The sequence below is a fragment of the Odontesthes bonariensis genome, chromosome 11, assembly GCF_027942865.1.
Source record: "Odontesthes bonariensis isolate fOdoBon6 chromosome 11, fOdoBon6.hap1, whole genome shotgun sequence".
Classification (NCBI taxonomy): Eukaryota; Metazoa; Chordata; class Actinopteri; order Atheriniformes; family Atherinopsidae; genus Odontesthes; species Odontesthes bonariensis.
Window position 1 is genome coordinate 37,777,291 of NC_134516.1, and position 61,906 is coordinate 37,839,196.

Consider the following 61,906-nt stretch of genomic DNA (forward strand, 5'->3'; position numbering starts at 1 on the left):
CCTATGTCCCACCCTAACCCTACCGTCCCACCCTAACCCTCCCACCCTAACCCCACTGCCCCACCTTAACCCTACCGTCCCACCTTAACCCTCCCACCCTAACCCCACTGCCCCACCATAACCCTACTGCCCCACCCTAACCCTACCGTCCCACCTTAACCCTACTGTCCCACCTTAACCCTCCCACCCTAACCCCACTGCCCCACCTTAACCCTACTGCCCCACCCTAACCCTACCGTCCCACCTTAACCCTACTGTCCCACCTTAACCCTCCCACCCTAACCCCACTGCCCCACCTTAACCCTACTGCCCCACCCTAACCCTACCGTCCCACCTTAACCCTACCGTCTCACCCTAACCCTACCGTCCCACCCTAACCCTACTGTCCCACCCTGACCCTATCGTCCCACCTTAACCCTACTGTCCCACCCTAACCCTACCGTCCCACCTTAACCCTCCCACCCTAACCCTACCGTCCCACCTTAACACAACTGTCCCACCTTAACCCTAACGTCCCACCTTAACCCTCCCACCCTAACCCTACCGTCCCACCTTAACACAACTGTCCCACCTTAACCCTAAAGTCCCACCTTAACCCTACCGTCCCACCCTAACCCTACCGTCCCACCTTAACCCTCCCACCCTAACCCCACTGCCCCACCCTAACCCTACCGTCCCACCTTAACCCTAACGTCCCACCTTAACCCTACCGTCCCACCTTAACCCTCCCACCGTAACCCTACCGTCTTACCTTAACCCTAAAGTCCCACCTTAACCCTACTGCCCCACCTTAATCCTACCGTCCCACCTTAACCCTCCCACCCTAACCCCACCTTAACCCTACTGTCCCACCCTAATCCTATGTCCAACCCTAACCCTACTGTCCCACCTTAACCCTACCGTCCCACCTTAACCCTCCCACCCTTACCCCATTGCCCCACCTTAACCCTACTGTCCCACCTTAACCCTACCGTCCCACCTTAACTCTCCCACCCTAACCCCACTGCCCCACCTTAACCCTACTGTCCCACCCTAACCCTACCGTCCCACCTTAACCCCACTGTCCAACCTTAACCCTACCGTCTCACCCTAACCCTACCGTCCCACCCTAACCCTACTGTCCCACCCTAACCCTATCGTCCCACCTTAACCCCACTGCCCCACCTTAACCCCACTGCCCCACCTTAACCCTCCCACCCTTACCCTACCATCCCACCTTAACCCTAACGTCCAACCTTAACCATACCGTCCCACCTTTAACCTTACTGTCCCACCCTAAACCTCCCAACCTAACCCTACCGTCCCACCTTAACCCTACCCTTCCACCCTAACCCTAACGTCCCACCTTAACCCTCCCACCCTAAGCCTAACGTCCCACCTTAACCCCACCATCCCACCTTAACCCTACCCTCCCACTCTAACCCTAACGTCCCACCTTAACCCTCCCACCCTAACCCTACCGTCCCACCTTAACCCTACCGTCCCACCTTAACCCTACCATCCCACCTTAACCCTACCATCCCACCTTAACCCTCCCACCCTAACCCCACTGCCCCACCTTCACCCTACTGTCCCACCCTAACCCTACCGTCCCACCTTAACCCTACCGTCCCACCCTAACCGTACTGTCCCACCCTAACCCTATCGTCCCACCCTAACCCTACTGCCCCACCTTAATCCTACCGTCCCACCTTAACCCTCCCACCCTAACCCCACCTTAACCCTACTGTCCCACCCTAATCCTATGTCCAACCCTAACCCTACTGTCCCACCTTAACCCTACCGTCCCACCTTAACCCTCCCACCCTTACCCCATTGCCCCACCTTAACCCTACCGTCCCACCCTAAACCTCCCACCCTAACCCTACTGTCCCACCTTAACCCTACCGTCCCACCTTAACCCTACCGTCCCACCCTAACCCTACTGACCCACCTTAACCCTACCGTCCCACCTTAACCCTCCCACCCTACCCCCACCTTAACCTTACTGTCTCACCCTAATCCTATGTCCCACCCTAACCCTACCGTCCCACCCTAACCCTACTGTACCACCTTAACCCTACCGTCCCACCCTAACCCCACTTCCCCACCTTAACCCTACTGTCCCACCTTAACCCTCCCACCCTAACCCCACTGCCCCACCTTAACCCTACTGTCCCACCCTAACCATACCGTCCCACCTTAACCCTACTGTCCACCCTAACCCTACCGTCTCACCCTAACCCTATCGTCCCACCTTAACCCCACTGCCCCACCTTAACCCTACCGTCCCACCTTAACTCTCCCACCCTACCCCCAGCTTAACCCTACTGTCCCACCCTAATCCTATGTCCCACCCTAACCCTACCGTCCCACCCTAACCCTCCCACCCTAACCCCACTGCCCCACCTTAACCCTAACGTCCCACCTTAACCCTCCCACCCTAACCCCACTGTCCCACCTTAACCCTCCCACCCTAACCCCACTGCCCCACCTTCACCCCACTGTCCCACCCTAACCCTACCGTCCCACCTTAACCCTACCGTCCCACCCTAACCCTACTGACCCACCTTAACCCTACCGTCCCATCTTAACCCTCCCACCCTACCCCCACCTTAACCTTACTGTCTCACCCTAATCCTATGTCCCACCCTAACCCTACCGTCCCACCCTAACCCTACTGTACCACCTTAACCCTACCGTCCCACCCTAACCCCACTTCCCCACCTTAACCCTACTGTCCCACCTTAACCCTACTCTCCCACCTTAACCCTCCCACCCTAACCCCACTGCCCCACCTTAACCCCACTGTCCCACCCTAACCATACCGTCCCACCTTAACCCTACTGTCCACCCTAACCCTACCGTCTCACCCTAACCCTACCGTCCCACCCTAACCCTATCGTCCCACCTTAACCCCACTGCCCCACCTTAACCCTACCGTCCCACCTTAACTCTCCCACCCTACCCCCAGCTTAACCCTACTGTCCCACCCTAATCCTATGTCCCACCCTAACCCTACCGTCCCACCCTAACCCTCCCACCCTAACCCCACTGCCCCACCTTAACCCTACCGTCCCACCTTAACCCTCCCACCCTAACCCCACTGCCCCACCATAACCCTACTGCCCCACCCTAACCCTACCGTCCCACCTTAACCCTACTGTCCCACCTTAACCCTCCCACCCTAACCCCACTGCCCCACCTTAACCCTACTGCCCCACCCTAACCCTACCGTCCCACCTTAACCCTACTGTCCCACCTTAACCCTCCCACCCTAACCCCACTGCCCCACCTTAACCCTACTGCCCCACCCTAACCCTACCGTCCCACCTTAACCCTCCCACCCTAACCCCACCTTAACCCTACTGTCCCACCCTAATCCTATGTCCCACCTTAACCCTACTGTCCCACCTTAACCCTACCGTCCCACCTTAACCCTCCCACCCTAACCCCACTGCCCCACCTTAACCATACTGTCCCACCCTAACCCTACCGTCCCACCTTAACCCTACCGTCTCACCCTAACCCTACCGTCCCACCCTAACCCTACTGTCCCACCCTGACCCTATCGTCCCACCTTAACCCTACTGTCCCACCCTAACCCTACCGTCCCACCTTAACCCTCCCACCCTAACCCTACCGTCCCACCTTAACACAACTGTCCCACCTTAACCCTAACGTCCCACCTTAACCCTCCCACCCTAACCCTACCGTCCCACCTTAACACAACTGTCCCACCTTAACCCTAAAGTCCCACCTTAACCCTACCGTCCCACCCTAACCCTACCGTCCCACCTTAACCCTCCCACCCTAACCCCACTGCCCCACCCTAACCCTACCGTCCCACCTTAACCCTAACGTCCCACCTTAACCCTACCGTCCCACCTTAACCCTCCCACCGTAACCCTACCGTCTTACCTTAACCCTAAAGTCCCACCTTAACCCTACTGCCCCACCTTAATCCTACCGTCCCACCTTAACCCTCCCACCCTAACCCCACCTTAACCCTACTGTCCCACCCTAATCCTATGTCCAACCCTAACCCTACTGTCCCACCTTAACCCTACCGTCCCACCTTAACCCTCCCACCCTTACCCCATTGCCCCACCTTAACCCTACTGTCCCACCTTAACCCTACCGTCCCACCTTAACTCTCCCACCCTAACCCCACTGCCCCACCTTAACCCTACTGTCCCACCCTAACCCTACCGTCCCACCTTAACCCCACTGTCCAACCTTAACCCTACCGTCTCACCCTAACCCTACCGTCCCACCCTAACCCTACTGTCCCACCCTAACCCTATCGTCCCACCTTAACCCCACTGCCCCACCTTAACCCCACTGCCCCACCTTAACCCTCCCACCCTTACCCTACCATCCCACCTTAACCCTAACGTCCAACCTTAACCATACCGTCCCACCTTTAACCTTACTGTCCCACCCTAAACCTCCCAACCTAACCCTACCGTCCCACCTTAACCCTACCCTTCCACCCTAACCCTAACGTCCCACCTTAACCCTCCCACCCTAAGCCTAACGTCCCACCTTAACCCCACCATCCCACCTTAACCCTACCCTCCCACTCTAACCCTAACGTCCCACCTTAACCCTCCCACCCTAACCCTACCGTCCCACCTTAACCCTACCGTCCCACCTTAACCCTAACGTCCCACCTTAACCCTACCATCCCACCTTAACCCTCCCACCCTAACCCCACTGCCCCACCTTCACCCTACTGTCCCACCCTAACCCTACCGTCCCACCTTAACCCTACCGTCCCACCCTAACCGTACTGTCCCACCCTAACCCTATCGTCCCACCCTAACCCTACTGCCCCACCTTAATCCTACCGTCCCACCTTAACCCTCCCACCCTAACCCCACCTTAACCCTACTGTCCCACCCTAATCCTATGTCCAACCCTAACCCTACTGTCCCACCTTAACCCTACCGTCCCACCTTAACCCTCCCACCCTTACCCCATTGCCCCACCTTAACCCTACCGTCCCACCCTAAACCTCCCACCCTAACCCTACTGTCCCACCTTAACCCTACCGTCCCACCTTAACCCTACCGTCCCACCCTAACCCTACTGACCCACCTTAACCCTACCGTCCCACCTTAACCCTCCCACCCTACCCCCACCTTAACCTTACTGTCTCACCCTAATCCTATGTCCCACCCTAACCCTACCGTCCCACCCTAACCCTACTGTACCACCTTAACCCTACCGTCCCACCCTAACCCCACTTCCCCACCTTAACCCTACTGTCCCACCTTAACCCTCCCACCCTAACCCCACTGCCCCACCTTAACCCTACTGTCCCACCCTAACCATACCGTCCCACCTTAACCCTACTGTCCACCCTAACCCTACCGTCTCACCCTAACCCTATCGTCCCACCTTAACCCCACTGCCCCACCTTAACCCTACCGTCCCACCTTAACTCTCCCACCCTACCCCCAGCTTAACCCTACTGTCCCACCCTAATCCTATGTCCCACCCTAACCCTACCGTCCCACCCTAACCCTCCCACCCTAACCCCACTGCCCCACCTTAACCCTAACGTCCCACCTTAACCCTCCCACCCTAACCCCACTGTCCCACCTTAACCCTCCCACCCTAACCCCACTGCCCCACCTTCACCCCACTGTCCCACCCTAACCCTACCGTCCCACCTTAACCCTACCGTCCCACCCTAACCCTACTGACCCACCTTAACCCTACCGTCCCATCTTAACCCTCCCACCCTACCCCCACCTTAACCTTACTGTCTCACCCTAATCCTATGTCCCACCCTAACCCTACCGTCCCACCCTAACCCTACTGTACCACCTTAACCCTACCGTCCCACCCTAACCCCACTTCCCCACCTTAACCCTACTGTCCCACCTTAACCCTACTCTCCCACCTTAACCCTCCCACCCTAACCCCACTGCCCCACCTTAACCCCACTGTCCCACCCTAACCATACCGTCCCACCTTAACCCTACTGTCCACCCTAACCCTACCGTCTCACCCTAACCCTACCGTCCCACCCTAACCCTATCGTCCCACCTTAACCCCACTGCCCCACCTTAACCCTACCGTCCCACCTTAACTCTCCCACCCTACCCCCAGCTTAACCCTACTGTCCCACCCTAATCCTATGTCCCACCCTAACCCTACCGTCCCACCCTAACCCTCCCACCCTAACCCCACTGCCCCACCTTAACCCTACCGTCCCACCTTAACCCTCCCACCCTAACCCCACTGCCCCACCATAACCCTACTGCCCCACCCTAACCCTACCGTCCCACCTTAACCCTACTGTCCCACCTTAACCCTCCCACCCTAACCCCACTGCCCCACCTTAACCCTACTGCCCCACCCTAACCCTACCGTCCCACCTTAACCCCACTGCCCCACCCTAACCCTATCGTCCCACCTTAACCCCACTGCCCCACCTTAACCCTACCGTCCCACCTTAACTCTCCCACCCTACCCCCAGCTTAACCCTACTGTCCCACCCTAATCCTATGTCCCACCCTAACCCTACCGTCCCACCCTAACCCTCCCACCCTAACCCCACTGCCCCACCTTAACCCTACCGTCCCACCTTAACCCTCCCACCCTAACCCCACTGCCCCACCATAACCCTACTGCCCCACCCTAACCCTACCGTCCCACCTTAACCCTACTGTCCCACCTTAACCCTCCCACCCTAACCCCACTGCCCCACCTTAACCCTACTGCCCCACCCTAACCCTACCGTCCCACCTTAACCCTACTGTCCCACCTTAACCCTCCCACCCTAACCCCACTGCCCCACCTTAACCCTACTGCCCCACCCTAACCCTACCGTCCCACCTTAACCCTCCCACCCTAACCCCACCTTAACCCTACTGTCCCACCCTAATCCTATGTCCCACCTTAACCCTACTGTCCCACCTTAACCCTACCGTCCCACCTTAACCCTCCCACCCTAACCCCACTGCCCCACCTTAACCATACTGTCCCACCCTAACCCTACCGTCCCACCTTAACCCTACCGTCTCACCCTAACCCTACCGTCCCACCCTAACCCTACTGTCCCACCCTGACCCTATCGTCCCACCTTAACCCTACTGTCCCACCCTAACCCTACCGTCCCACCTTAACCCTCCCACCCTAACCCTACCGTCCCACCTTAACACAACTGTCCCACCTTAACCCTAACGTCCCACCTTAACCCTCCCACCCTAACCCTACCGTCCCACCTTAACACAACTGTCCCACCTTAACCCTAAAGTCCCACCTTAACCCTACCGTCCCACCCTAACCCTACCGTCCCACCTTAACCCTCCCACCCTAACCCCACTGCCCCACCCTAACCCTACCGTCCCACCTTAACCCTAACGTCCCACCTTAACCCTACCGTCCCACCTTAACCCTCCCACCGTAACCCTACCGTCTTACCTTAACCCTAAAGTCCCACCTTAACCCTACTGCCCCACCTTAATCCTACCGTCCCACCTTAACCCTCCCACCCTAACCCCACCTTAACCCTACTGTCCCACCCTAATCCTATGTCCAACCCTAACCCTACTGTCCCACCTTAACCCTACCGTCCCACCTTAACCCTCCCACCCTTACCCCATTGCCCCACCTTAACCCTACTGTCCCACCTTAACCCTACCGTCCCACCTTAACTCTCCCACCCTAACCCCACTGCCCCACCTTAACCCTACTGTCCCACCCTAACCCTACCGTCCCACCTTAACCCCACTGTCCAACCTTAACCCTACCGTCTCACCCTAACCCTACCGTCCCACCCTAACCCTACTGTCCCACCCTAACCCTATCGTCCCACCTTAACCCCACTGCCCCACCTTAACCCCACTGCCCCACCTTAACCCTCCCACCCTTACCCTACCATCCCACCTTAACCCTAACGTCCAACCTTAACCATACCGTCCCACCTTTAACCTTACTGTCCCACCCTAAACCTCCCAACCTAACCCTACCGTCCCACCTTAACCCTACCCTTCCACCCTAACCCTAACGTCCCACCTTAACCCTCCCACCCTAAGCCTAACGTCCCACCTTAACCCCACCATCCCACCTTAACCCTACCCTCCCACTCTAACCCTAACGTCCCACCTTAACCCTCCCACCCTAACCCTACCGTCCCACCTTAACCCTACCGTCCCACCTTAACCCTAACGTCCCACCTTAACCCTACCATCCCACCTTAACCCTCCCACCCTAACCCCACTGCCCCACCTTCACCCTACTGTCCCACCCTAACCCTACCGTCCCACCTTAACCCTACCGTCCCACCCTAACCGTACTGTCCCACCCTAACCCTATCGTCCCACCCTAACCCTACTGCCCCACCTTAATCCTACCGTCCCACCTTAACCCTCCCACCCTAACCCCACCTTAACCCTACTGTCCCACCCTAATCCTATGTCCAACCCTAACCCTACTGTCCCACCTTAACCCTACCGTCCCACCTTAACCCTCCCACCCTTACCCCATTGCCCCACCTTAACCCTACCGTCCCACCCTAAACCTCCCACCCTAACCCTACTGTCCCACCTTAACCCTACCGTCCCACCTTAACCCTACCGTCCCACCCTAACCCTACTGACCCACCTTAACCCTACCGTCCCACCTTAACCCTCCCACCCTACCCCCACCTTAACCTTACTGTCTCACCCTAATCCTATGTCCCACCCTAACCCTACCGTCCCACCCTAACCCTACTGTACCACCTTAACCCTACCGTCCCACCCTAACCCCACTTCCCCACCTTAACCCTACTGTCCCACCTTAACCCTCCCACCCTAACCCCACTGCCCCACCTTAACCCTACTGTCCCACCCTAACCATACCGTCCCACCTTAACCCTACTGTCCACCCTAACCCTACCGTCTCACCCTAACCCTATCGTCCCACCTTAACCCCACTGCCCCACCTTAACCCTACCGTCCCACCTTAACTCTCCCACCCTACCCCCAGCTTAACCCTACTGTCCCACCCTAATCCTATGTCCCACCCTAACCCTACCGTCCCACCCTAACCCTCCCACCCTAACCCCACTGCCCCACCTTAACCCTAACGTCCCACCTTAACCCTCCCACCCTAACCCCACTGTCCCACCTTAACCCTCCCACCCTAACCCCACTGCCCCACCTTCACCCCACTGTCCCACCCTAACCCTACCGTCCCACCTTAACCCTACCGTCCCACCCTAACCCTACTGACCCACCTTAACCCTACCGTCCCATCTTAACCCTCCCACCCTACCCCCACCTTAACCTTACTGTCTCACCCTAATCCTATGTCCCACCCTAACCCTACCGTCCCACCCTAACCCTACTGTACCACCTTAACCCTACCGTCCCACCCTAACCCCACTTCCCCACCTTAACCCTACTGTCCCACCTTAACCCTACTCTCCCACCTTAACCCTCCCACCCTAACCCCACTGCCCCACCTTAACCCCACTGTCCCACCCTAACCATACCGTCCCACCTTAACCCTACTGTCCACCCTAACCCTACCGTCTCACCCTAACCCTACCGTCCCACCCTAACCCTATCGTCCCACCTTAACCCCACTGCCCCACCTTAACCCTACCGTCCCACCTTAACTCTCCCACCCTACCCCCAGCTTAACCCTACTGTCCCACCCTAATCCTATGTCCCACCCTAACCCTACCGTCCCACCCTAACCCTCCCACCCTAACCCCACTGCCCCACCTTAACCCTACCGTCCCACCTTAACCCTCCCACCCTAACCCCACTGCCCCACCATAACCCTACTGCCCCACCCTAACCCTACCGTCCCACCTTAACCCTACTGTCCCACCTTAACCCTCCCACCCTAACCCCACTGCCCCACCTTAACCCTACTGCCCCACCCTAACCCTACCGTCCCACCTTAACCCTACTGTCCCACCTTAACCCTCCCACCCTAACCCCACTGCCCCACCTTAACCCTACTGCCCCACCCTAACCCTACCGTCCCACCTTAACCCTCCCACCCTAACCCCACCTTAACCCTACTGTCCCACCCTAATCCTATGTCCCACCTTAACCCTACTGTCCCACCTTAACCCTACCGTCCCACCTTAACCCTCCCACCCTATCCTAACCCTACTGCCCCACCTTAACCATACTGTCCCACCCTAACCCTACCGTCCCACCTTAACCCTACCGTCTCACCCTAACCCTACCGTCCCACCCTAACCCTACTGTCCCACCCTGACCCTATCGTCCCACCTTAACCCTACTGTCCCACCCTAACCCTACCGTCCCACCTTACCCTCCCACCCTAACCCTACGTCCCACCTTAACACAACTGTCCCACCTTAACCCTAACGTCCCACCTTAACCCTCCCACCCTAACCCTACCGTCCCACCTTAACACAACTGTCCCACCTTAACCCTAAAGTCCCACCTTAACCCTACCGTCCCACCCTAACCCTACCGTCCCACCTTAACCCTCCACCCTAACCCCACTGCCCCACCCTAACCCTACCGTCCCACCTTAACCCTAACGTCCCACCTTAACCCTACCGTCCCACCTTAACCCTCCCACCGTAACCCTACCGTCTTACCTTAACCTAAAGTCCCACCTTAACCCTAACGTCCTACTTAACCCTACAGTCCTACCTTAACCCTACTCTCCCACCTTAACCCTATCGTCCCAACCTAACCCTATCGTCCCACATTAACCCTACCGTCCCACCCTAACCCTACCGTCCCACCTTAACCCTCCCCACCTTAACCCTACCGTCCCACCTTAACCCTCCACCGTAACCCTACCGTCCCACCTTAACCCTCCCACCGTAACCCTACCGTCTTACCTTAACCCTACCGTCCAACCTTAACACTACTGTACCACCTTAACCCTAACGTCCCACCTTAACCCTCCCACACTAACCCTAACGTCCCACCTTAACCCTACCACCCTAAACTTCCCACCCTAACCCTACCGTGCCACCTTAACACTACCGTCCCACCTTAACCCTATCGTCCCACCTTAACCCCACTGCCCCACCTTAACCCTACCGTCCCACCTTAACTCTCTCCCACCCTACCCCCAGCTTAACCCTACTGTCCCACCCTAATCCTATGTCCCACCCTAACCCTACCGTCCACCCTAACCCTCCCACCCTAACCCCACTGCCCCACCTTAACCCTACCGTCCCACCTTAACCCTCCCACCCTAACCCCACTGCCCCACCATAACCCTACTGCCCCACCCTAACCCTACCGTCCCACCTTAACCCTACTGTCCCACCTTAACCCTCCCACCCTAACCCCACTGCCCCACCTTAACCCTACTGCCCCACCCTAACCCTACCCGTCCCACCTTAACCCTACTGTCCCACCTTAACCCTACTCTCCCACCTTAACCCTCCCACCCTAACCCCACTGCCCCACCTTAACCATACTGTCCCACCCTAACCCTACCGTCCCACCTTAACCCTACCGTCTCACCCTAACCCTACCGTCCCACCCTAACCCTACTGTCCCACCCTGACCCTATCGTCCCACCTTAACCCTACTGTCCCACCCTAACCCTACCGTCCCACCTTAACCCTCCCACCTAACCCTACCGTCCCACCTTAACACAACTGTCCCACCTTAACCCTAACGTCCCACCTTAACCCTCCCACCCTAACCCTACCGTCCCACCTTAACACAACTGTCCCACCTTAACCCTAAAGTCCCACCTTAACCCTACCGTCCCACCCTAACCCTACCGTCCCACCTTAACCCTCCCACCCTAACCCCACTGCCCCACCCTAACCCTACCGTCCCACCTTAACCCTAACGTCCCACCTTAACCCTACCGTCCCACCTTAACCCTCCCACCGTAACCCTACCGTCTTACCTTAACCCTAAAGTCCCACCTTAACCCTACTGCCCCACCTTAATCCTACCGTCCCACCTTAACCCTCCCACCCTAACCCCACCTTAACCCTACTGTCCCACCCTAATCCTATGTCCAACCCTAACCCTACTGTCCCACCTTAACCCTACCGTCCCACCTTAACCCTCCCACCCTTACCCCATTGCCCCACCTTAACCCTACTGTCCCACCTTAACCCTACCGTCCCACCTTAACTCTCCCACCCTAACCCCACTGCCCCACCTTAACCCTACTGTCCCACCCTAACCCTACCGTCCCACCTTAACCCCACTGTCCAACCTTAACCCTACCGTCTCACCCTAACCCTACCGTCCCACCCTAACCCTACTGTCCCACCCTAACCCTATCGTCCCACCTTAACCCCACTGCCCCACCTTAACCCCACTGCCCCACCTTAACCCTCCCACCCTTACCCTACCATCCCACCTTAACCCTAACGTCCAACCTTAACCATACCGTCCCACCTTTAACCTTACTGTCCCACCCTAAACCTCCCAACCTAACCCTACCGTCCCACCTTAACCCTACCCTTCCACCCTAACCCTAACGTCCCACCTTAACCCTCCCACCCTAAGCCTAACGTCCCACCTTAACCCCACCATCCCACCTTAACCCTACCCTCCCACTCTAACCCTAACGTCCCACCTTAACCCTCCCACACTAACCCTACCGTCCCACCTTAACCCTACCGTCCCACCTTAACCCTAACGTCCCACCTTAATCCTACCCTCCCACCCTAACCCTACCGTCCAACCTTAACCCTCCCACCCTAACCCTACCATCCCACCTTAACCCTACCATCCCACCTTAACCCTCCCACCCTAACCCCACTGCCCCACCTTCACCCTACTGTCCCACCCTAACCCTACCGTCCCACCTTAACCCTACCGTCCCACCCTAACCGTACTGTCCCACCCTAACCCTATCGTCCCACCCTAACCCTACTGCCCCACCTTAATCCTACCGTCCCACCTTAACCCTCCCACCCTAACCCCACCTTAACCCTACTGTCCCACCCTAATCCTATGTCCAACCCTAACCCTACTGTCCCACCTTAACCCTACCGTCCCACCTTAACCCTCCCACCCTTACCCCATTGCCCCACCTTAACCCTACCGTCCCACCCTAAACCTCCCACCCTAACCCTACTGTCCCACCTTAACCCTACCGTCCCACCTTAACCCTACCGTCCCACCCTAACCCTACTGACCCACCTTAACCCTACCGTCCCACCTTAACCCTCCCACCCTACCCCCACCTTAACCTTACTGTCTCACCCTAATCCTATGTCCCACCCTAACCCTACCGTCCCACCCTAACCCTACTGTACCACCTTAACCCTACCGTCCCACCCTAACCCCACTTCCCCACCTTAACCCTACTGTCCCACCTTAACCCTCCCACCCTAACCCCACTGCCCCACCTTAACCCTACTGTCCCACCCTAACCATACCGTCCCACCTTAACCCTACTGTCCACCCTAACCCTACCGTCTCACCCTAACCCTATCGTCCCACCTTAACCCCACTGCCCCACCTTAACCCTACCGTCCCACCTTAACTCTCCCACCCTACCCCCAGCTTAACCCTACTGTCCCACCCTAATCCTATGTCCCACCCTAACCCTACCGTCCCACCCTAACCCTCCCACCCTAACCCCACTGCCCCACCTTAACCCTAACGTCCCACCTTAACCCTCCCACCCTAACCCCACTGTCCCACCTTAACCCTCCCACCCTAACCCCACTGCCCCACCTTCACCCCACTGTCCCACCCTAACCCTACCGTCCCACCTTAACCCTACCGTCCCACCCTAACCCTACTGACCCACCTTAACCCTACCGTCCCATCTTAACCCTCCCACCCTACCCCCACCTTAACCTTACTGTCTCACCCTAATCCTATGTCCCACCCTAACCCTACCGTCCCACCCTAACCCTACTGTACCACCTTAACCCTACCGTCCCACCCTAACCCCACTTCCCCACCTTAACCCTACTGTCCCACCTTAACCCTACTCTCCCACCTTAACCCTCCCACCCTAACCCCACTGCCCCACCTTAACCCCACTGTCCCACCCTAACCATACCGTCCCACCTTAACCCTACTGTCCACCCTAACCCTACCGTCTCACCCTAACCCTACCGTCCCACCCTAACCCTATCGTCCCACCTTAACCCCACTGCCCCACCTTAACCCTACCGTCCCACCTTAACTCTCCCACCCTACCCCCAGCTTAACCCTACTGTCCCACCCTAATCCTATGTCCCACCCTAACCCTACCGTCCCACCCTAACCCTCCCACCCTAACCCCACTGCCCCACCTTAACCCTACCGTCCCACCTTAACCCTCCCACCCTAACCCCACTGCCCCACCATAACCCTACTGCCCCACCCTAACCCTACCGTCCCACCTTAACCCTACTGTCCCACCTTAACCCTCCCACCCTAACCCCACTGCCCCACCTTAACCCTACTGCCCCACCCTAACCCTACCGTCCCACCTTAACCCTACTGTCCCACCTTAACCCTCCCACCCTAACCCCACTGCCCCACCTTAACCCTACTGCCCCACCCTAACCCTACCGTCCCACCTTAACCCTCCCACCCTAACCCCACCTTAACCCTACTGTCCCACCCTAATCCTATGTCCCACCTTAACCCTACTGTCCCACCTTAACCCTACCGTCCCACCTTAACCCTCCCACCCTAACCCTACTGCCCCACCTTAACCATACTGTCCCACCCTAACCCTACCGTCCCACCTTAACCCTACCGTCTCACCCTAACCCTACCGTCCCACCCTAACCCTACTGTCCCACCCTGACCCTATCGTCCCACCTTAACCCTACTGTCCCACCCTAACCCTACCGTCCCACCTTAACCCTCCCACCCTAACCCTACCGTCCCACCTTAACACAACTGTCCCACCTTAACCCTAACGTCCCACCTTAACCCTCCCACCCTAACCCTACCGTCCCACCTTAACACAACTGTCCCACCTTAACCCTAAAGTCCCACCTTAACCCTACCGTCCCACCCTAACCCTACCGTCCCACCTTAACCCTCCCACCCTAACCCCACTGCCCCACCCTAACCCTACCGTCCCACCTTAACCCTAACGTCCCACCTTAACCCTACCGTCCCACCTTAACCCTCCCACCGTAACCCTACCGTCTTACCTTAACCCTAAAGTCCCACCTTAACCCTAACGTCCTACCTTAACCCTACAGTCCTACCTTAACCCTACTCTCCCACCTTAACCCTATCGTCCCAACCTAACCCTATCGTCCCACATTAACCCTACCGTCCCACCCTAACCCTACCGTCCCACCTTAACCCTCCCACCCTAACCCCACTGCCCCACCCTAACCCTACCGTCCCACCTTAACCCTAACGTCCCACCTTAACCCTACCGTCCCACCTTAACCCTCCCACCGTAACCCTACCGTCTTACCTTAACCCTACCGTCCAACCTTAACACTACTGTACCACCTTAACCCTAACGTCCCACCTTAACCCTCCCACACTAACCCTAACGTCCCACCTTAACCCTACCACCCTAAACTTCCCACCCTAACCCTACCGTGCCACCTTAACACTACCGTCCCACCTTAACCCTATCGTCCCACCTTAACCCCACTGCCCCACCTTAACCCTACCGTCCCACCTTAACTCTCCCACCCTACCCCCAGCTTAACCCTACTGTCCCACCCTAATCCTATGTCCCACCCTAACCCTACCGTCCCACCCTAACCCTCCCACCCTAACCCCACTGCCCCACCTTAACCCTACCGTCCCACCTTAACCCTCCCACCCTAACCCCACTGCCCCACCATAACCCTACTGCCCCACCCTAACCCTACCGTCCCACCTTAACCCTACTGTCCCACCTTAACCCTCCCACCCTAACCCCACTGCCCCACCTTAACCCTACTGCCCCACCCTAACCCTACCGTCCCACCTTAACCCTACTGTCCCACCTTAACCCTCCCACCCTAACCCCACTGCCCCACCTTAACCCTACTGCCCCACCCTAACCCTACCTTCCCACCTTAACCCTCCCACCCTAACCCCACCTTAACCCTACTGTCCCACCCTAATCCTATGTCCCACCTTAACCCTACTGTCCCACCTTAACCCTACCGTCCCACCTTAACCCTCCCACCCTAACCCCACTGCCCCACCTTAACCATACTGTCCCACCCTAACCCTACCGTCCCACCTTAACCCTACCGTCTCACCCTAACCCTACCGTCCCACCCTAACCCTACTGTCCCACCCTGACCCTATCGTCCCACCTTAACCCTACTGTCCCACCCTAACCCTACCGTCCCACCTTAACCCTCCCACCCTAACCCTACCGTCCCACCTTAACACAACTGTCCCACCTTAACCCTAACGTCCCACCTTAACCCTCCCACCCTAACCCTACCGTCCCACCTTAACACAACTGTCCCACCTTAACCCTAAAGTCCCACCTTAACCCTACCGTCCCACCCTAACCCTACCGTCCCACCTTAACCCTCCCACCCTAACCCCACTGCCCCACCCTAACCCTACCGTCCCACCTTAACCCTAACGTCCCACCTTAACCCTACCGTCCCACCTTAACCCTCCCACCGTAACCCTACCGTCTTACCTTAACCCTAAAGTCCCACCTTAACCCTACTGCCCCACCTTAATCCTACCGTCCCACCTTAACCCTCCCACCCTAACCCCACCTTAACCCTACTGTCCCACCCTAATCCTATGTCCAACCCTAACCCTACTGTCCCACCTTAACCCTACCGTCCCACCTTAACCCTCCCACCCTTACCCCATTGCCCCACCTTAACCCTACTGTCCCACCTTAACCCTACCGTCCCACCTTAACTCTCCCACCCTAACCCCACTGCCCCACCTTAACCCTACTGTCCCACCCTAACCCTACCGTCCCACCTTAACCCCACTGTCCAACCTTAACCCTACCGTCCCACCCTAACCCTACTGTCCCACCCTAACCCTATCGTCCCACCTTAACCCCACTGCCCCACCTTAACCCTCCCACCCTTACCCTACCATCCCACCTTAACCCTAACGTCCAACCTTAACCATACCGTCCCACCTTTAACCTTACTGTCCCACCCTAAACCTCCCAACCTAACCCTACCGTCCCACCTTAACCCTACCCTTCCACCCTAACCCTAACGTCCCACCTTAACCCTCCCACCCTAAGCCTAACGTCCCACCTTAACCCCACCATCCCACCTTAACCCTACCCTCCCACTCTAACCCTACTCTCCCACCTTAACCCTCCCACCCTAACCCCACTGCCCCACCTTAACCCCACTGTCCCACCCTAACCATACCGTCCCACCTTAACCCTACTGTCCACCCTAACCCTACCGTCTCACCCTAACCCTACCGTCCCACCCTAACCCTATCGTCCCACCTTAACCCCACTGCCCCACCTTAACCCTACCGTCCCACCTTAACTCTCCCACCCTACCCCCAGCTTAACCCTACTGTCCCACCCTAATCCTATGTCCCACCCTAACCCTACCGTCCCACCCTAACCCTCCCACCCTAACCCCACTGCCCCACCTTAACCCTACCGTCCCACCTTAACCCTCCCACCCTAACCCCACTGCCCCACCATAACCCTACTGCCCCACCCTAACCCTACCGTCCCACCTTAACCCTACTGTCCCACCTTAACCCTCCCACCCTAACCCCACTGCCCCACCTTAACCCTACTGCCCCACCCTAACCCTACCGTCCCACCTTAACCCTACTGTCCCACCTTAACCCTCCCACCCTAACCCCACTGCCCCACCTTAACCCTACTGCCCCACCCTAACCCTACCGTCCCACCTTAACCCTCCCACCCTAACCCCACCTTAACCCTACTGTCCCACCCTAATCCTATGTCCCACCTTAACCCTACTGTCCCACCTTAACCCTACCGTCCCACCTTAACCCTCCCACCCTAACCCCACTGCCCCACCTTAACCATACTGTCCCACCCTAACCCTACCGTCCCACCTTAACCCTACCGTCTCACCCTAACCCTACCGTCCCACCCTAACCCTACTGTCCCACCCTGACCCTATCGTCCCACCTTAACCCTACTGTCCCACCCTAACCCTACCGTCCCACCTTAACCCTCCCACCCTAACCCTACCGTCCCACCTTAACACAACTGTCCCACCTTAACCCTAACGTCCCACCTTAACCCTCCCACCCTAACCCTACCGTCCCACCTTAACACAACTGTCCCACCTTAACCCTAAAGTCCCACCTTAACCCTACCGTCCCACCCTAACCCTACCGTCCCACCTTAACCCTCCCACCCTAACCCCACTGCCCCACCCTAACCCTACCGTCCCACCTTAACCCTAACGTCCCACCTTAACCCTACCGTCCCACCTTAACCCTCCCACCGTAACCCTACCGTCTTACCTTAACCCTAAAGTCCCACCTTAACCCTACTGCCCCACCTTAATCCTACCGTCCCACCTTAACCCTCCCACCCTAACCCCACCTTAACCCTACTGTCCCACCCTAATCCTATGTCCAACCCTAACCCTACTGTCCCACCTTAACCCTACCGTCCCACCTTAACCCTCCCACCCTTACCCCATTGCCCCACCTTAACCCTACTGTCCCACCTTAACCCTACCGTCCCACCTTAACTCTCCCACCCTAACCCCACTGCCCCACCTTAACCCTACTGTCCCACCCTAACCCTACCGTCCCACCTTAACCCCACTGTCCAACCTTAACCCTACCGTCCCACCCTAACCCTACTGTCCCACCCTAACCCTATCGTCCCACCTTAACCCCACTGCCCCACCTTAACCCCACTGCCCCACCTTAACCCTCCCACCCTTACCCTACCATCCCACCTTAACCCTAACGTCCAACCTTAACCATACCGTCCCACCTTTAACCTTACTGTCCCACCCTAAACCTCCCAACCTAACCCTACCGTCCCACCTTAACCCTACCCTTCCACCCTAACCCTAACGTCCCACCTTAACCCTCCCACCCTAAGCCTAACGTCCCACCTTAACCCCACCATCCCACCTTAACCCTACCCTCCCACTCTAACCCTACTCTCCCACCTTAACCCTCCCACCCTAACCCCACTGCCCCACCTTAACCCCACTGTCCCACCCTAACCATACCGTCCCACCTTAACCCTACTGTCCACCCTAACCCTACCGTCTCACCCTAACCCTACCGTCCCACCCTAACCCTATCGTCCCACCTTAACCCCACTGCCCCACCTTAACCCTACCGTCCCACCTTAACTCTCCCACCCTACCCCCAGCTTAACCCTACTGTCCCACCCTAATCCTATGTCCCACCCTAACCCTACCGTCCCACCCTAACCCTCCCACCCTAACCCCACTGCCCCACCTTAACCCTACCGTCCCACCTTAACCCTCCCACCCTAACCCCACTGCCCCACCATAACCCTACTGCCCCACCCTAACCCTACCGTCCCACCTTAACCCTACTGTCCCACCTTAACCCTCCCACCCTAACCCCACTGCCCCACCTTAACCCTACTGCCCCACCCTAACCCTACCGTCCCACCTTAACCCTACTGTCCCACCTTAACCCTCCCACCCTAACCCCACTGCCCCACCTTAACCCTACTGCCCCACCCTAACCCTACCGTCCCACCTTAACCCTCCCACCCTAACCCCACCTTAACCCTACTGTCCCACCCTAATCCTATGTCCCACCTTAACCCTACTGTCCCACCTTAACCCTACCGTCCCACCTTAACCCTCCCACCCTAACCCCACTGCCCCACCTTAACCATACTGTCCCACCCTAACCCTACCGTCCCACCTTAACCCTACCGTCTCACCCTAACCCTACCGTCCCACCCTAACCCTACTGTCCCACCCTGACCCTATCGTCCCACCTTAACCCTACTGTCCCACCCTAACCCTACCGTCCCACCTTAACCCTCCCACCCTAACCCTACCGTCCCACCTTAACACAACTGTCCCACCTTAACCCTAACGTCCCACCTTAACCCTCCCACCCTAACCCTACCGTCCCACCTTAACACAACTGTCCCACCTTAACCCTAAAGTCCCACCTTAACCCTACCGTCCCACCCTAACCCTACCGTCCCACCTTAACCCTCCCACCCTAACCCCACTGCCCCACCCTAACCCTACCGTCCCACCTTAACCCTAACGTCCCACCTTAACCCTACCGTCCCACCTTAACCCTCCCACCGTAACCCTACCGTCTTACCTTAACCCTAAAGTCCCACCTTAACCCTACTGCCCCACCTTAATCCTACCGTCCCACCTTAACCCTCCCACCCTAACCCCACCTTAACCCTACTGTCCCACCCTAATCCTATGTCCAACCCTAACCCTACTGTCCCACCTTAACCCTACCGTCCCACCTTAACCCTCCCACCCTTACCCCATTGCCCCACCTTAACCCTACTGTCCCACCTTAACCCTACCGTCCCACCTTAACTCTCCCACCCTAACCCCACTGCCCCACCTTAACCCTACTGTCCCACCCTAACCCTACCGTCCCACCTTAACCCCACTGTCCAACCTTAACCCTACCGTCTCACCCTAACCCTACCGTCCCACCCTAACCCTACTGTCCCACCCTAACCCTATCGTCCCACCTTAACCCCACTGCCCCACCTTAACCCCACTGCCCCACCTTAACCCTCCCACCCTTACCCTACCATCCCACCTTAACCCTAACGTCCAACCTTAACCATACCGTCCCACCTTTAACCTTACTGTCCCACCCTAAACCTCCCAACCTAACCCTACCGTCCCACCTTAACCCTACCCTTCCACCCTAACCCTAACGTCCCACCTTAACCCTCCCACCCTAAGCCTAACGTCCCACCTTAACCCCACCATCCCACCTTAACCCTACCCTCCCACTCTAACCCTAACGTCCCACCTTAACCCTCCCACCCTAACCCTACCGTCCCACCTTAACCCTACCGTCCCACCTTAACCCTAACGTCCCACCTTAACCCTACCATCCCACCTTAACCCTAACGTCCCACCTTAATCCTACCCTCCCACCCTAACCCTACCGTCCAACCTTAACCCTCCCACCCTAACCCTACCATCCCACCTTAACCCTACCATCCCACCTTAACCCTCCCACCCTAACCCCACTGCCCCACCTTCACCCTACTGTCCCACCCTAACCCTACCGTCCCACCTTAACCCTACCGTCCCACCCTAACCGTACTGTCCCACCCTAACCCTATCGTCCCACCCTAACCCTACTGCCCCACCTTAATCCTACCGTCCCACCTTAACCCTCCCACCCTAACCCCACCTTAACCCTACTGTCCCACCCTAATCCTATGTCCAACCCTAACCCTACTGTCCCACCTTAACCCTACCGTCCCACCTTAACCCTCCCACCCTTACCCCATTGCCCCACCTTAACCCTACCGTCCCACCCTAAACCTCCCACCCTAACCCTACTGTCCCACCTTAACCCTACCGTCCCACCTTAACCCTACCGTCCCACCCTAACCCTACTGACCCACCTTAACCCTACCGTCCCACCTTAACCCTCCCACCCTACCCCCACCTTAACCTTACTGTCTCACCCTAATCCTATGTCCCACCCTAACCCTACCGTCCCACCCTAACCCTACTGTACCACCTTAACCCTACCGTCCCACCCTAACCCCACTTCCCCACCTTAACCCTACTGTCCCACCTTAACCCTCCCACCCTAACCCCACTGCCCCACCTTAACCCTACTGTCCCACCCTAACCATACCGTCCCACCTTAACCCTACTGTCCACCCTAACCCTACCGTCTCACCCTAACCCTATCGTCCCACCTTAACCCCACTGCCCCACCTTAACCCTACCGTCCCACCTTAACTCTCCCACCCTACCCCCAGCTTAACCCTACTGTCCCACCCTAATCCTATGTCCCACCCTAACCCTACCGTCCCACCCTAACCCTCCCACCCTAACCCCACTGCCCCACCTTAACCCTAACGTCCCACCTTAACCCTCCCACCCTAACCCCACTGTCCCACCTTAACCCTCCCACCCTAACCCCACTGCCCCACCTTCACCCCACTGTCCCACCCTAACCCTACCGTCCCACCTTAACCCTACCGTCCCACCCTAACCCTACTGACCCACCTTAACCCTACCGTCCCATCTTAACCCTCCCACCCTACCCCCACCTTAACCTTACTGTCTCACCCTAATCCTATGTCCCACCCTAACCCTACCGTCCCACCCTAACCCTACTGTACCACCTTAACCCTACCGTCCCACCCTAACCCCACTTCCCCACCTTAACCCTACTGTCCCACCTTAACCCTACTCTCCCACCTTAACCCTCCCACCCTAACCCCACTGCCCCACCTTAACCCCACTGTCCCACCCTAACCATACCGTCCCACCTTAACCCTACTGTCCACCCTAACCCTACCGTCTCACCCTAACCCTACCGTCCCACCCTAACCCTATCGTCCCACCTTAACCCCACTGCCCCACCTTAACCCTACCGTCCCACCTTAACTCTCCCACCCTACCCCCAGCTTAACCCTACTGTCCCACCCTAATCCTATGTCCCACCCTAACCCTACCGTCCCACCCTAACCCTCCCACCCTAACCCCACTGCCCCACCTTAACCCTACCGTCCCACCTTAACCCTCCCACCCTAACCCCACTGCCCCACCATAACCCTACTGCCCCACCCTAACCCTACCGTCCCACCTTAACCCTACTGTCCCACCTTAACCCTCCCACCCTAACCCCACTGCCCCACCTTAACCCTACTGCCCCACCCTAACCCTACCGTCCCACCTTAACCCTACTGTCCCACCTTAACCCTCCCACCCTAACCCCACTGCCCCACCTTAACCCTACTGCCCCACCCTAACCCTACCGTCCCACCTTAACCCTCCCACCCTAACCCCACCTTAACCCTACTGTCCCACCCTAATCCTATGTCCCACCTTAACCCTACTGTCCCACCTTAACCCTACCGTCCCACCTTAACCCTCCCACCCTAACCCTACTGCCCCACCTTAACCATACTGTCCCACCCTAACCCTACCGTCCCACCTTAACCCTACCGTCTCACCCTAACCCTACCGTCCCACCCTAACCCTACTGTCCCACCCTGACCCTATCGTCCCACCTTAACCCTACTGTCCCACCCTAACCCTACCGTCCCACCTTAACCCTCCCACCCTAACCCTACCGTCCCACCTTAACACAACTGTCCCACCTTAACCCTAACGTCCCACCTTAACCCTCCCACCCTAACCCTACCGTCCCACCTTAACACAACTGTCCCACCTTAACCCTAAAGTCCCACCTTAACCCTACCGTCCCACCCTAACCCTACCGTCCCACCTTAACCCTCCCACCCTAACCCCACTGCCCCACCCTAACCCTACCGTCCCACCTTAACCCTAACGTCCCACCTTAACCCTACCGTCCCACCTTAACCCTCCCACCGTAACCCTACCGTCTTACCTTAACCCTAAAGTCCCACCTTAACCCTAACGTCCTACCTTAACCCTACAGTCCTACCTTAACCCTACTCTCCCACCTTAACCCTATCGTCCCAACCTAACCCTATCGTCCCACATTAACCCTACCGTCCCACCCTAACCCTACCGTCCCACCTTAACCCTCCCACCCTAACCCCACTGCCCCACCCTAACCCTACCGTCCCACCTTAACCCTAACGTCCCACCTTAACCCTACCGTCCCACCTTAACCCTCCCACCGTAACCCTACCGTCTTACCTTAACCCTACCGTCCAACCTTAACACTACTGTACCACCTTAACCCTAACGTCCCACCTTAACCCTCCCACACTAACCCTAACGTCCCACCTTAACCCTACCACCCTAAACTTCCCACCCTAACCCTACCGTGCCACCTTAACACTACCGTCCCACCTTAACCCTATCGTCCCACCTTAACCCCACTGCCCCACCTTAACCCTACCGTCCCACCTTAACTCTCCCACCCTACCCCCAGCTTAACCCTACTGTCCCACCCTAATCCTATGTCCCACCCTAACCCTACCGTCCCACCCTAACCCTCCCACCCTAACCCCACTGCCCCACCTTAACCCTACCGTCCCACCTTAACCCTCCCACCCTAACCCCACTGCCCCACCATAACCCTACTGCCCCACCCTAACCCTACCGTCCCACCTTAACCCTCCCACCCTAACCCCACTGCCCCACCCTAACCCTACCGTCCCACCTTAACCCTACTGTCCCACCTTAACCCTCCCACCCTAACCCCACTGCCCCACCTTAACCCTACTGCCCCACCCTAACCCTACCTTCCCACCTTAACCCTCCCACCCTAACCCCACCTTAACCCTACTGTCCCACCCTAATCCTATGTCCCACCTTAACCCTACTGTCCCACCTTAACCCTACCGTCCCACCTTAACCCTCCCACCCTAACCCCACTGCCCCACCTTAACCATACTGTCCCACCCTAACCCTACCGTCCCACCTTAACCCTACCGTCTCACCCTAACCCTACCGTCCCACCCTAACCCTACTGTCCCACCCTGACCCTATCGTCCCACCTTAACCCTACTGTCCCACCCTAACCCTACCGTCCCACCTTAACCCTCCCACCCTAACCCTACCGTCCCACCTTAACACAACTGTCCCACCTTAACCCTAACGTCCCACCTTAACCCTCCCACCCTAACCCTACCGTCCCACCTTAACACAACTGTCCCACCTTAACCCTAAAGTCCCACCTTAACCCTACCGTCCCACCCTAACCCTACCGTCCCACCTTAACCCTCCCACCCTAACCCCACTGCCCCACCCTAACCCTACCGTCCCACCTTAACCCTAACGTCCCACCTTAACCCTACCGTCCCACCTTAACCCTCCCACCGTAACCCTACCGTCTTACCTTAACCCTAAAGTCCCACCTTAACCCTACTGCCCCACCTTAATCCTACCGTCCCACCTTAACCCTCCCACCCTAACCCCACCTTAACCCTACTGTCCCACCCTAATCCTATGTCCAACCCTAACCCTACTGTCCCACCTTAACCCTACCGTCCCACCTTAACCCTCCCACCCTTACCCCATTGCCCCACCTTAACCCTACTGTCCCACCTTAACCCTACCGTCCCACCTTAACTCTCCCACCCTAACCCCACTGCCCCACCTTAACCCTACTGTCCCACCCTAACCCTACCGTCCCACCTTAACCCCACTGTCCAACCTTAACCCTACCGTCCCACCCTAACCCTACTGTCCCACCCTAACCCTATCGTCCCACCTTAACCCCACTGCCCCACCTTAACCCCACTGCCCCACCTTAACCCTCCCACCCTTACCCTACCATCCCACCTTAACCCTAACGTCCAACCTTAACCATACCGTCCCACCTTTAACCTTACTGTCCCACCCTAAACCTCCCAACCTAACCCTACCGTCCCACCTTAACCCTACCCTTCCACCCTAACCCTAACGTCCCACCTTAACCCTCCCACCCTAAGCCTAACGTCCCACCTTAACCCCACCATCCCACCTTAACCCTACCCTCCCACTCTAACCCTACTCTCCCACCTTAACCCTCCCACCCTAACCCCACTGCCCCACCTTAACCCCACTGTCCCACCCTAACCATACCGTCCCACCTTAACCCTACTGTCCACCCTAACCCTACCGTCTCACCCTAACCCTACCGTCCCACCCTAACCCTATCGTCCCACCTTAACCCCACTGCCCCACCTTAACCCTACCGTCCCACCTTAACTCTCCCACCCTACCCCCAGCTTAACCCTACTGTCCCACCCTAATCCTATGTCCCACCCTAACCCTACCGTCCCACCCTAACCCTCCCACCCTAACCCCACTGCCCCACCTTAACCCTACCGTCCCACCTTAACCCTCCCACCCTAACCCCACTGCCCCACCATAACCCTACTGCCCCACCCTAACCCTACCGTCCCACCTTAACCCTACTGTCCCACCTTAACCCTCCCACCCTAACCCCACTGCCCCACCTTAACCCTACTGCCCCACCCTAACCCTACCGTCCCACCTTAACCCTACTGTCCCACCTTAACCCTCCCACCCTAACCCCACTGCCCCACCTTAACCCTACTGCCCCACCCTAACCCTACCGTCCCACCTTAACCCTCCCACCCTAACCCCACCTTAACCCTACTGTCCCACCCTAATCCTATGTCCCACCTTAACCCTACTGTCCCACCTTAACCCTACCGTCCCACCTTAACCCTCCCACCCTAACCCCACTGCCCCACCTTAACCATACTGTCCCACCCTAACCCTACCGTCCCACCTTAACCCTACCGTCTCACCCTAACCCTACCGTCCCACCCTAACCCTACTGTCCCACCCTGACCCTATCGTCCCACCTTAACCCTACTGTCCCACCCTAACCCTACCGTCCCACCTTAACCCTCCCACCCTAACCCTACCGTCCCACCTTAACACAACTGTCCCACCTTAACCCTAACGTCCCACCTTAACCCTCCCACCCTAACCCTACCGTCCCACCTTAACACAACTGTCCCACCTTAACCCTAAAGTCCCACCTTAACCCTACCGTCCCACCCTAACCCTACCGTCCCACCTTAACCCTCCCACCCTAACCCCACTGCCCCACCCTAACCCTACCGTCCCACCTTAACCCTAACGTCCCACCTTAACCCTACCGTCCCACCTTAACCCTCCCACCGTAACCCTACCGTCTTACCTTAACCCTAAAGTCCCACCTTAACCCTACTGCCCCACCTTAATCCTACCGTCCCACCTTAACCCTCCCACCCTAACCCCACCTTAACCCTACTGTCCCACCCTAATCCTATGTCCAACCCTAACCCTACTGTCCCACCTTAACCCTACCGTCCCACCTTAACCCTCCCACCCTTACCCCATTGCCCCACCTTAACCCTACTGTCCCACCTTAACCCTACCGTCCCACCTTAACTCTCCCACCCTAACCCCACTGCCCCACCTTAACCCTACTGTCCCACCCTAACCCTACCGTCCCACCTTAACCCCACTGTCCAACCTTAACCCTACCGTCTCACCCTAACCCTACCGTCCCACCCTAACCCTACTGTCCCACCCTAACCCTATCGTCCCACCTTAACCCCACTGCCCCACCTTAACCCCACTGCCCCACCTTAACCCTCCCACCCTTACCCTACCATCCCACCTTAACCCTAACGTCCAACCTTAACCATACCGTCCCACCTTTAACCTTACTGTCCCACCCTAAACCTCCCAACCTAACCCTACCGTCCCACCTTAACCCTACCCTTCCACCCTAACCCTAACGTCCCACCTTAACCCTCCCACCCTAAGCCTAACGTCCCACCTTAACCCCACCATCCCACCTTAACCCTACCCTCCCACTCTAACCCTAACGTCCCACCTTAACCCTCCCACCCTAACCCTACCGTCCCACCTTAACCCTACCGTCCCACCTTAACCCTAACGTCCCACCTTAACCCTACCATCCCACCTTAACCCTCCCACCCTAACCCCACTGCCCCACCTTCACCCTACTGTCCCACCCTAACCCTACCGTCCCACCTTAACCCTACCGTCCCACCCTAACCGTACTGTCCCACCCTAACCCTATCGTCCCACCCTAACCCTACTGCCCCACCTTAATCCTACCGTCCCACCTTAACCCTCCCACCCTAACCCCACCTTAACCCTACTGTCCCACCCTAATCCTATGTCCAACCCTAACCCTACTGTCCCACCTTAACCCTACCGTCCCACCTTAACCCTCCCACCCTTACCCCATTGCCCCACCTTAACCCTACCGTCCCACCCTAAACCTCCCACCCTAACCCTACTGTCCCACCTTAACCCTACCGTCCCACCTTAACCCTACCGTCCCACCCTAACCCTACTGACCCACCTTAACCCTACCGTCCCACCTTAACCCTCCCACCCTACCCCCACCTTAACCTTACTGTCTCACCCTAATCCTATGTCCCACCCTAACCCTACCGTCCCACCCTAACCCTACTGTACCACCTTAACCCTACCGTCCCACCCTAACCCCACTTCCCCACCTTAACCCTACTGTCCCACCTTAACCCTCCCACCCTAACCCCACTGCCCCACCTTAACCCTACTGTCCCACCCTAACCATACCGTCCCACCTTAACCCTACTGTCCACCCTAACCCTACCGTCTCACCCTAACCCTATCGTCCCACCTTAACCCCACTGCCCCACCTTAACCCTACCGTCCCACCTTAACTCTCCCACCCTACCCCCAGCTTAACCCTACTGTCCCACCCTAATCCTATGTCCCACCCTAACCCTACCGTCCCACCCTAACCCTCCCACCCTAACCCCACTGCCCCACCTTAACCCTAACGTCCCACCTTAACCCTCCCACCCTAACCCCACTGTCCCACCTTAACCCTCCCACCCTAACCCCACTGCCCCACCTTCACCCCACTGTCCCACCCTAACCCTACCGTCCCACCTTAACCCTACCGTCCCACCCTAACCCTACTGACCCACCTTAACCCTACCGTCCCATCTTAACCCTCCCACCCTACCCCCACCTTAACCTTACTGTCTCACCCTAATCCTATGTCCCACCCTAACCCTACCGTCCCACCCTAACCCTACTGTACCACCTTAACCCTACCGTCCCACCCTAACCCCACTTCCCCACCTTAACCCTACTGTCCCACCTTAACCCTACTCTCCCACCTTAACCCTCCCACCCTAACCCCACTGCCCCACCTTAACCCCACTGTCCCACCCTAACCATACCGTCCCACCTTAACCCTACTGTCCACCCTAACCCTACCGTCTCACCCTAACCCTACCGTCCCACCCTAACCCTATCGTCCCACCTTAACCCCACTGCCCCACCTTAACCCTACCGTCCCACCTTAACTCTCCCACCCTACCCCCAGCTTAACCCTACTGTCCCACCCTAATCCTATGTCCCACCCTAACCCTACCGTCCCACCCTAACCCTCCCACCCTAACCCCACTGCCCCACCTTAACCCTACCGTCCCACCTTAACCCTCCCACCCTAACCCCACTGCCCCACCATAACCCTACTGCCCCACCCTAACCCTACCGTCCCACCTTAACCCTACTGTCCCACCTTAACCCTCCCACCCTAACCCCACTGCCCCACCTTAACCCTACTGCCCCACCCTAACCCTACCGTCCCACCTTAACCCTACTGTCCCACCTTAACCCTCCCACCCTAACCCCACTGCCCCACCTTAACCCTACTGCCCCACCCTAACCCTACCGTCCCACCTTAACCCTCCCACCCTAACCCCACCTTAACCCTACTGTCCCACCCTAATCCTATGTCCCACCTTAACCCTACTGTCCCACCTTAACCCTACCGTCCCACCTTAACCCTCCCACCCTAACCCTACTGCCCCACCTTAACCATACTGTCCCACCCTAACCCTACCGTCCCACCTTAACCCTACCGTCTCACCCTAACCCTACCGTCCCACCCTAACCCTACTGTCCCACCCTGACCCTATCGTCCCACCTTAACCCTACTGTCCCACCCTAACCCTACCGTCCCACCTTAACCCTCCCACCCTAACCCTACCGTCCCACCTTAACACAACTGTCCCACCTTAACCCTAACGTCCCACCTTAACCCTCCCACCCTAACCCTACCGTCCCACCTTAACACAACTGTCCCACCTTAACCCTAAAGTCCCACCTTAACCCTACCGTCCCACCCTAACCCTACCGTCCCACCTTAACCCTCCCACCCTAACCCCACTGCCCCACCCTAACCCTACCGTCCCACCTTAACCCTAACGTCCCACCTTAACCCTACCGTCCCACCTTAACCCTCCCACCGTAACCCTACCGTCTTACCTTAACCCTAAAGTCCCACCTTAACCCTAACGTCCTACCTTAACCCTACAGTCCTACCTTAACCCTACTCTCCCACCTTAACCCTATCGTCCCAACCTAACCCTATCGTCCCACATTAACCCTACCGTCCCACCCTAACCCTACCGTCCCACCTTAACCCTCCCACCTTAACCCTACCGTCCCACCTTAACCCTCCCACCGTAACCCTACCGTCCCACCTTAACCCTCCCACCGTAACCCTACCGTCTTACCTTAACCCTACCGTCCAACCTTAACACTACTGTACCACCTTAACCCTAACGTCCCACCTTAACCCTCCCACACTAACCCTAACGTCCCACCTTAACCCTACCACCCTAAACTTCCCACCCTAACCCTACCGTGCCACCTTAACACTACCGTCCCACCTTAACCCTATCGTCCCACCTTAACCCCACTGCCCCACCTTAACCCTACCGTCCCACCTTAACTCTCCCACCCTACCCCCAGCTTAACCCTACTGTCCCACCCTAATCCTATGTCCCACCCTAACCCTACCGTCCCACCCTAACCCTCCCACCCTAACCCCACTGCCCCACCTTAACCCTACCGTCCCACCTTAACCCTCCCACCCTAACCCCACTGCCCCACCATAACCCTACTGCCCCACCCTAACCCTACCGTCCCACCTTAACCCTACTGTCCCACCTTAACCCTCCCACCCTAACCCCACTGCCCCACCTTAACCCTACTGCCCCACCCTAACCCTACCGTCCCACCTTAACCCTACTGTCCCACCTTAACCCTACTCTCCCACCTTAACCCTCCCACCCTAACCCCACTGCCCCACCTTAACCATACTGTCCCACCCTAACCCTACCGTCCCACCTTAACCCTACCGTCTCACCCTAACCCTACCGTCCCACCCTAACCCTACTGTCCCACCCTGACCCTATCGTCCCACCTTAACCCTACTGTCCCACCCTAACCCTACCGTCCCACCTTAACCCTCCCACCCTAACCCTACCGTCCCACCTTAACACAACTGTCCCACCTTAACCCTAACGTCCCACCTTAACCCTCCCACCCTAACCCTACCGTCCCACCTTAACACAACTGTCCCACCTTAACCCTAAAGTCCCACCTTAACCCTACCGTCCCACCCTAACCCTACCGTCCCACCTTAACCCTCCCACCCTAACCCCACTGCCCCACCCTAACCCTACCGTCCCACCTTAACCCTAACGTCCCACCTTAACCCTACCGTCCCACCTTAACCCTCCCACCGTAACCCTACCGTCTTACCTTAACCCTAAAGTCCCACCTTAACCCTACTGCCCCACCTTAATCCTACCGTCCCACCTTAACCCTCCCACCCTAACCCCACCTTAACCCTACTGTCCCACCCTAATCCTATGTCCAACCCTAACCCTACTGTCCCACCTTAACCCTACCGTCCCACCTTAACCCTCCCACCCTTACCCCATTGCCCCACCTTAACCCTACTGTCCCACCTTAACCCTACCGTCCCACCTTAACTCTCCCACCCTAACCCCACTGCCCCACCTTAACCCTACTGTCCCACCCTAACCCTACCGTCCCACCTTAACCCCACTGTCCAACCTTAACCCTACCGTCTCACCCTAACCCTACCGTCCCACCCTAACCCTACTGTCCCACCCTAACCCTATCGTCCCACCTTAACCCCACTGCCCCACCTTAACCCCACTGCCCCACCTTAACCCTCCCACCCTTACCCTACCATCCCACCTTAACCCTAACGTCCAACCTTAACCATACCGTCCCACCTTTAACCTTACTGTCCCACCCTAAACCTCCCAACCTAACCCTACCGTCCCACCTTAACCCTACCCTTCCACCCTAACCCTAACGTCCCACCTTAACCCTCCCACCCTAAGCCTAACGTCCCACCTTAACCCCACCATCCCACCTTAACCCTACCCTCCCACTCTAACCCTAACGTCCCACCTTAACCCTCCCACACTAACCCTACCGTCCCACCTTAACCCTACCGTCCCACCTTAACCCTAACGTCCCACCTTAATCCTACCCTCCCACCCTAACCCTACCGTCCAACCTTAACCCTCCCACCCTAACCCTACCATCCCACCTTAACCCTACCATCCCACCTTAACCCTCCCACCCTAACCCCACTGCCCCACCTTCACCCTACTGTCCCACCCTAACCCTACCGTCCCACCTTAACCCTACCGTCCCACCCTAACCGTACTGTCCCACCCTAACCCTATCGTCCCACCCTAACCCTACTGCCCCACCTTAATCCTACCGTCCCACCTTAACCCTCCCACCCTAACCCCACCTTAACCCTACTGTCCCACCCTAATCCTATGTCCAACCCTAACCCTACTGTCCCACCTTAACCCTACCGTCCCACCTTAACCCTCCCACCCTTACCCCATTGCCCCACCTTAACCCTACCGTCCCACCCTAAACCTCCCACCCTAACCCTACTGTCCCACCTTAACCCTACCGTCCCACCTTAACCCTACCGTCCCACCCTAACCCTACTGACCCACCTTAACCCTACCGTCCCACCTTAACCCTCCCACCCTACCCCCACCTTAACCTTACTGTCTCACCCTAATCCTATGTCCCACCCTAACCCTACCGTCCCACCCTAACCCTACTGTACCACCTTAACCCTACCGTCCCACCCTAACCCCACTTCCCCACCTTAACCCTACTGTCCCACCTTAACCCTCCCACCCTAACCCCACTGCCCCACCTTAACCCTACTGTCCCACCCTAACCATACCGTCCCACCTTAACCCTACTGTCCACCCTAACCCTACCGTCTCACCCTAACCCTATCGTCCCACCTTAACCCCACTGCCCCACCTTAACCCTACCGTCCCACCTTAACTCTCCCACCCTACCCCCAGCTTAACCCTACTGTCCCACCCTAATCCTATGTCCCACCCTAACCCTACCGTCCCACCCTAACCCTCCCACCCTAACCCCACTGCCCCACCTTAACCCTAACGTCCCACCTTAACCCTCCCACCCTAACCCCACTGTCCCACCTTAACCCTCCCACCCTAACCCCACTGCCCCACCTTCACCCCACTGTCCCACCCTAACCCTACCGTCCCACCTTAACCCTACCGTCCCACCCTAACCCTACTGACCCACCTTAACCCTACCGTCCCATCTTAACCCTCCCACCCTACCCCCACCTTAACCTTACTGTCTCACCCTAATCCTATGTCCCACCCTAACCCTACCGTCCCACCCTAACCCTACTGTACCACCTTAACCCTACCGTCCCACCCTAACCCCACTTCCCCACCTTAACCCTACTGTCCCACCTTAACCCTACTCTCCCACCTTAACCCTCCCACCCTAACCCCACTGCCCCACCTTAACCCCACTGTCCCACCCTAACCATACCGTCCCACCTTAACCCTACTGTCCACCCTAACCCTACCGTCTCACCCTAACCCTACCGTCCCACCCTAACCCTATCGTCCCACCTTAACCCCACTGCCCCACCTTAACCCTACCGTCCCACCTTAACTCTCCCACCCTACCCCCAGCTTAACCCTACTGTCCCACCCTAATCCTATGTCCCACCCTAACCCTACCGTCCCACCCTAACCCTCCCACCCTAACCCCACTGCCCCACCTTAACCCTACCGTCCCACCTTAACCCTCCCACCCTAACCCCACTGCCCCACCATAACCCTACTGCCCCACCCTAACCCTACCGTCCCACCTTAACCCTACTGTCCCACCTTAACCCTCCCACCCTAACCCCACTGCCCCACCTTAACCCTACTGCCCCACCCTAACCCTACCGTCCCACCTTAACCCTACTGTCCCACCTTAACCCTCCCACCCTAACCCCACTGCCCCACCTTAACCCTACTGCCCCACCCTAACCCTACCGTCCCACCTTAACCCTCCCACCCTAACCCCACCTTAACCCTACTGTCCCACCCTAATCCTATGTCCCACCTTAACCCTACTGTCCCACCTTAACCCTACCGTCCCACCTTAACCCTCCCACCCTAACCCTACTGCCCCACCTTAACCATACTGTCCCACCCTAACCCTACCGTCCCACCTTAACCCTACCGTCTCACCCTAACCCTACCGTCCCACCCTAACCCTACTGTCCCACCCTGACCCTATCGTCCCACCTTAACCCTACTGTCCCACCCTAACCCTACCGTCCCACCTTAACCCTCCCACCCTAACCCTACCGTCCCACCTTAACACAACTGTCCCACCTTAACCCTAACGTCCCACCTTAACCCTCCCACCCTAACCCTACCGTCCCACCTTAACACAACTGTCCCACCTTAACCCTAAAGTCCCACCTTAACCCTACCGTCCCACCCTAACCCTACCGTCCCACCTTAACCCTCCCACCCTAACCCCACTGCCCCACCCTAACCCTACCGTCCCACCTTAACCCTAACGTCCCACCTTAACCCTACCGTCCCACCTTAACCCTCCCACCGTAACCCTACCGTCTTACCTTAACCCTAAAGTCCCACCTTAACCCTAACGTCCTACCTTAACCCTACAGTCCTACCTTAACCCTACTCTCCCACCTTAACCCTATCGTCCCAACCTAACCCTATCGTCCCACATTAACCCTACCGTCCCACCCTAACCCTACCGTCCCACCTTAACCCTCCCACCCTAACCCCACTGCCCCACCCTAACCCTACCGTCCCACCTTAACCCTAACGTCCCACCTTAACCCTACCGTCCCACCTTAACCCTCCCACCGTAACCCTACCGTCTTACCTTAACCCTACCGTCCAACCTTAACACTACTGTACCACCTTAACCCTAACGTCCCACCTTAACCCTCCCACACTAACCCTAACGTCCCACCTTAACCCTACCACCCTAAACTTCCCACCCTAACCCTACCGTGCCACCTTAACACTACCGTCCCACCTTAACCCTATCGTCCCACCTTAACCCCACTGCCCCACCTTAACCCTACCGTCCCACCTTAACTCTCCCACCCTACCCCCAGCTTAACCCTACTGTCCCACCCTAATCCTATGTCCCACCCTAACCCTACCGTCCCACCCTAACCCTCCCACCCTAACCCCACTGCCCCACCTTAACCCTACCGTCCCACCTTAACCCTCCCACCCTAACCCCACTGCCCCACCATAACCCTACTGCCCCACCCTAACCCTACCGTCCCACCTTAACCCTACTGTCCCACCTTAACCCTCCCACCCTAACCCCACTGCCCCACCTTAACCCTACTGCCCCACCCTAACCCTACCGTCCCACCTTAACCCTACTGTCCCACCTTAACCCTCCCACCCTAACCCCACTGCCCCACCTTAACCCTACTGCCCCACCCTAACCCTACCTTCCCACCTTAACCCTCCCACCCTAACCCCACCTTAACCCTACTGTCCCACCCTAATCCTATGTCCCACCTTAACCCTACTGTCCCACCTTAACCCTACCGTCCCACCTTAACCCTCCCACCCTAACCCCACTGCCCCACCTTAACCATACTGTCCCACCCTAACCCTACCGTCCCACCTTAACCCTACCGTCTCACCCTAACCCTACCGTCCCACCCTAACCCTACTGTCCCACCCTGACCCTATCGTCCCACCTTAACCCTACTGTCCCACCCTAACCCTACCGTCCCACCTTAACCCTCCCACCCTAACCCTACCGTCCCACCTTAACACAACTGTCCCACCTTAACCCTAACGTCCCACCTTAACCCTCCCACCCTAACCCTACCGTCCCACCTTAACACAACTGTCCCACCTTAACCCTAAAGTCCCACCTTAACCCTACCGTCCCACCCTAACCCTACCGTCCCACCTTAACCCTCCCACCCTAACCCCACTGCCCCACCCTAACCCTACCGTCCCACCTTAACCCTAACGTCCCACCTTAACCCTACCGTCCCACCTTAACCCTCCCACCGTAACCCTACCGTCTTACCTTAACCCTAAAGTCCCACCTTAACCCTACTGCCCCACCTTAATCCTACCGTCCCACCTTAACCCTCCCACCCTAACCCCACCTTAACCCTACTGTCCCACCCTAATCCTATGTCCAACCCTAACCCTACTGTCCCACCTTAACCCTACCGTCCCACCTTAACCCTCCCACCCTTACCCCATTGCCCCACCTTAACCCTACTGTCCCACCTTAACCCTACCGTCCCACCTTAACTCTCCCACCCTAACCCCACTGCCCCACCTTAACCCTACTGTCCCACCCTAACCCTACCGTCCCACCTTAACCCCACTGTCCAACCTTAACCCTACCGTCCCACCCTAACCCTACTGTCCCACCCTAACCCTATCGTCCCACCTTAACCCCACTGCCCCACCTTAACCCCACTGCCCCACCTTAACCCTCCCACCCTTACCCTACCATCCCACCTTAACCCTAACGTCCAACCTTAACCATACCGTCCCACCTTTAACCTTACTGTCCCACCCTAAACCTCCCAACCTAACCCTACCGTCCCACCTTAACCCTACCCTTCCACCCTAACCCTAACGTCCCACCTTAACCCTCCCACCCTAAGCCTAACGTCCCACCTTAACCCCACCATCCCACCTTAACCCTACCCTCCCACTCTAACCCTAACGTCCCACCTTAACCCTCCCACCCTAACCCTACCGTCCCACCTTAACCCTACCGTCCCACCTTAACCCTAACGTCCCACCTTAATCCTACCCTCCCACCCTAACCCTACCGTCCAACCTTAACCCTCCCACCCTAACCCTACCATCCCACCTTAACCCTACCATCCCACCTTAACCCTCCCACCCTAACCCCACTGCCCCACCTTCACCCTACTGTCCCACCCTAACCCTACCGTCCCACCTTAACCCTACCGTCCCACCCTAACCGTACTGTCCCACCCTAACCCTATCGTCCCACCCTAACCCTACTGCCCCACCTTAATCCTACCGTCCCACCTTAACCCTCCCACCCTAACCCCACCTTAACCCTACTGTCCCACCCTAATCCTATGTCCAACCCTAACCCTACTGTCCCACCTTAACCCTACCGTCCCACCTTAACCCTCCCACCCTTACCCCATTGCCCCACCTTAACCCTACCGTCCCACCCTAAACCTCCCACCCTAACCCTACTGTCCCACCTTAACCCTACCGTCCCACCTTAACCCTACCGTCCCACCCTAACCCTACTGACCCACCTTAACCCTACCGTCCCACCTTAACCCTCCCACCCTACCCCCACCTTAACCTTACTGTCTCACCCTAATCCTATGTCCCACCCTAACCCTACCGTCCCACCCTAACCCTACTGTACCACCTTAACCCTACCGTCCCACCCTAACCCCACTTCCCCACCTTAACCCTACTGTCCCACCTTAACCCTCCCACCCTAACCCCACTGCCCCACCTTAACCCTACTGTCCCACCCTAACCATACCGTCCCACCCTAACCCTACCGTCTCACCCTAACCCTATCGTCCCACCTTAACCCCACTGCCCCACCTTAACCCTACCGTCCCACCTTAACTCTCCCACCCTACCCCCAGCTTAACCCTACTGTCCCACCCTAATCCTATGTCCCACCCTAACCCTACCGTCCCACCCTAACCCTCCCACCCTAACCCCACTGCCCCACCTTAACCCTAACGTCCCACCTTAACCCTCCCACCCTAACCCCACTGCCCCACCTTAACCCTACTGCCCCACCCTAACCCTACCGTCCCACCTTAACCCTACTGTCCCACCTTAACCCTCCCACCCTAACCCCACTGCCCCACCTTAACCCTACTGCCCCACCCTAACCCTACCGTCCCACCTTAACCCTACTGTCCCACCTTAACCCTCCCACCCTAACCCCACTGCCCCACCTTAACCCTACTGCCCCACCCTAACCCTACCGTCCCACCTTAACCCTCCCACCCTAACCCCACCTTAACCCTACTGTCCCACCCTAATCCTATGTCCCACCTTAACCCTACTGTCCCACCTTAACCCTACCGTCCCACCTTAACCCTCCCACCCTAACCCCACTGCCCCACCTTAACCATACTGTCCCACCCTAACCCTACCGTCCCACCTTAACCCTACCGTCTCACCCTAACCCTACCGTCCCACCCTAACCCTACTGTCCCACCCTGACCCTATCGTCCCACCTTAACCCTACTGCCCCACCTTAACCCTACCGTCCCACCTTAACCCTCCCACCCTAACCCCACTGCCCCACCTTAACCCTACTGTCCCACCCTAACCCTACCGTCCCACCTTAACACTACTGCCCCACCTTAACCCTACCGTCCCACCTTAACACTACTGCCCCACCTTAACCCTACCGTCCCTACTTAACCCTCCCACCCTAACCCCACTGCCCCACCTTAACCCTACTGTCCCACCCTAACCCTACCGTCCCACCTTAACCCTCCCACCCTAACCCTACCGTCCCACCTTAACACAACTGTCCCACCTTAACCCTAACGTCCCACCTTAACCCTACCGTCCCACCCTAACCCTACCGTCCCACCTTAACCCTCCCACCCTAACCCTACCGTCCCACCTTAACCCTAACGTCCCACCTTAACCCTACCGTCCCACCTTAACCCTCCCACCGTAACCCTACCGTCTTACCTTAACCCTAAAGTCCCACTTTAACCCTAACGTCCTACCTTAACCCTACAGTCCTACCTTAACCCTACTCTCCCACCTTAACCCTATCGTCCCAACCTAAACCTATCGTCCCACATTAACCCTACCGTCCCAACCTAAACCCTCCCACACTAACCCCACTGCCCCACCTTAACCCTACTGTCCCACCCTAACCCTACCGTCCCACCTTAACCCTCCCACCCTAACCCTACCGTCCCACCTTAACACAACTGTCCCACCTTAACCCTAACGTCCCACCTTAACCCTACCGTCCCACCCTAACCCTACCGTCCCACCTTAACCCTCCCACCCTAACCCCACTGCCCCACCCTAACCCTACCGTCCCACCTTAACCCTAACGTCCCACCTTAACCCTACCGTCCCACCTTAACCCTCCCACCGTAACCCTACCGTCTTACCTTAACCCTAAAGTCCCACCTTAACCCTAACGTCCTACCTTAACCCTACAGTCCTACCTTAACCCTACTCTCCCACCTTAACCCTATCGTCCCAACCTAACCCTATCGTCCCACATTAACCCTACCGTCCCAACCTAAACCCCCCACCCTAACCCTAACGTCCCACCTTAACCCTACCACCCCACATTAACCGTACCGTCCCACCCTAAACCTCCCACCCTAACCCTAACGTCCCACCTTAACCCTACCACCCCACCTTAACACTACCATCCCACCCTAACCCTACTGCCCCACCTTAACCCTACCGTCCCATCTTAACCCTCCCACCCTAACCCTACTGCCCCACCTTAACCCTACCGTCCCAACCTAAACCCTCCCACCCTAACCCCACTGCCCCACCTTAACCCTACTGTCCCACCCTAACCCTACCGTCCCACCTTAACCCTCCCACCCTAACCCCACTGCCCCACCCTAACCCTACCGTCCCACCTTAACCCTAACGTCCCACCTTAACCCTACCGTCCCACCCTAACCCTACCGTCCCACCTTAACCCTCCCACCCTAACCCCACTGCCCCACCCTAACCCTACCGTCCCACCTTAACCCTAACGTCCCACCTTAACCCTACCGTCCCACCTTAACCCTCCCACCGTAACCCTACCGTCTTACCTTAACCCTAAAGTCCCACCTTAACCCTAACGTCCTACCTTAACCCTACAGTCCTACCTTAACCCTATCGTCCCAACCTAACCCTATCGTCCCACATTAACCCTACCGTCCCAACCTAAACCCCCCACCCTAACCCTAACGTCCCACCTTAACCCTACCACCCCACATTAACCGTACCGTCCCACCCTAAACCTCCCACCCTAACCCTAACGTCCCACCTTAACCCTACCACCCCACCTTAACACTACCATCCCACCCTAACCCTACTGCCCCACCTTAACCCTACCGTCCCATCTTAACCCTCCCACCCTAACCCTACTGCCCCACCTTAACCCTACCGTCCCACCTTAACCCTAAGGTCCCACCTTAACCCTCCCACCCTAACCCTTCTGCCCCACCCTAACCCTACCGTCCCACCTTAAGGCTAACCCTACCAAATCCTTTCCTTTTTTACTTCTCAGTGAGGCAGTAAGGAGCATGGTTAGGTTTCCCTGTTGGGGTTGGGGACCAACAGACTGCCCTCCATAAAGCTCCATAATGTCTTTATAGACCTGGCTTGTGAAAGTAATACATATTCAATTCAATTCAATTCAATTCAGTTTTATTTATATAGGGCCAAATACAACAAATGTCATCTCAAGGCACTTAAGTAGTATAGTTCAATTCAAGCCAATTGGAATCCAATTAATTGTAATCATAATTCATTTAAAAAATAATCCAATTTAGTCATATAGAGCCAATTCAAAAACAATATAGGATGTGTGAACTTCTGGTGAGACTGAACATGAAACCAACCAAGGAGGACAGCTCAAAGCTGGTGGCAAAAAGCTAAAGCGATTGGACTGGTTTCACCTCTGACCTCTCTGAATGTACTGAGCAGTTTCCAGTGATTGTGCTTCTTCCTGTGAATCCTCTGCAGCTAGGTGAAGGAGGGCGATGGCTGACTCAGTGGACATGTGAGCAGCCTGGCTGTAAGCAGCTTGGTATGTGAAGCCTGAGCGGTGTGTGGGTGAGGCTGAGCTCTGCATGAAGCAGCTTGTTGTGGATTAACTGAAACATGTTGGATTCCTTGCCTAAACTGGCCCGGCGTGTTGGTTTGCTGATCCTCACTCTGCAACATTCCTGCTAACACTTTGTACACTAATCATGTTCAAGCTGTCACACTTTGGAGGCCCAACACACACACCGAGTACACGAGAGCTTTATCCCCAGGGTCCAGAACAGGCTCCACTTTAACTAAGACCCCCGTTATCTGCATGGATGCATATTCCGATCAGGAAAAGAATGAAAAGCCAGATCAGCATGGAGCAGAATAAAATGAGTGTGCACTGATCCAGATTACAAACTGCTGCTCAAACAGGCTTTAGTGTCAGCTGAGGACGGATCAGGAGGGAGCAAGCCCACCTGCAGCCAGGAGACCATCAGCAGTGTGGACCCCTTCAGGTTCACTGTGCTGTAACCGCAGGAAAAACTATGTTAGGAGTGACTGAACCCATTCATCCAACTAATACGTTCCAAAGATGTTCATCCAGTGATTCAGACTGGGTTCATCCAGTGATTCAGACTGGGTTCATCCAGTGATTCAGACTGGGTTCATCCAGTGATTCAGACTGGGTTCATCCAGTGATTCAGACTGGGTTCATCCAGTGATTCAGACTGGGTTCATCCAGTGATTCAGACTGAGTTCATCCAGTGATTCAGACTGGGTTCATCCAGTGATTCAGACTGAGTTCATCCAGTGATTCAGACTGAGTTCATCCGGTCATTCAGACTGAGTTCATCCAGTGATTCAGACTGAGTTCATCCAGTGATTCAGACTGAGTTCATCCAGTGATTCAGACTGAGTTCATCCAGCTGAGAGCCACATGTCGACTTGTGGGACGGTCCAAAATGACAGCAGCTCTATCTTTTTAGTTACAAATACTTCATTAACATGAAAGCAACATCCTCCTTTTCTCCACCAGGCACTAATTATACATTCATATATAACTTATAGTTATAACTCAGTTATAACTTATAGTTATAACGGAGTTATAACGGAGTTATAACCAGGCACTAATTATACATTCATATTCAGTTATAACTCAGCCAGTCTGATGACAGGATGTTACATCATTTCTATTAAAAAACATAAAAATATTCAGTGTAAACTACCTTTAAACAGTTTTTGCATCCCCTGTTCTGTGTCAGAAGAGATCCAAGCCAAACCAGTGTGTCTTGGGTCTGGCCCGGAAGGAGCCTTGGTCAGACCCTTGGGTAGACCCTTGGGTAGACCCTTGATCAGACCCTTCTGGTTCCTCCCGGTCCCGGACAGAGCTGCTGCGTCCCAGCTGTGAGGCCCTCCTCCGCAGCCTCTGCAGTTTGGGCTTCATGTTGCTGAGGGAGGACTTCCTCCTGAGGGGCTTCTCTCGGGGTCGCTCCTCCCCGGCCGTGGGGTCGCAGTTACCCTGTAGCCGGGGGTTCAGCGCCCGGGGGGGTTTCAGGTTGGACTGGAGAACCCTGGAGAACCTCCAGCGGCCCCCATCCCCCCCGGCTGCGTCCCCGGACCCCGCCTGCTCGTACGCTCCGATGATGTCCCGGATGTCCACGCTGGCGCCCTCAGTGAGGTACTGGCAGGCCTTCCTGCCGCTGTGGTCCCTGAGCTCCACGTCAGCGCCGTAGGCCCCCACCAGCAGCTTCAGCACCTCCATGTGGCCGTGCATGGCGGCCACGTGCAGCGGCGTGTAGCCCGTGTTGGAGCGCACGTCCACGCTGACGGGCAGCCCGTGCTGCCTGGCGAAGTTGACGATCAGGGCGATGAGCTCGGGCTTGCCGTGCTTGGCGGCCCAGTGCAGGCAGGTGAAGCCGGTGATGAAGTCCCTCCGCAGCAGCAGGGTGGGCTCCGCGGCCAGCAGGGGGCGCAGGCTGCCCCACTCCCCGTCCGACGCGCACAGCATCCACTCGTGCTCCACCGGCTCCAGGGTCACCGGCGTCCTGTCCTCCTCCGGGCTGGAGGAGGCCAGGGAGGCCGAGTCGCTGTCGCTGGCGGGGGGCAGGAGCACCGAGCTGCGCCTCAGCCGGGTGGAGCTGCGCCTCAGCTGGGTGGAGCTGCGCCTCAGCTGGGTGGAGCTGCTCAGCATCGCCTCGATGAAGAGTCTGCGGCTGGCCCGCGGGGTGCCGGGGTCCTCGCTGCCGGACAGACTCTGACACTCATCCTCCGGGTCCTCTGACTGCTGCTGGGCGGACAGGAGCCTCTGCTGGGGGCCCTGCTGGGGGCCCTCCTGGGGGCCCTCCTGGCCCTGTGGGTGGCCTGTGCGCTCCTGCGCTGCGGGCCCAGGCAGGCTGAAGGCGGGCCCGGGCACAGGCAGCGGCGAAGCCTCGATCACCGCAATCTCTGGTATATCTTCAGCCTCCTTCTCGGAGTCCTTCCTCTGCCGCGTCAGGCTGTCCGAGTTCCCCATCTCACCCGCGCTGCTGCTGCTGCTCACCTGCTCCGGCGCGCGCACAAACACCTGACACGCACCCTTCTCCTGACACGCACCTTTCTCCTGACACGCACCCTTCTCCTGACACGCACCCTTCTCCTCTCTTCCGTCCGACGGAAAGCTCTCAGCTGGGAAACTATGCGGAACTCTGTGGTTCCCGTAACCTGAGCTGGGCGCGGCGTCATCACCGCTCACCTGGCGCGCAGCGGCAGTTTCCGGGGGTCCCGGCTCTCCTGGTCCCGGCTGCGCCCCGCGGAAGCTCCTCTTCAGGCGGACGTGCTTCACTCCGCTCTCGGTCCTCACATAAGCGACGCTGTCCACGCAGAGTTTAAAGGTGCGGCGCGCAGCTGCCCTGCCGCGCGGCTCCTCCGGGAACGCGCCTTTAAAGCGCTCCACCAGCTCCGCGCTCCGCACGCGGCCTCCTCTCTCCTGTATGAAGGACACGATGGCGTCCTGGCTGAACCCGGCCTCCATCCCCGGGCAGACAGCCTCCATCTGCTCCTGTTTTGCCGCCCAACAACATGCTGACTACTGCCGCCGCCGCCGCCGCCCGCCCCCCCCAGCTGATCCGGGGCTTTGATTCTCAGCGTTCTCCGTCTCCTAGCAACGGAGCTCAGGAGGCGAGGGAACGCACTTCCGGACAGTACCATTAATCTGTCAGAGGGGGGCAAGGGCGTAACTTTGGGTCTACCATTGGGGGGGTTAAACTCGCAGCATATTTATTTATTTATTTAGTTAATCATTTTCTTGCTCGCTAATTTGCCATTCCTGTGTTAGAAATACATTGTGATACTTTTACTGATTTAGGCTACTTAACGTAAATGCAGCAGTTCACTATTTATGCCATAATGACACAGTAGTTAAATTCAGTGTTTAAGCACTAGCCAACATTGGCAGATGACAAGAACTTAAAGATTAATCAATTTCATCACTGTATTGGCACCTACATGCAGCGAATGTATTATGCACAATGCAACTCTCGATACATCACACAATACAGGGTGGCACACTGGAGAGCAGCTTGCACCTTTATTCGGAACTGATTTCACTTATTGCCCACTTACTATCACATTAAGATTGCTATAAATTAATAATAATATTATTAAAGGAGTCAGAGCTGTTACTGATGGTGAACTTGTCTTTAATGTCGGATGTGTTTCCAGAGCCACTAAAAAAAGCTGTAATCAAACCTCTGCTGAAAAAGGACAATCTTGACAAGACACAAATGAACAACTACAAGCCTATCTCAAATCTCCCATTTTTAAGTAAGATCATTGAAAAAGCGGTTTTTCAACCACTTAATTACTTTTTAAACAAAACAACTGCTATGACACCTTCCAGTCAACTTTTAGACAGAACCACAGCACTGAGACTGCTCTGACAAAGAGTTTAACAACATATGTCTGAATACAGACGGTGGAAAAATGTCAGTCTTAGTTCTACTAGATCTCAGTGCTGCATTTGATACAATTGACCACAATATATTACTGAAATGACTGGAAAACTGGGCGGGTTGAACAAATTTCACGGAAAAACATATGTTTTGACTGTTAAGCCCAGTGAAGATTTAACACATTAGCAGTCATTCCAGTTGTCAACGCCGCTTAAAAAGGTGATTTTCTCCTCTTCTAGCATTATCCTGACAGGAAAACCATGCCAACTTTGGATGCAGTTATCTTAGCGATAGCAATAGCCTCAATATACATATCGTTGGAAAGCTTAGTTTATGGCCGTTCATGTGAGCACAATAACTTAGTTTTGTAAATTTTACCAAAGCGACTGGTTTCGCCTTGCAGGATCACATATAAGGAACACATGAGGTGAACGTCTTGGTATGTGCAAGACAACATTCAAGATTTTTGCACTAGCTTTGTGAACTTTCTGAGCAGCCGTCACAGCCCTTTTCCATCAATTTAACTCTCGTTAATCCACCTCTTAGCACAACAAACCCCAAAAAAGTGTGACTGTTTTGGAGCAAACAGCAACTTAAGAGACAGTTCAGTGACATTGGTTCCACACAGTGATCCCTGGCACCCTCTGGCACCACTCACCAGGTCCAGCGGCTGCGCATAAACAAACTTTCGCTAGAGAAATTGGGTTGGGTAATACCAAATAGTCGGTTTTGGGGGGGGGGGGGGGGGGGTTACATTACAGATTATTTAAAACATGATACTATCTTGAAATGAAATGAATGAATAAAGAAAACAAACAAAAGTTATTCATTCAGAATTTTATGATGATTTGATTTGATGATATTGGGGGGGTTATATTAGCTGGATCTGATTTTTGAGGGGGTCATGACCCCCGTAACCCCCGTGCAAATTACGCGCATGGAGGGGGGTAACTGCGTTAGGAGAGCAGCCGTTAAAACACGCAACAGCTCAGCGCATGAGTGTGCGCGCGCTCAGATGGAGGCTGAGCTGGGTTTCTGCTGTCCTGCTTTCTGTTCTCAGGGTTTGGACTTCTGGATCTTCATGTTCTGGGCCTGTACTTTGGTCTCTGGGAGCTGCTTGCTGCCGTGTTTGTAGTTAGGACGGGTGACGCGCACGCACACGCGCGCAGAAAGCAGCCAGAATCCCGTCTGAAACACATGTTTGTGTCCAGATAAGCCCAGATAAGTCCCAAAGCCTCACACTGCACCACTTCCTTTCCTTTAGTGAAACTCAAATAACTTTAAAACAAACTGGTTCTAAAAGACAAAGCATGAGGAGGAGAAAACAAGTCCAGAGTGCTGCATCAGTGTCTGAGGTGAACAGGCAGCGCATTGACCCCCTGAAACGCACAGATCCAGAAAAACCTTCTTCCAGGGACCCATGGAGCCAATAAAGCTGGGCACCAGCTGAAATCCCCCGGAGATTAAAGGGACAGTCCGCCTCTTTTGACATGAAGCTGTATGACATCCCATATCAGCAACATCACCTATCCCAGCTGTCATTGGCTGAGAGGCGGGGTTCACCTGCAGGTCGCCAGTCCATCACACATGCTCACTCCTATGGTAAACCTAAATGTTACTGAACCTAAAGTACTAAATGTTGAAGCAGCAAAGGACACCTTTCCTCACCTCTGGTACCATCCTAACTTGAGGAATCTGCATCCTTTGGGTTCACTCTTTAAATGTGGAGCAAAGTTACAGAAGGTTTCACTGACTAGCTCGAATGCTAACACCAAACCCAGAGAAATGACTTCCACACAGCTAAAACTATTGACTTTATTGTTTTTTAATTCATATTTTACCAAATTTAAAAAGAAACACACACACACACACACACACACACACACACACACACACACACACACACACACACACCACTGGGTTCACAGCAGCAGGTCACGCTGCTTGTCGTTGAGTCTGCTTCAAAGACTTCAGAGCAGGAAGAAGGTCGTCCAGGCGACTCACACCTGGAACAGAGCACAGGAGGAGGAGACGTTCATGTTGGAGGGCTGAAGGCTGATAAAATGCTTTAAAGAGGCAGAGCCTTCAGTTATCAGGCCCCTCTCTGTGGAACCAGCTGCCAGTTTGGGAGGCAGAGCCTTGAGTTATCAGGACCCTCTCTGTGGAACCAGCTGCCAGTTTGGGAGGCAGAGCCTTCAGTTATCAGGCCCCTCTCTGTGGAACCAGCTGCCAGTTTGGGAGGCAGAGCCTTCAGTTATCAGGCCCCTCTCTGTGGAACCAGCTGCCAGTTTGAGAGGCAGAGCCTTCAGTTATCAGGCCCCTCTCTGTGGAACCAGCTGCCAGTTTGAGAGGCAGAGCCTTCAGTTATCGGGCCCCTCTCTGTGGAACCAGCTGCCAGTTTGAGAGGCAGAGCCTTCAGTTATCGGGCCCCTCTCTGTGGAACCAGCTGCCAGTTTGAGAGGCAGAGCCTTCAGTTATCAGGCCCCTCTCTGTGGAACCAGCTGCCAGTTTGAGAGGCAGAGCCTTCAGTTATCAGGCCCCTCTCTGTGGAACCAGCTGCCAGTTTGAGAGGCAGAGCCTTCAGTTATCGGGCCCCTCTCTGTGGAACCAGCTGCCAGTTTGGGAGGCAGAGCCTTGAGTTATCGGGCCCCTCTCTGTGGAACCAGCTGCCAGTTTGGGAGGCAGAGCCTTCAGTTATCAGGCCCCTCTCTGTGGAACCAGCTGCCAGTTTGGGAGGCAGAGCCTTCAGTTATCAGGCCCCTCTCTGTGGAACCAGCTGCTAGTTTGAGAGGCAGAGCCTTCAGTTATCAGGCCCCTCTCTGTGGAACCAGCTGCCAGTTTGGGAGGCAGAGCCTTCAGTTATCAGGCCCCTCTCTGTGGAACCAGCTGCTAGTTTGAGAGGCAGAGCCTTCAGTTATCAGGCCCCTCTCTGTGGAACCAGCTGCCAGTTTGGGAGGCAGAGCCTTCAGTTATCAGGCCCCTCTCTGTGGAACCAGCTGCCAGTTTGAGAGGCAGAGCCTTAAGTTATCGGGCCCCTCTCTGTGGAACCAGCTGCCAGTTTGAGAGGCAGAGCCTTCAGTTATCAGGCCCCTCTCACACACAGGGAGCATGATGACACTTTCCCTGCTACTGAAGGCACATATTTCAGGATATTTCTGAACATATTTCTGAATATAATCTGACGCTGGAACAGCCACCATCACCTGTCGCCTGATTTCAACTCATCCCAGGACAAGGAAAAAGCCTAAAACGAGGCTTCAGATGGAGGAGAAACCCGGTTGTTTACCTAGAGTGTGCAGAACATCTGTAATGAGGGCATGGAAAGCAGGGAAGAACTCATCGTGCTGCTTGACTTTGGTGATGATGCTGGAAAACAGAGCAGAACACATGAGTATACAGCGTGCTGCTGCTGTGTGACACGGTGACACGCTGCTCTGCTAACCTGTGGATGTCAGCGTCTCCCAGCAGAGCCTGGAGGCCTGCGGCGTGTTCGCTGGAGGAAAGCACTCTGGAGGAAAGCACTCTGGCCACCTGCTGCACCACCTGAGCCGGAGGAACTCTGCCGTCTGACACAAAGCACAAAGGTTTCAGTCCGTCCTGTCGTTCCACTCACCCTGAACACACCAGACACATACCTAAGTCCAGAACGTCCCGCAGGTTCCTCATGGCGTTGGTCATCTCTGCCAGCCGGGTGTAGACCTCGCTCATGCGTGGGTAGACGCCGCTGAGGGAGCGGACGTCGAACAGCTTCTGGAAGTGAGACACCATGGAGGCCAGGGTGTAGCGGGTGGGGCTCCGGAGCTCCTGACAGAAGCAACAAGCAGAACAGACTGTGAGGAAGGTGCAGCTCCACCCCTGCAGCTGAGGAATCAGTCAGAGCGCTGCCAAGCTCCACCTGCTCCTCCTCAGCTGCGACGCTCTCCAGCATGGCCTCCACCTGCAGCAGCATGGCCTCCACCTTCACTCCTTCAGCAGGGTCGCCGCCTCCCGGACGCCACGGCATCAGTCTGACGGACAGTTTGCTCACGCTGCGCTGAAGCTCCTGCACACAGAGACACTTTTTACACTTTTATTCTGCTCCAGGAGCAGCAGACGCTGCAGCAGGCGCCGCAGCAGGCGCCGCAGCAGGCGCCGCAGCAGACGCCGCAGCAGGCGCCGCAGCAGGCGCCGCAGCAGGCGCCGCAGCAGGCGCCGCAGCAGGCGCCGCAGCAGACGCCGCAGCAGACGCCGCAGCAGACGCCGCAGCTGGAGCCGCAGCTGGAGCCGCAGCAGGCGCCGCAGCTGGAGCCGCAGCAGGTGCCGCAGCTGGAGCCGCAGCTGGAGGTAAAACACACCTTCAGCAGGTGCAGCTGCCGGGCCCACTCTCCCAGAGCTGGGAGCAGAGCCTGGAAGTTGGCCGGCTCCACGCCATCAGCGGAGGGTCTGAGCGGGGCGCTGGGGTCGCTCACAACGGCACTGATCTGAGTCAGCAGCTGGAAAGCAGGGAAAGGGATCCGGTTTCTGAGGAGGCCCATACATCAGAGAGGCCTGAGAAGGTGAGCACACTTACCTGGTGATAGTGGAGACACATCCCGGCTCCACGGGGACGGGCGCCCATGTTCTCGTCTACTGCAGGCGATCTGGGAAAGGGTTTGGGTCTGACATGAGTATCACAGGTGGCATTTGGTGCGATTTGGCGCCATATAAACAAACTGAATTGAATTGAGTCCATGACATGAGTGCACGGTGAACTGTGAATGAAGGACCAGTCTCTGGATCAGGTTGTGTTCATGTGCATTAAGACGATGATCTTGGGAAGTAGTCAGAGGACGCAAAACATCGGCTCATGGTGACGTCTTGGTGCCAAGGGCCAACCTTTACCGCACAGAAGGAAATGACCCACGGACCAAGGCACACACTAGTTAGGCCCTCCAGAAAAACGCGATTTTGCGATCGCTGATTTTATTGCAAAATCAGCAAAATACCGCTGATTATGCGGGGGTCAATATTTTTCAAAAAAGCCGCATATTCACCGCAATAATTAGCCTGGCTGACGCGTCCACAATCTCGATGAGATGGTGGTCTGGGAACTAGGTGTGCATTTTCTCGTATTTGAGGCGTGGTTTACGAATGCCTAGAGCCGTTTATTGAGCGCTACGAATGTCTATCAAATGGCGTCTGGTTCTTCCCATGCTGCTTTGCGCACGATTCATAGCCAATTGTATCACTTATACCAGATGACGACAGAAATTCGACTAGGAAGAAGAAGAAAAAAAAGTAAAATAAAAGTAAACTTGCGCTCTAAGCTACTTAAAACACTTTCTAAGGCTGCATCGAACGGTAACGTTGTGTCCGCTTGCCATGTTGGATTAACACTCTACAAGCTTCGGTGCAGCGCATAGACGTCGTCATCGTCTTGCTGCCCCCCCCGTTCTGTGATTGGTTCCCAAACTCTGGCAAAAATAAGGGCGGTGGTTTCCAGGTTGACCTTGCAGTGAGAATGAAATTGCGCGCAAAGCAGCATGGGAATTCCCAGGCTACGCAATAATCACAATTTCCACGCAAAATATGCAGGACTCGCTTGATTTCACAATCTCCACACTTTTCTGCATAAAGTTGGGAAGAGAAAAAAATGTCTAAATGAACCAAATTAACTGGCGACTCGCGGCTTGCGACGTCATTGCCACCGACACACACAAGGAAAACAGCACCGTAGCGTGAAGAGAAAATTAACGAGAGACAAAATGAAAAAAGCTAATACCGACGCACATTACTGCCAAAGACCGGGCAAACCAGTACCCCGATGTCTTGCACGAAAGCGGGGGGAAACTATTCTGCACCCCGTGCGACTGTGTGTTGGAGCATAAAAGAAAATCGTCGGTGACGTGCCACTTTACCAGCGCGAAACATTTGAAAATGCTTTCTGCAGCTGCGGAAAGGAAAGCCAAAGCCAGACAGCTGACGTTCACCGAGGCATCAACCTCCAAAACCCTTGCGAGGCCTACCAGAAACGAGGTGAATAGCGTACAAGCTTGAAATTGGCCAAATAAAGAATAAATTTAACAGAATGAGACCGAGAAGTGTGTGTGTGTGTGTGTGTGTGTGTGTGTGTGTGTGTGTGTGTGTGTGTGTGCATATACATACATACGTGGCTACTATGTGTGGCTCGTTTTTTATGGCAGTTTTAAAATAATTTTTCATCCGAATTTGATGACTTTAGGTCTTTATAATGGAAATGGAGAGGTGACCTCTGGGCTCAGAGGCAATTTGTAAGAAATCTGTGTGGCAGAGCTCAATGAGTGTGACTGTGTGAAAGAGGACAAAAATGCCCACGTTTTGAAGTAAAATTTGTCCAGATTGGGCAGATATTTTGGACATGAGAGACATTTGTTTGAGGAATTGGTGCTGTATCGAATTTAGAGTGAGCAGCAGAGTGGGAGAGACACCTCGGCCGAGATGTAGTCTTCCTAAAACGTAAACTGCCGTTGTGTCAAAGCTGTATACTGTATCAACAAACCCTTTGGTTCAGTTAAAGCTGAGTCTCCTGTCACATATAAACTTTGAATGAGGTCTGTGCGATGTTGCCTGTATGACTGAGTTATAAGGCCTCCAAAATAGGCTAGTTTTTGGCAGCCTATTTTTGAATTTTCAATGCATTTTCCCATCCCCAATTTTCCCCCCATTTTGCCAGAATTCCTTTCGAGCCAAAAGTCATAGCACACTATTCCCGATCGATGCGCACGCAGCGGTGTGCTTTTTATGGCGGTTGGACTATTGCTGCCAGACTAGTAGGACGCCGAACTTTAGGGCGTAAACGGGAGAATAAAAGAGAGCAAAAAAAATCAACACATATCTCAAGAAACCTCTGAACATGCATTCCAGTTCTACAGGGCGTGCCTTAATATATGTGTTAATATCATTATCATATCTGCTTAGAACTCTTTGGAGCTACGTTGGACCTTAAACTGGATCATTGATTGGTCACAGGAGATCTTTAAAGAACAAGATCTCCTTAAATATGTGGCGTAAAAAGGAGCAAAATGACTTAAAGTTGTCCAGATTGGGCATCATAGCAGTGGAGTGGAACACCCGACACTCACCTGGTGTTACTGTGCCTGTTCGACCCCTCCAGGCGGCGCAGCTTGTGTTTGTAGAACTTTACTTCTCTAAGTGTCGGCCTGCATACAGACAGCCTGCATGAGGAGGAGCAGGACAGAGCAGGAAAATCATATTCAGGCACACACACCTTGCATCCAGCTCCTGCTTCAGTCGATCCACTTCCCTCTTTAGCTCCTCCTCCTGACGGCTGCTTCTCTTTAGTTGGTCCTGGTACGTCTAGGAGGAAATCAGAGTTACTTTTTGCTTTATGGAAAATCAACTCTGAACATTTAAAGTTTGGAAGATTACCTTGAGAATGGTTTTAAAAGATGGAGTAATGGTAGTGGCTGTCTTCTCCCACTCTTTGGATGCCTCTGCTTCTCCCCTGGCAGCTCTGGGATCAGTTCTAGGATCAGCTCTAGGATCAAATGTAGGATAAGCCCTAGGATCATATGTAGGATCAGCTCTAGGATCAAATGTAGGATCAGCCCTAGGATCTGATGTAGGATCAGCTCTAGGATCAAATGTAGGATCAGCCCTAGGAACATATGTAGGATCAGCTCTAGGATCAAATGTAGGATCAGCCCTAGGATCAGCCCTAGGATCAGCTCTAGGATCATATGTAGGATAAGCCCTAGGATCATATGTAGGATAAGCCCTAGGATCATATGTAGGATCAGCTCTAGGATCAAATGTAGGATCAGCTCTAGGATCAAATGTAGGATCAGCTCTACGATCATATGTAGGAGCAGCTCTAGGATCAAATGTAGGATCAGCCCTAGGATCTGATGTAGGATCAGCCCTAGGAACATATGTAGGATCAGCTCTAGGATCAAATGTAGGATCAGCCCAAGGATTATATGTAGGATCACCCTAGGATCAGCTCTACGATCATATGTAGGATTAGCTCTAGGATCATATGTAGGATCAGCTCTAGGATCAAATCTGGGATCAACCCTAGGATCAGCTCTAGGATCATATGTAGGATCAGCTCTAGGATCAGCCCTAGGATCAGCTCTGAGATCATATGTAGGATCAGCTCTACGATCAGCTCTAAGATCATATGTAGGATCAGCTCTACGATCAGCTCTAAGATCACATGTAGGATCAGCTCTAGGATCAAATGTAGGATCAGCCCTAGGATCTGATGTAGGATCAGCCCTAGGAACATATGTAGGATCAGCTCTAGGATCAAATGTAGGATCAGCCCAAGGATTATATGTAGAATCATCCTAGGATCAGCTCTACGATCATATGTAGGATTAGCTCTAGGATCATATGTAGGATCAGCTCTAGGATCAAATCTGGGATCAGCTCTAGGATCATATGTAGGATCAGCCCTAGGATCAGCTCTGAGATCATATGTAGGATCAGCTCTACGATCAGCTCTAAGATCATATGTAGGATCAGCTCTAGGATCAAATGTAGGATCAGCCCTAGGATCTGATGTAGGATCAGCTCTAGGAACATATGTAGGATCAGCTCTAGGATCAAATGTAGGATCAGCCCAAGGATTATATGTAGGATCACCCTAGGATCAGCTCTACGATCATATGTAGGATTAGCTCTAGGATCATATGTAGGATCAGCTCTAGGATCAAATCTGGGATCAGCCCTAGGATCAGCTCTAGGATCATATGTAGGATCAGCTCTAGGATCAGCCCTAGGATCAGCTCTGAGATCATATGTAGGATCAGCTCTACGATCAGCTCTAAGATCATATGTAGGATCAGCTCTAGGATCAGCCCTAGGATCAGCTCTGAGATCATATGTAGGATCAGCTCTACGATCAGCTCTAAGATCATATGTAGGATCAGCTCTAGGATCAGCTCTAAGATCATATGTAGGATCAGCTCTAGGATCAGCTCTGAGATCATATGTAGGATCAGCTCTACGATCGCTCTAAGATCATATGTATGATCAGCTCTAGGATCAGCCCTAGGATCAGCTCTGAGATCATATGTAGGATCAGCTCTACGATCGCTCTAAGATCATATGTAGGATCAGCCCTAGGATCTGATGTAGGATCAGCTCTAGGATCATATGTAGGATCAGCTCTAGGATCCGCCCTAGGATCAGCTCTGAGATCATATGTAGGATCAGCTCTACGATCGCTCTAAGATCATATGTAGGATCAGCTCTAGGATCAGCCCTAGGATCAGCTCTGAGATCATATGTAAGATCAGCTCTAAGATCATATGTAGGATCAGCCCTAGGATCAGCTCTAGGATCAGAGCAACAGAGCAGAGCAGTCTTTTCTTCTTGAGCTACATGTCAGTCAGAGTATTCAATCATCTCGGCTCATTCTGCTGCCTTTGGCTCGGACACTGGCGTCCTCCTGATTGGAACGCTGTCCTTAAACTAAACTAACTCCTAGTTAGAGCGGTATTTCAGTGATCAACCCTTTCACACTGAAAATAAATATTCATTCATTCATTATCCTCAGTGTATCAGAGGCAGGGTCACAGGGGCAACACTTCCCAGCTCCTCCTGGGAGACTTCAGTCTGTCCACCTGTGTTCTACAGACCTGGGAACCCCCCGTTTTACCGGGTTTTTATGGAATGTCTAGGTTTAATTCAGTTCTACAGCACTTTGGTGTCAATTCTTGTTAGTTTTATTTGTTAGAGGGAATTAAAGATGATTTTTCTTTATAATACTTCTATAATCTCCCTTCAGGGTTGATAAAGCAATAGAATTGAGAACAAAGTAGTTACCTGAGCTGATCTGTGATCCTGGTTTCATAGAAGTCGATCACATCCAGCACCCTGCAGACACAGCAGCAGTGAACTGGTGACCCTTGGGCGTGATGTCACGCTCTGAGCGTGCACGGCTAACACAGTGAGCCCAAACCAGACTTACTGTTGATCTGCCGCAGAGCTCTGCAGGCACACTTTCTTGCAGATGTTCTGGAAAGTCCGACTCTGCTGAGCCAGTCGTCGTTCTTCTTCTTTGACGGTGAAATAGAGTTTCCTCTGCAGCTGAGCTGCTTCCTCCTGCTGTTCCGACAGTTTCTCCTCCAGCATCTGACACCGTCTCTAAACAGTTGTGTCTGTGTTAGCGTGTGCTTATCTGCTAAATGTGAAGTGTTACCCAGGCTTAAACCCGTGGAGCACCTGGGACTCGGTCTTCTCCTGCTGCAGCTGCTGGCTGTAACTGTGTTGCTGGGCCGCCTTGCCCAGGTAGCGCTCCTCCAGGTCCTGAACTCTGGTCTTCACCTGCTCCAGCAGACCCTCCAGCTCCGTGACCCTCTGAGACTGCTGAGCTGCTCGGCTCACGTGCTTCTGAACCTCCTCTCTAACAACACATACACACACACACACACTGGGGCTCACACCGTCTTCAGCTTTTCATTTCACAGTCATATCAGCTGCAGTCAGTGAAAATGGATCAGAGATATTCAATTAATTTTTATTTATATAGCGCCAAATACAACAAATGTCATCTCAAGGCACTTAGATAATAAAGTCCAATTCAAGCCAATTGGAATTCAATTAATTGTAATCATAATTTTTCATAAAATAATCCAATTCGTTCATATAGAGCCAATTCAAAAACAATTTCCTAGCTAAGGAAACCAACAGATTGCACTGAAACATTTTATTTTTATTTTTTAGATATGTGCTGTGCAGCTGGAGCAGCTCCAAGCGGCTGGATCTTAAACTTCTTAACCAACAGGACACAGAGGGTCAGAGTTGATGGGTTTTTATCTGACAAAGTGTGCGCTTCCACAGGCTCACCATAAGGGGGCGTGCTCTCACCTTTGTTATTCATTTTATACACAAATATGTGTCAGAGCACTTTTAACCGCCTTATTTTAAAGTGTGCAGATGACTCTGTAACTGTTAGCCTGCTGCAGGGAAATGAAAAGGACCACGGTCCCTGTGAGAAGACTCTTACCTACATCTTAATTTAACAAAGACCAAAGACATGGCTGATGATTTTAGGAAGAATATCAAAACACCTGTCCTATAAATATCTGGGGACAATCTTTGACTCGACCCTAAACTTTAGAGAGAAGTGCAAAGCTGTGAGCAGGACGGGACGCCAGCGGCTGTTCTGTCTGAGGAAGTCGTCTCATTTCCACACTGATAGGACCATGATGACACTCTTTTATCGTGCTTTTATCGAATCTATTTGAACCTTTTCACTTGCATCGTGGTTGGGAAACTTGTCCCTAAAAGAAAGGAGTTCACTCAGCCAGAGTATTAAAGGGTCAGGTCGGCTGCCTGTCTGTCTTTGTACTGTCCTCTGAACCTGTCCTCTGTCAAATGAATGTCTGTTAATAAGGTGTGCGAGATGCCTTCTCCTATGCTCTGCAGAACAAATCTACCTGCGGGTGCTAATAAAGTCGACTGAACTGAACTGTCCCCTGCCTGCAGCTCATACCTGCACTGAGCTCCATCCTGAGGCCCCCCATCTGATACTGGTGATAGGATAGGATGACAGGAGGACAGGTGGTCCACACAAAGCCAGATCTGCATTATTAAACACCAGAGAGGGTAGTTTTCTACATTCCAGCAGGACACAGAGAGGACATGGAGGCTGTTCCCTTAAACCATCCTCAGGCCTGCAGAGACTGATTCTAACGTGAAATGAGGGGGACCTTTCTGGCCATAATGGGCTCACTTTTTTGCTTTTTTAAGGACATTAGAACTGAGCCGAGACATTTCTTGGTTGTGAGAAACTAATCTCTAAATCTCTATAGTGACTGGTGGCTGCCTGCTGCAGAAGCTCTGGACTTTATTGTGTCTTTCTGGAGACTTTTTCTGTGAAAACACAGCAGCTACAGAGAGGACTGTGGACTCTATGCTCCAACCATCTGCTGAGTAACGTGGGATTTCAGTCAGCTTTCTGAGAGGAACTACAGGGCTGCTCCCCAGCTGTAGGTCAAACAGAGAGGGAGCTTTGCTGGCCGGACGTACTTGAGTTGGTTGTTGGACTTGACCAGCTCCTGGATGAGAGCCTGCCTCCTCTCAGAGTCGGTCAGCATCGTCCTCAGAGTGCTCCGCACCTCCCCGGCGGACTTCTTGTCCAGCAGGACCAGATCTACGCAAAACCAGAGAGCTGTCACACTGGAGGGAGCTAAAACAAAGGAAGCAGGGCGACAACCCCCATGAGTCCTCACCTGAGAGGTTTTTATTCTCCACCGGGTCTGCGAAGGACACCGGCCTGAAGCCGCGGCGCTGCAGAACCTTGTTGACATGGTCCCACTCCACCCGTTCCTCCTGCAGCACACAACCACCATCAGTGTTCACACAAAGCACAGCCGCCGCACACACCTGGGGCTCCGGATCTACCTGAAACTGCCTGCCAGTCCACAGGTAAACATAAGTCTTTTCCCTGGAGTGCCTGGCATCCATATCCCCCTGTGAAACAGCTTTAAGCTAACATCCGCAGGCTGCCGTGCTGTTACAGCTCAACCATGAATGAAAGGTGATCTCTCAGGCCCCCCCTCCCCTTTACACACAGGCCTCAGCTGCCTCTGGGCTCCAGACTCCTTACCTGCTTCATGTTCTGCAGGAAAAACACAAACAAACACGTTAATAACCCTTTTAAAAACGGGCTATTTTTACATCAATCAGTTTTCAGTACCAGCATGCAACTAAAAAAACTGATAAACAACTATTAACCATGAACGTGGAGGCTTTCTGGGTAAGCTTTGGCTCCAAACTCTCTTACATTTAGCAGAAAACACACAGAGCCTCATATCGGCTTATCTGCGGAACCTCAACACTCCCGTTTATCGGCAGCTAAGCTAACGTTAGCATCACAACTTTCTCTGGAACATCTGCCGCCGGCTGTGTCGAAATAAAGGCGGAAATGAACGACTGATAACCGGGGACAAAGCACGAGCTAACGCGCTCCTCTGTGGCTAATGAGTCGGCGTCACCACAGACTTTAAAGTTTAAACATTAAACAGTTAATTTTAGGGTAATTTACCGGGTTGTTGATTCCAGAAACAAAACAGCGAAGTTGCCTCTTCCGTCTTTCAAACTGCGGGCAGTGACGCGACCAGGGTTAACCAATGGAAAGTGACTCTTTTTGTCATTGACCAATCAGCTTAGAGAAGGTCGTGCTCCTGTATTAAAGGTATAACACCACAAGATGGCGGTAGAGGTACTCAGAGCTATAGGCTGTGTTCGAAACCGCCTACTACATACTACATACTTGAAAACGGCATACTCATCGTCAGACAGCATGCAGAGCGTTTACACACAGTGCACTTCACTCCTGCCCGAGCCGAAATCAGCCGGCCTGAAAAGCTGATTTCGCTTAAGCTATAAACTCTGTAAATATATAACTTTATCAACATTTGAAACATTTTCAGGCGAGAAAGTAGTCATTTAGACCCCCAAGGTGTTGAAAATCTGACAAAATACCGGCTATTTACAAGTTTGTTCCCACCAATTCGGCGCTACTAAAGCTAGCCGCAGTGAGCAACGCACTTCCGGTTATGCCGTTTTGACTGCTCTCGTCCCGGTAACGGAATTTGACCGTTCAAATGGCGATGGGCAACGTCACGTTACGTTGCATCTTGGGTAGTTTGAGTGTGACAAGTAACCTCATGATGAATACTCAACATTTTGGCGAATATAGTATGCATCTAGTGTACATCCGGGAACTTAAAAAAGTATGACTAGTGGGAATAGTAGGAGAAGTAGGCGGTTTCGAACACAGCCATAGAGTAACAGCTAGGGCTGTCACGTGGTTCATGTGAGCCTCCGGAGTTCCAAACTTCACAGCGCTGTCAGTCAGTTTGAACGGGTTTTAGCGGGACGGAGTACAAAAACGATAACTTTAACATTTACGACGCAATTGTCGGTAAATATTGACCCATAATGTGCATTGATCACTTCACCGACGATGTATTTTATCAACGTTTTTCTTTTTTGGAGCGCAGACACACATTTATCACCATTTTAAATCGTAGAGGGTACCCCTGCATGCTAGCAGGGGGCAGCTACCTCGTCCTCCTTTATACTGAATCATGCCAGCGGTCCAGCTTACCTTCAGATCTACATCCTTCAACAGAGCCTGATGTTACGGTCTGTTCCCAGGATCTACTCCTGTTGTCCCAAACACTCCATCTGTAGAAGATGTCATTCAGTCTGTCTGTTCTCTCTGGTGTCGGATGGACAATGAGCCCCCCCACCCCTGCGACCCGATCGACGGATTCAGCGGGTATAATGGATGGATGGATGGATTAAAATATGAATTTAACTTTTTTTTCTGGTTAAAACCATATTAATGACAAAATAAATGTGTCAGTTGTGAAAAAAAATAAACAAAACAGATTTAAAACAAACATTTTATTATAAAATGTCATCATGGAAAATGTAAAACAAGCCTTATTAAAGAAGTTATTTTACTGCTATTTATACTGTTGGGTAGATTAATCTGCAACAATGAACTGTATTTGATCAAATTCAAGGGTTTGGACATTGTAGAAAAGTTCTGAAGTCCTAATGAGGGTTGATCCATGACAGCAGCGAGCACCACATCTGCTGACCTCCCTGACAACAACAACAAAGAAATTGATAAATTCATTATCACAGCTGCAAAGTCATGCTTAAAAAAACTTACTTAATTAAATTAATTAGTCAGCTAATGCCTCACTATGCCTAAAATGTTGTATTTTAATCAATTTACCGGAGAAAATACGTCAGAAATACCAAAAATGTATTAAATGTATTATTACTATAGGCCTATATAGTATTTTGGTAATGTTTTAAAACCTAACAATCAAAACAACTTTACACAATGTCACCTGACAATAAAAAGTTAACGGACTTTAGTGAAATGATCACGTTAATTACCTCACGTTAGCCTCCGTTACCAAGCTTTAAGCTAGGCCCCTAAATCCATTCCATTTTTAACATCAACATCGACATTTCATGCTAACCAAATGTAAAAATAACGATGTCTAAGAGTATACTTCTGATAGATAATGCTTAAAAATGTAAAAAACGTTTAAAATGCTGTTATTTTATTAACTTACCAGTAATTGTTCTTGACGAGCAATTGAGGTTAACGGAGCTGCGTCCCTTGTTTGGAACTGTGGCGTCTCCGTGACCCACGTGACTTCCGCATTCCTTTCTTTCTATAGAAGTCTATGGGAGTGTCGCCACTCTCTTTTTACACCACTCTGGAGGTACTCAACCGTTACCATGACACCGTTGCATGGAACGGCCAAGTATTCCGATATAAGTTAGTTAGCTGCTTTGTTTGGAAGATAAGCAGTCACAAATAACCAGCAAAAGTCATATATGTATGTATTCCAAGATGTATTGGAAACAATGTAAAACCGTCTGCTTTTCTACACTACAGGTGAATAGGGTAATATTTTAAAATAATAGATATCACCTTGAAACTTCCTCAGTTGATTACTTATACAAGTATGAAAAAAAAATGTATTACAAATTTTAGAAATGTGTATGTTTAATTATGCAAATTAGGCATTATCTCATTAAATATGCACACATTTGCATATATTTCCGGAAGATAGATCTGAACATATGATAAAGCCAGGTGCACAATTATTTTTTCATTTTGTTTACACACAGAATGAAAAGAAAATTACAGAGGGATTTCAGGATATCTGCTTTCATTTCCTAGGAAATCAAAATAGACTGCCCATAGCCTAAAAAACATCGATTTTCGCCATATTTTTTTTATTATAATGTCACATAAATCAGGTCAGGAATGATTTATCAACAAATCCTTCTGTAAATATCTTCAGACTACTGCTAAGTGTATAACTGGAAAGTTTGGTGTTAGTAGGTGCTCCATAGGCTGAGATATTGATACTGGAAAAGTACAAAAAAATTATTTTGAGAAAACGGCATTTAAAGATTTAAAAAGGGGAATTCATTTTGGTAAAATTGGGCAAAACGTACTGCCGCGATTAAACAAAATGTGATGAAATAAATATTTTAATTTATGTTTTTAAATAACACATATTGAAGGAGTAGACTGGCCCAAAATCTAAAAATTGACCACTGCATGAAAAATCACTGATTTTGCCTGCTGTGTCTCGCCTTAAGCGGTCATAATATGCAGATACACACAACTGCATTTTAATGTAGACCTAATTATAGCTTCGAAAGTTTAAGGTTTATCACGTAACGGCAATCACGTGATAGACATGTCTCTATGCTCGGTATGTCTGATGACTAACCCTAACCCTGTCTTTGGAAATCAGACTGTAATGAATATGATTTAGGCTATTGGTGGGTTTTCAATAAAGATATGATAACTTTTGCAACGATCCTCGTGACTGCATTGCTTTTTTAATCTGATCTGGGCCCTTCATAGTATTTACTTCCCATGTTTGGATGTGTTTTGCCGTTTTCAATCAGTTTTCACCTGCCAAAAACTGATTGAAGGCCAAATACAATCAATGAAAGGTGAATTTCTGCCTAAATAGGACTTGATCTCATTCATAAGCTTCGTGATATAAAGATCTGAGCTCACAGGACAGCTTGGAATTCTTTTAAAGGACCATTACAACACAAAATGGGCATTATAGCATGTTGTAGCCTGTTCCCCGGCCGTGCCTGGTGTTCCTGTGTTCTTCCTATTGTCTGTGAGTTCAGTTTGCGAGTTAAAGTAAAGTTTATCGTTCACCTATCTGTCTCTACCAGCGTCTGCATTTGGGTCCGGTTCTCTGCAGTTCCTGACACATACATGGTTCTATACAGAGGTCTATGTTTTTGTGTCTGTTCTGGGAAAAAGCTAAAAAACTTTGTTTTAAATATAGGCAGAATGTATCAAATTATGGACAGGAAGCAAAAAGAAGATATTTATATAAGTATAATTGTTTCATATATATGATTATCAAATAAATATCATTAGAATTGTATGGATAAAATTATGGACAGGAAGAAAGGAAATAAGTTATAGTTATAATTGTTTCCGCCCGCAAAGCAGTCAAGCGGGGCTCAAGTGGGCGTGAAACTACGGAGAATGTCGGCGCAGGTCGGTGACGTAATGATAGCAGCGTCCATAGCAACCACCTTAACAACAGTAGAAAACGGTTTATTCTTGCGTTTTTTTAAGGAGATACTAAAGTATTCGGCTAAACTAATAAAACGAAAGATCGTCTACATTTCCTGAACTAAGATTATGAAAATATTATGCTTAGTTCTCGCTAGAAATGCTATCAAAATGCATACAAATGCAGATGCTTTCTTAAAGGGGAACTGCGGTATTTTCAACATTAAGCCTCTTTTCTGAGTCGTCTGCAATGTTTTAGAACCCCCCTCACCGCTTTTTTGATGTTTACTGCTGTCTCCGGTATTTGCCTAATTTTGATTCTTCTCAACCTGCTTCAGAATGGAAAGTCATGAAAGTCAACTCACCAGAGTGGTTACTGGTGTGCACTGGTAATCCATTTCAAATTTCGTTGCGAAAAGTTGCTTCTGTCGTGTTTTATTTG

At 53.8% G+C, this 61,906-nt stretch overlaps 2 protein-coding genes across 5 annotated transcripts; both read right to left on the minus strand.

Moving 5' to 3' along the window:
• Window positions 1-40,117: 40,117 nt before the first annotated feature.
• On the minus strand, window positions 40,118-43,573 carry sowahcb (sosondowah ankyrin repeat domain family Cb). Its single transcript, XM_075478129.1, has one exon. The coding sequence runs from the start codon at window positions 43,490-43,492 to the stop codon at window positions 41,720-41,722; it is 1,773 nt and encodes a 590-aa protein (XP_075334244.1). The 5' UTR covers window positions 43,493-43,573; the 3' UTR covers window positions 40,118-41,719.
• A 2,705-nt stretch (window positions 43,574-46,278) lies between these two features.
• cep70 (centrosomal protein 70) lies at window positions 46,279-57,489 on the minus strand. Of its 4 annotated transcripts, XM_075477205.1 has the most exons (17): window positions 57,409-57,489; window positions 56,766-56,982; window positions 56,594-56,693; window positions 56,391-56,514; window positions 54,582-54,762; window positions 54,328-54,503; window positions 54,183-54,233; window positions 51,777-51,909; window positions 51,616-51,704; window positions 51,470-51,547; window positions 48,940-49,009; window positions 48,725-48,862; window positions 48,286-48,432; window positions 48,026-48,194; window positions 47,833-47,956; window positions 47,677-47,756; window positions 46,279-46,396 (listed from the first exon to the last, which is right to left on the minus strand). In XM_075477205.1, the coding sequence occupies exons 2-17, from the start codon at window positions 56,826-56,828 to the stop codon at window positions 46,326-46,328; spliced, it is 1,794 nt and encodes a 597-aa protein (XP_075333320.1). In that variant the 5' UTR covers window positions 56,829-56,982; window positions 57,409-57,489; the 3' UTR covers window positions 46,279-46,325. The 4 variants fall into 4 exon arrangements, with proteins under 4 accessions (XP_075333320.1, XP_075333319.1, XP_075333318.1 ...); XM_075477204.1 differs by having other exon boundaries at window positions 51,777-51,885; window positions 56,594-56,982; XM_075477203.1 differs by having other exon boundaries at window positions 56,594-56,982.
• Between the last annotated feature and the right edge of the window lie 4,417 nt (window positions 57,490-61,906).

Excerpts from the sequence above, each read along its gene's own strand:
- sowahcb (XM_075478129.1), bottom strand. The coding sequence starts at position 43,492 with ATGGAGGCTGTCTGCCCGGGGATGGAGGCCGGGTTCAGCCAGGACGCC.
- cep70 (XM_075477203.1), bottom strand. The coding sequence starts at position 56,828 with ATGGATGCCAGGCACTCCAGGGAAAAGACTTATGTTTACCTGTGGACT. Across the intron at positions 51,548-51,615 it reads AAGCAGGAGCTGGATGCAAG|GCCGACACTTAGAGAAGTAA; the intron begins GTGTGTGTGCCT and ends GTCTGTATGCAG. Across the intron at positions 49,010-51,469 it reads AACAGGCACAGTAACACCAG|ATCGCCTGCAGTAGACGAGA; the intron begins GTGAGTGTCGGG and ends ACCCTTTCCCAG.